The sequence below is a fragment of the Engystomops pustulosus genome, chromosome 6 (assembly GCF_040894005.1).
Source record: "Engystomops pustulosus chromosome 6, aEngPut4.maternal, whole genome shotgun sequence".
Lineage (NCBI taxonomy): Eukaryota > Metazoa > Chordata > Amphibia > Anura > Leptodactylidae > Engystomops > Engystomops pustulosus.
The window spans coordinates 49,997,703-50,069,791 of record NC_092416.1 but is presented as its reverse complement, the minus strand read 5'-3'; the positions used below and the strand labels follow the sequence as shown (position 1 = coordinate 50,069,791).

The following is a 72,089-nucleotide window of genomic DNA, read 5'->3' as shown; positions in this document are numbered from 1 at the left end:
TTGAAAAACATAAAAAATTTGAATAAAAAGTGATCAAAAGGTCGTACAGTCCTAAAAATAACATTGAAAAGTCGTACAAAATGACACCACCCACAGGTCCGTACACCAAAGTATGAAAACGTTATTAGCGGCCGGAAGTTGGCTAATCGTAAAATTTTGTACAGGAGGTTTTAATTTTTGTAAATTTATGAAAACATTATAAAACCTATACCAATTTGGTATCAGCGTAATCGCAACGACCCAAACAATAAAGTAGACATGTCATTTGGGGCACACAGCGATATCTGTAAAATCCAAGCCCACAAGAAAAACGAAGCACTGCATTTGGAATTTTTTTTTCCCGCTTCCAAGTACTCGGCATGGAATATTTAATACCATTACTATAAAGTGCAATTTGTTACGCAGAAAACAACCCATCACACAGCTCTTTATGTGTAAAAATAAAAAAAAGTTATAGATATTTGGAGATGGGGAGTGAAAAATGGAAATGAAAAAACAAAAAAGGGCCAGGTCGTTGTGGGAGCCAGAAATCTTGCTTCTACCTATGATGACAATTACAGGAATCTCTCATCTTTTTAAGTGGTGAGAACTTGCACAATTGATGACTTAATACTTTTTTTCCCCCCAGACTGTAGACATTTGTAGTCACAGAGGAAGGGTAGCTGGGTAGTACAGGGATATCACCAATCTCCTAAAAGTTAGGAGGGAGTAAGGTTTGTGTCGTATACCCTCTTCTTGTGTCCTCCTGTGTCCCTCACACATTATAATGTCCCTACTATTGGGGACCCTCTATCATTGAAAGGCAGATGCGCTGTGTATTAACATTGGCCGCCTTTGCACAACTCATTACTAGTCTGCACATCATCCCTAATGATCATCATGTAATAATCTGTCAAAACACGTTATATCTTCCTATAAAATCTCCAGCAGCCGCTCATCACTTCATCATGAATGGGGAAAAGCACTCAAGACGACCGGTGACTGTGAAATGCAGGATATTCCTGACTGCACAAGACGTATGAGATCCTAATCGATGAATCGCCTCAAATAGACAGAACAGCGTGGACATAGTCCTGCGACTTACATCAGAGCTCAGCAATATCAGATCTCGTGTCACTTCCAAGTAATTCACGTTTAGGCTCTGATACAAGGAATGTGCTTCCCTTGCAAAATGTGACTATATAACAATCTTATCCTCTCATCCTCTTATCCTACCTAAGGGCTTATTAGATCATATGTCAGACAATAACACTTTTTTTTAGTATGGGTTTTAGACTCAAAACAAGGGTTTCTTTAATTTTTTTTTTCTACTCAGACCTCACTAGACATCGATAAGGGAAAAATTTTTTTAAAAAACATTCTCTCCTGAGGTTCATACAACCCAATCACATCCATAATCTGTACTATAAAATGCAGTAGAGAAAAGGCAACACAGACACATTGGGGCTCATTTACTAGGGGTCCGAATACTGCACTTTCGTCGGGTTGCCCGAATATTTCCAATTTGCACCGAATTGCCCCGGGTATTCGGTGGATGTGATTGGATTGTGTCGCATCGGAGCTAGCTTTCACACGACAGAAATCAGGGGGCGTGGCTGTCGGAAAACCCTATGGATTTGGAAAAAAAGCGTTCTTTAAAAAAAAGAATTTGTGTCGGAAGATCAGCACTTGCATGCACTGGGACGAAGAAGGTGAACTCCGGCGGACCTCGGCGCAGCAACGACACCTGCTGAATATCGGCGAACGGACCTTAGTGAATCCCGGCAGACAGGAATAAACATTGGACAACACGACGCTGGATCGCGACTGGACAGTGTAAGTAAATGTGCCCCATTGTTTGTAGATTGTCTTAATGCAAAGCAGCAAAGATGTTTTAATAGATAGCAGGGCTAAATTGCAAGTAAGCAAAGAATGGTGCTGGTAGATGTGACAAAATATAACTACTATAATACTGCCCCCTATGTACAGGAATATAACTACTATAATACTGCCCCCTATGTACAGGAATATAACTACTATAATACTGCCCCCTATGTACAGGAATATAACTACTATAATACTGCCCCATATGTATAGAAATATAACTACTATAATACTGCCCCCTATGTACAGGAATATAACTACTATAATACTGCCCCCTATGTACAAGAATATAACTACTATAATACTGCCCCCTATGTACAGGAATATAACTACTATAATACTGCCTCCTCTGTACAAGAATATAACTACTATAATACTGCCCCCTATGTACAGGAATATAACTACTATAATACTGCTATTATAATACTATTATAATATTGCTATTATAATACATTATTATAATGCAGCAAGCCACCCTCTACTGATGAAAATCCCCATGCATCTAGCCCCCCCTGTTATGAAATGCCCCATACAGCCACTCTCCCCTGTTATGAAATGCCCCATACAGCCACTCTCCCCAGTTATGAAATGCCCCATGCAGCCAGCCCCCCCCCCCCAACTGATCACGAAATGTCCCATGCAGCCAGGGGGCTACTGATGAAATGTCTCATGCAGCCAGCCCCCCCACCCTACTGATGAAATGTTCCCTTGCAGCCAGGCCACCTGTTATGAAATGCCCCATGCAGCCAACCTGCCACCGATGATGAAATGCCCCATGCAGACAGCCCCCCAATGATGAAATGCACTTGGCGGATAAAAAAATAAGCTTGCATACTCCCCTTCCAGTGCTCCCCGATCCTCCCTGCAGGGACCGGAGTTTCGGGAGTATGTACGTTTATTTATATATAGACTTGTGTGCTGAAAAACTGGGCTTATACACAAGGATATACGGTATTTCTGGATTATACTGCTAGATTTTGATGGTAGATTTCCTTTAACAAATACAATGACTGCCGCAAAGCAAAACCCCTCCAGAATTGGCAAATCTCAGTCTATTATTAGTGACCAGAGTGAAAATTACAGGATCTAATCCTTTTTTATATAGATAAAGTTGGTGTTATAGATTAAGTTGGTGAACTCAAAAATGCCTTAAATTTGCTTTAGAGTATTTTAAATATAATTTTCTGGTGAATGTGAAACGTAGATATACTGAAATATCACATGGACAAAAGTATTCAGCCCCTTTGTTATAACAATCATATTTAACTCTGATCCTCCTTGAGATGGTTCTACTCCTTTATAGGAGTCCTGCTGTGTTTAATTAAACTGATTGGATTTTATTAGGAAAGGCTCAGACTTCATGTCAGAGCACATGATGGCACAGATCTGGCCAAGGTTTCTAAGAACAATCTTGGAAGAAGAGCCTTGGTGAGAGAACCCCAAGATCACTGTGGCTGAGCTCCAGAGATGCAATAGAGAGATGGGAGAAAGTTCCAAAAAGTCACTTATCACTTCCGCAAGACATATGAAAGCCGCATACAATGTGCAAAATACATGAAGGACTCCCAGACTATGAGAAATAAGATTCTTTGGTCTGATGAGACGAAGACTGAACTTTTTGGTGTTATTTCTAAGCGGTATATGTGGAGAAAACCACACATTAGCCTGAATATCATGTAACGCTGCTTAATGACTACACTGGCCTCTGAATCAGCTTTTTTATTGCTCAGTTACGTAATGCCTACCAGCAGATGGGGCTTTAATACAAGACAAAAGTTAGCGTTCAGCTCCATGCACAGTACTGTATCCAGCAGTGTTGCACCCTGGAACTCCTAAGGTGAACATTTCCATTTGTATCTGCTTTATATTTTTCTCTTGTCAGAACTATCCTTGGATTTCTATCATGGCACATTGTGAAAATTAAATGGATAGGTGTGGGCTATAAATTAATAAAAAAGAGTATTCCCTATTTTCCCTTAATTGCATTTTATGTTTTTGCTCTAGGTTCTTTCCAAATCTTAAAAGTCAATCAGCTGCACAATGGAGGTCTGGGGGCTGCTGTTATCACCAGCAGAAGATGCAGCTTGGGACTACTGCGAGAAATATGTGATGTTACGAACAGTCAAATGAATGGTTTACCCCGTAGTACAATTATGGGTCTTCCAGTTTGCAGGAGTTGCTTTCTGGATCATAGAGTGGAGTCTTGAGGGGAACATATTTCTTGTTGACATTCTAATGTCTAGATTCAGTCTAGAACTGGCCCACCAAAGTACAGGCGGTCCCGGTTTATGTACAAGATAGTTTCTGTAGGTTTGTTCTTAAGTTGAATTTGTATGTAAGTCGGGACTGTATACTTTATAATTGTAATCCCAGTCAAATTATTTTTTGGTCTCTTGTGACAATTTGATTTTAAAATAAAGCTTAAAGAGTAACCGTCATTTCAAAAAACTTTTGATATGTTGTAGGGCAGGTAATTTTAAGCCCTTTTGCAATTGGATTAGTTACCCACAATTTGCTCCTTCCTCTTGTATTCTGCAGCCTTCCCCCTGTTGTTAGTGACTCCTTAGATGGCTGCTGCTAGGCACTATCCACTGAGGAGCTGACTACAGAGGGAGACACACATCCCTCTCCTCTCTCTGCACACAGCTGATTACCTCATAGCTCAGTGCTCCAGCACTCAGTCATGTGCTGCCAGGAGCCCTAACCAATGTAGTAACAAAACACCTACACTCTTATCTCTCCCTCAGCTTTCCCTACACTTGTGTTATAAGCAAATAATCCACACAGACACAAGCTGCTGATCGATCACAATCCCCCATTCCCTCAGACTCCACAGCAGGAAATGGCAGGAGAGACTCTCCAAGTCTTCAAGCTGTCCCCTCATGTGCTGTGCTGAAGATTTACATAGATAGGTAGGTAGGCTTGAAAAAAGATCCTGAATAGGGTCTGAAAAGTTGCACTTGGGTAAATGATAATGATAATGAGCGTATCCCACAAAAATGACACCTTACATAGCTCCCTACATCATAGAACAAATAATTTATTTGGTGTATTTTTTTAACTTCTTAACAACCTTTTTTTGTGCCCCTGTTTTTGCTCCCCGCCTTCAAAAATCCATACTTTTTTAAGCTGTTTTCTGTGTAACAAATTGTACTTCCCAGTGAAATGGGTTGGAAATGGCAAAAAGTGGCGGTTCAGACTTATGGGCGGTATTTTGTGTTATGGGCTTCAACGCTAGGAATAACCTCATTGATCACGTCATTTTGGTGAAATATAATGAAAATGTTATGATTTTTGTTGTTTATTTTTTATATCAGTTCTAGGGGGTCATTTAAACTTTTAGGGTTTAATATAATTTTCTTTTTTACTTTTTAAGCCCCCAAAAGTACTTTGACCTCTCCATCCAAGCGTTCCTTAAGGAAATTGTTTATATAGATCTAATCTATATAACTTTTGTAATACTGACCATACTAACTTCAATAAAGGGTCATTTGGATTGCACAATAAAAACCGTAGAAGCATATGTGGCTTCAAAATTAGGGGGGAGAGGGGCATACCCATAACATACTCCCTACTCCCTATGGTTTTCTCCCTACTACAGACTTCTCCCGCAGTCCCTTAAAAATGTTTACACCATAAAAAAGGATACGTGAGATTTTTAAGTTTTTTCGTTAAAATAAACCAATGATTACGAGGAGAGATAGTATGCGGTTGTGTGGATCTGTCAGCATGTTTCTACCTTTCCTCCTCTCCACTTTCAGGAGCTGCTTTTCACCTGACAGCTTTGTCATGTCAGACAAAAACTTCTTACACTCTTCCTTGAGCCTCCATGTTTCAGTGTTATTCATAACACTGCTTACTGCTCCTGCTCCTTGTTGGGTCACCTCCTTCTTGACATGCTGTCACCCCATCCAGTGGGATCCTGTTCCCTTCCATTGCTTCTCACCTAATTCCTGGAAACACAAGCTTTTGGACATTGCCAAGTTTCATCAACATTTGAAAATGCCATCTTCCCATGACCCAGGCCTCAGCTCAGTGTAGAAGTATTGAGGGGGCAATACCATATGTTCCTATGTGTTCAATGTCCTGTCACAGGTCACCAGAGGTCACAGTGGGGAGAGAGGTCGGTAACTAGGAGTCATCTGTAAGTTGGATGTTCTATACTGCCTGCATATACACTCACCGGCCACTTTATTAGGTACACCATGCTAGTAACGGGTTGGACCCTCTTTTGCCTTCAGAACTGCCTCAATTCTTCGTGGCATAGATTCAACAAGGTGCTGGAAGCATTCCTCAGAGATTTTGGTCCATATTGACATGATGGCATCACACAGTTGCCGCAGATTTGTCGGCTGCACATCCATGATGCGAATCTCCCGTTCCACCACATCCCAAAGATGCTCTATTGGATTGAGATCTGGTGACTGTGGAGGCCATTTGAGTACAGTGACCTCATTGTCATGTTCACCAGTCTGAGATGTTCCAGCTTTATGACATGGCGCATTATCCTGCTGAAAGTAGCCATCAGATGTTGGGTACATTGTGGTCATAAAGGGATGGACATGGTCAGCAACAATACTCAGGTAGGCTGGGGCATTGCAACGATGCTCAATTGGTACCGAGGGGCCCAAAGAGTGCCAAGAAAATATTCCCCACACCATGACATCACCACCACCAGCCTGAATAATGTTGTTGACGCAAAATTCTGACCCTACCATCCAAATGTCGCAGCAGAAATCGAGACTCATCAGACCAGGCAACGTTTTTCCAATCTTCTACTGTCCAATTTCGATGAGCTTGTGAAAATTGTAGCCTCAGTTTCCTGTTCTTAGCTGAAAGGAGTGGCACCCGGTGTGGTCTTCTGCTGCTGTAGCCCATCTGCCTCAAAGTTCGACGTACTGTGTTTTCAGAGATGATCTTCTGCCTACCTTGGTTGTAACGGGTGGCGATTTGAGTCACTGTTGCCTTTCTATCAGCTCGAACCAGTCTGCCCATTATCCTCTGACCCCTGGCATCAACAAGGCATTTCCGCCCACAGAACTGCCGCTCACTGGATGTTTTTTTCTTTTTCGGACCATTCTCTGTAAACCCTAGAGATGGTTGTGCGTGAAAATCCCAGTAGATCAGCAGTTTCTGAAATACTCAGACCAGCCCTTCTGGCACCAACAACCATGCCACGTTCAAAGGCACTCAAATCACCTTTCTTCCCCATACTGATGCTCGGTTTGAACTGCAGGAGATTGTCTTGACCATGTCTACATGCCTAAATGCACCGAGTTGCCCCATGTGATTGGCTGATTAGAAATTACGTGTTAACGAGCAGTTGGACAGGTGTACCAGCAGGGCGAATCTAAAAATCCCCCCCCCCCCCCCGCACCATCAAGTTATGTGCACATCTACTATAGAACCTCATAATACACTTCTGCTGCTGCGGAGCATTGTAATACAGAAGACATCAGCTGCTGCACAACATTGTAATACAGAAGACATCAGCTGCGGCAGAGCATTGTAATACAGAAGACATCAGCTGCGGCAGAGCATTGTAATACTGACATCAGCTGCTGCAGAGCATTGTAGTACTGACATCAGCTGCTACAGAGCATTGTAATACAGACATCAGCTGCTGCAGAGCATTGTAATACAGACACCAGCTGCTGCAGAGCATTGTAATACAAAAGACATCAGCTGCGGCAGAGCATTGTAATACAGAAGACATCAGCTGCTGCAGAGCATTGTAGTACTGACATCAGCTGCTGCAGAGCATTGTAGTACAGAAGACATCAGCTGCTGCAGAGCATTGTAATACAGACACCAGCTGCTGCAGAGCATTGTAGTACTGACATCAGCTGCTGCAGAGCATTGTAATACAGAAGACATCAGCTGCTGCAGAGCATTGTAGTACTGACATCAGCTGCTGCAGAGCATTGTAACACAGAAGACATCAGCTGCTGCAGAGCATTATAATACAGAAGACATCAGCTGCAGAGCATTGTAATACAGAAGACGTCAACTGCTGCAGAGCATTGTAATACAGAAGACATCAGCCTAAGAAGCTCACTAAAAAGAGCTGGACTTCCCATCACTACAGAGATCATGTACTGTATGATTAGGAATGGGTGCACATATTGCTATGGTGCTCTACGTGTCCAAGAGAATTACTTATAACTTACAACCACTACTACAATATATCAAACCAGCAAAAAAACAAAGGTACAGAAAACTAGGATAAAAGGCTAAAATATCTCAATGTCTATAGCACCTCTGCAAGAAATAAAAAGTTAACACGTGAAACAAATAAGACAAAGAAAAAAAAAAATAAGAAAAAGAGACAAAAAACAAAACATGAAGCCAAAAATAATAAAAAATAGGTACAACAAATATTTTATTGCCAGTATAGTCACGTCTTTTAACTGTGATGTCATTTACGATACCAAGCACAATGACTCATAACCAGAATAATAGAGTAATAAAACACCAGGAATTGCTGTAGCTTGCATGATCCATCTCAAACAAAAAATACCTTGCATTGTAGCGCAAGAAAAACAATCCAAATTCACTTCAACCTGCTCCAGTTCAGCGAATGGTTTCCCAATCAACTTCCCATTTCGCATTGATTCCAGGAACAAAAACATATTCTCATGTTGTATGAAGATAGCATCATGTACTAACAAGTGACGGTACTCCTGGACTTACTCCACCTGGATCCAATAACTCCAAAGCCATGAGGTCATGTACTGGATGCCCTCACAAACTATAGTTATTTATGTAATAAATTATATATATATTGATATCCTGTCCAAATAATGAATAGAAGATGCAGCACCCACTGGTTTAAAATGAACTTCTTCATAACTCATAATTGCTTGTCTATGGGGGAAAGTATGCAAATAGGTGAAATATTTAGCATTGGATAGTACACTGTTTAGCCAATGACAGTGTACAAACTGCTGATTTAGAGGGATGCAAGGAGGTCACTTCATGTGACTTTTTATGTTCTGTTTTGCATTAAGGACCTTTTTTGACTCTTAATAGAGTTCAATAGGTTTTCATTGTTGACATCAAGGAATAATAATAATAATGATCATTGTCACGGGTGCCCCCGCGATCCATGTCACAGATCGCGGGTGCACCCGTGTGCCGCTGCCACGCAGCTCCCCTTGCCTGGTACTGTCGCGGATCGCGTGTACACCTGTGATCCGCAATGTGGTTTCCCTGCTCCCCCGGCCCAGACTTACCTCTCCTGGCTCCTGCTCGGCTCTTGGTCGCACCCGTGGAACGACCTGGTGGCACCCCCACCGCAGCAAGACCATCCCGCTTTGCAGCAGGCTCTGGCGAAGACCAGGGGCCACCTACATTCCGGTTCCGGGTTGCGGCTAGTACCATCATCTCCCGCTGTGGTCCAGGGAGTCCACAGACTCTTACCCCAAGAGACTCTCCACAAACCCCGTGTGTGACAATAATAATTCCTTTATTTATATAGCGCCCACAGATTACACAGAGCTTGCCTAATCAGTCCCTGTCCCCAATGGGGCTCACAATCTAATCAACCAGCATGTTTTGGAGTGTGGGAGGAAACCAGAGGACGCGGAGGAAACCCACACAAACATACAAATTCTTTGCAGATGTTGACCCCTGGACTTACACTTGCCATCAAATGACCCTTGCTGCCTGCAGACAGGACACTGTCTCCTTTTGCTCTGTAACATGCTTCTCATACATATGACAATATGTACAATTTTCTGATCTCCTCCTGCTCTATAATATGCTAGCTGGCGACATAAGTTTAGCTGGCCCACGTTTATCATAAGTAGCGCAGTCTGTACTATGTGCAGTTTGCTTCACTAATGTGCAGAGTGCAGCTGATTATTGGATACTGGCGCAGGGTCTTCATTAATCTGGTGCCCTCTGCACTGCACTGAAGTGCACACCAACATTTTAGTTTTTTGTTGCAACTTTAACATACAGGGGCAGATTTATCAAACTGTCTGAAAGTCAGAATATTTCTAGTTGCCCATGGCAACCAATCACAGCTCCCCTATAAACTATTCATGAACACTGCTAAAATGAAAACTGAGCTGTGATTGGTTGCCATGGGCAACTAGAAATATTCTGACATTTAGACAGCTTGATAAATCTGCCCCACAGTGTGCAACATAATTCTGTTGAGACGCATTAATGAATCTGCCGCTCCGTCTGAATCAGCATCAGCCCCTTTAGGTGCAGAATTTTGTGGCGCATCTGACAGAGTGCAGCGACACAATACTGGGCTGACACTTCATAAATATATGTAAGTAGTTTGTAGTTCTTTTCAGTGCAGAGACAGACAAAAAACTGGTGCAAACACTTTAACCTCTTAGCCCTAGTGCTGTATGAAGAGGGTTCACCGGGCGTGGGGTGGGGTTTGCTGCATATTGCAGTGTTAACTGTTTGATTGCTGCTAGTGGCATTTAAAAGATGGCAAAGCGTGTGTGACGCCATCTTGGTTCAGATCGATGCTCCTTTTGACGGTTGCTATTGAGGCTAGTCTGCAGATTCGATACAATGTGCCAGTAGCACATTGTAATGAATTCTGTGTAAAAACGCCATAGACTGCAATAAAGTCGAATTGGAGTATATTGTAGGAACAATCAGACCATCTAGGGTTAAAGTAAAAGAAAAATGAAATTAAAAAAACCTAAAAATTCAAATCACCCTCCTTTGCCTAGAACTGATATAAAACTAAATATACAGTAAAAATCACAATTGCGGCGTCCCAAAATGCCCGATCTATCAAAATATAAAAATGGTTATTCCCAGCGGTGACCCAGCGGTAGCGGCCAAATGTCCTAAATGACACTTTTACACCATTTTAAATCCCTTAAAAAATTTCATGAAAAGTGATCTACATGTTGCACAGTCCTCAAAACGGTAGCAATGAAAACATCAGCTCATCTTGCAAAAAGTAATGCCTTACACAGATCCATACACTGAAGTAAGTTATTAGCGTCAGAAGATGGAGGACCAATTTTTTTTCTGTACACATTGTTTTAATTTTTGAAAATGTAATTTTAAAACACAATAAAACCTGCTTAAATTTGGTTTCACTGTGATCGTACCAAATTAAAAAATAATATAGACTTCATCATTTGGAGCACACGGTGAAGATTGTAGAAACTGAGGCCACAAGAAAGTGCCGCAAATGTGTTAATTTTGGAATTTTTTGTTTGAGCTTCCCATTACACTGAATAATAAATAATGTGACTAAATTTGTAAATAAATTAGTTATGCAGAAAATAAGCCCTCACACAGCTCTGTACACAAATAAATTAAAAAGTTACAGATCTTTGAGGGTTGAGATTGAAAAATGAACTAAAAATTGCTGCAATGTGACAGGGTTAGTAAATGTACGCCATTGTGTACCAGCTGCTCAGATGCTCCTAGTCTATTACACACTGCCTTATGATCACCATATACAATCTGTTCAGCTCCTCCAGCTCTATAACCTGGTGGTTTCATGCAACAGAAATCGGGGGCTGGCAGTCGGACAATCCGACTGATTCGGACAGAGCACAGGATTTCACAAATTGTGTCGCAAGCCATGCACTTACATGCACCGGGAAGAAGATGGTGAAACCCGGCAGACCTAACTGGGGAGCGACACATGCAGGATATCGGGCGCACAATGTAAGTGAATTTGTGTGAGTTCATACTCGTCGGACACTCCGGATGAGTAAATGTGCCTCATTGAGTGCAATCTCCTCAGCTACTCCTGCCCTAAAATGTGCTTCCTTCAGATAGATCACTATGCAAAAACTCCAGTGGCCACAGAGTTGGCATGCAACAGAACACGGTATGTAAACCACCTGTAAGGTCACTTTAATAAATTACACAAATATCAGTAAACTTCAACCTTATAAATTAATTTCAAAATATGACAGATGCTTCTTGCTGGGTGGAAAATTAGGTCACAGCTTTATTTTTTAATATATTAACCCGTAATATCCTAAAATCACGCACTTGGGAAATTTTTGAGCCCTGGAAGCTGTATGCCCAGCTGGCAAGTCGGCCAACTGAGCAACCACGTCTCAAATCTTCCACCATTCCGCCTGCTGTGACATGAAATTAACTATAAAATACAAAGGTAAAACATTACAAAAAACCATAACATCTCAATAACATATGGGGGGGGGGGACACAGTGTGAGTGTTGCCTCAAAGAGGGAGATAACATTGAGTGATCGGCCATATAAACCCCCAAGTCCTTTAGGAGGGGAGGAGGTCATGAGGTAACAGGGGAGGGATGAGAACACATCTTAAAAGCACAAATCACCAACCCTATTAAAGTGCAATAGTATCCAAAATTTTTAACCCTTTTGCATCTAATAACATCAGACCCCAGTCTAGGGGTACCTTCCTGAAACAGTCAAGAGTACCCTACAGACTGACTGTAATTTAAAAAAAACTGAAAAACAGGAAAAAAAAACTATTTTGGAGGCTAACAGAAAGTAAACATTAATAGACACCAAACAAAGTTGTCTTCTGCTAGACCACTCGGGTCTACATATTGTATGTCATTGCTTGATGTATTTCCCGGAGCCGCGTATAAGTGATGTGACTTTCCATTATACCTGTGGTTTATAGTGCTCTATGGTGTCCTATCATTGTGAACAAACCACTGTATGGTCAGAGACCTGCAGGACTTTGTTGTCATTGGTTTGAGTATCAATACTTGGCTTACTGCTTACAGTAAGGACACAAAACAAAAGTCCATCTCAGGTTAGTTGAGTATTTCTCATAGCTCATTCAAAACATTGCACATATACTGTATATATCTATATAGGATATGATGTGCCCCAGTATGATGCAGTGTGTTATGTGACTGATAAGTATCCATGTGTATTACGCCAGGATGAGAGGAGGGACTGATTATGTTAAGACATTGAGAATGTCAGTTTTTACCCTGGACTGGGGATCTGGGGATCTGTCAGAGCTGTTTAGCTGCTCTCTGACAGATTGTCCTATTTATGTGTCATCAAGTGTACTTTTAACAAATTCGGGGCTTGTCTACAAGTAACGTAGAAGGGGGGCTGAAGTACAAGCAGGCGCCAAAGAAGGTTAAATATTATTAACAAATAAAGAAAGCCACATACTTTTAATGGAATGTGAGGAAGAGAAAGGGTGAGGAAGAGGGATGGCGCTGAATGGAGGCTGTTTAACTGTTCATAGTCCTGGTACCAGAGACCCCTCACAGGGTTTTAGATTTTTTTTGTAAAATTATTTTAGTTAGCCTGGTAGAACAACAAAATGTGGGGGCACATTATTCATTCCATTGTGAAACAAACTAGTGCTCCAGTGATATATCCTTATTGAATGGGGTTTCACCTTGGTTTCTTTTAGTTAGTAGAGTCTCCAATCATAATCTTATAGCCGGGACCCTCGACAATCAATGAATTCTGTGCAGGAAGCAAGATTTCTATTTCCCCACAGCACCTCTGGAGGTCAAAGTAAGTATTACACAGCATGATATTCACTATGTGGATGGGTCTGGATTGAGAGGAACACTTTATTTATGGATATGAAGAACCCCCAAAGCACATATTCTTACTCTACTTCCGTTATAGTTTCTAACCCTTTGGGGGAGTAGGGTCAGGAACCCTGCTTCATCTAATGACTGACCTCCTAAAACCAGGGGTGAAGTCAGGAAGTGAGGTCAGAAAATGTAAGCGAAGCCCTCGTTATTTCTTTATATTTTCTTATGGCAATTAGATACAAACCTCTTGGAAGGAATTTTAATGCTACAGAATTATTGTGTTTAATGGTAACTTTGGAAAAGTTCGGCAGTTTGTTTGGTACTTGGCCATTCACTAAAAGTGTCTGCGGCACATATACTATGAATATTTTTACAAGGTACTTTGTATAAAAAAAAAACTGTTTTCCCAACAACCAGCATTTTAGTCTTCTGCACCAACCATACCCTAGCAGCCCATGTTAAACCTGACATCAACCTTTGTTTGCCTCCATAAAAAGTACATCACAAATAAAAAACATATCACAGGATTGAGGGTTATTGAGTCCTTTCATGTGAATAAAGTGGTAGCACATATTTCTGTGAGACTGTACTCAACTATCGTCATCAGTTTCATAGTAGTGTATAGAGTGTGGAGGGGGGGGGGGGGTCACACATGATATAGGGCAGTGGTGGCGAACCTATGGCACGGGTGCCAGAGGTGGGACTCAGAGCCCTTTCTGTGGGCACTCAGGTTGTCACCAGACAGAACCAAATCATCCGAATCTTCCTGCAGTCCCAGGCAACTTAAGAGTTGCTGCTGTCAGCGCTATTTTAAAGTGACACTTAATTGTCTGCTTGGAACTGCGGGAAAATTTAGAAGGTGTTGACAGAACTGCATTATCTTTGTAGGTCCTCCTGCTGGACCCACCATTCTTCCTGCACAGAGAGACCCTGAAGAGAAGCCACAATGATAGTCTGAACGTGCCCTCCTTCTTTCAACTATATTGGTGGCCTCAGGGGGCCGATTGAAAGATGTTGAAGAGCAGGTAGCAATAAGTTACTACTTCAAATGCAATATAGTCACTTCACGGTAAATAAGTGGATTTTGGTTATAGTTTGGGCACTCTGTTTCTAAAAGGTTCGCCATCACTCACATAGGGGGTAATTTCCTTCTTTGGATCACTTTCCTTCTTTATTGATAATAAGAATCTTTATTTAAAGGGGTATTCTCGTCTCGGCATTCACATTCAGTTTGATTAATCTGCCATATATAAACATTTCTTCAATTGGATGTTATTAAAAAAAATGTTCCTGTGTGAAGATAATTTCTCATAAATGTAGCCATGTTGTCCCTTAGAAACGAGATAGCTTCCTCGTATACGACCAAGTCACACTCTGGCAGCGGTGGCCAGACATGCGCTATAGAGTCCTGCCGGACCACCAGGATTCAGGGATCATTACCATAGGGGAGCTGTGCGACATGTAGTAACTCCCGGACATTTTATATACAATAACCTTTTGTTTCTTTGTGCAATCTCTTCTGCAGAGGTGGCCGTATCCGAGGAAGCTATCTCGTTTCTAAGGGACCATATGACTACATTTATGAGAAATTATCTTCACACAGGAACATTATTTTTAATAACATCTAATTGAAGAAATGTTTATTAATGGCAGATTAATCAAACTGAATGTTAATGCCCAGACGAGAATACCCCTTTAAGTAGCGTCATCATATTCCTTTGTGCTTTCAAGACAAATTAGTTTCAACTGATAAAGGTATATCAAAGATATATGTAGCATCCTATATTACAAATAGTGGGTGGCTAATAAAAATATCCCCCGTTACAGAACACATCGTTCACGCTTATGGTCACTGCCAATGCCTATGGTACAAAAGTAAAAACTGGTGTTATTGTAGGTCACTATCACTTTACACTGAAGTTTCAGGAATACCAATGACATAATTACAAGGGCAGCTTGGTGGCTCAGTGGTTAGCACTACAGCCTTTCAGCACTGGGGAACTGGGTTCAAGTCCCAGGGTCAACATCTACAAAGAGCTTGTATGTTTTTTGAGTGTTTGCAAGGGTTTCCTCCAGTTTCCTCCCACACTCCATAACATACTGGTAGGTCGATTAGATTGTGAGCCCCATTGGGGACAGGGACCGATTTGGCAAGTTCTGTGCAGCGCTGCGTAATCTGTGTGCGCTATAGAAATAAAGAAATTATTACTAATTAGTAGAGAAGACAAAACAAAGCGTGACTGACACTACCAGAGGGAACCCCAGGCAGGAACAGAAGAAACAACCAGCTTTGATTTATAACTCGGATAGCACAAGGTATAGACCCAATGGAAGATTGTGGCACTAACTGTGCAGAACTGCATAACAGGGAGATGCAGACCATGGAATGTGCCACGTGCCACCTTCTGCATCACCCTGTAATGGTTCATAGTCCAAATTAAAATTTTCCAAACCCTTTGCGTGTGTAAAAAAATAGTATAGCAATATTTATTGGATAAATTAAACAGAGAAGATCCATGATTATACACATGTATTCACAAAAGTGTCCTTAATTGACTCCTATGGTAAGATCTCTACCAATCAGACTAGAACTACACAGTATCCCAGAGTTAGGCCACTACGAATCCACACCTGACGTTCAATGCTAAAGGGATCCAGTAGAACTGATCCCTCGACTAAGGTTATCAGCAACTCAGGTTCAGAGTTTCACCAGTAAACTTCCTAAGTCCCCAAGTATTTATAATGGCCAAAACCGCTTGTTAAAATGACATTCTCTCCCCTGTGGTCAGACTGCATAGAACTCCACTACATACACAACACAATACATAGAACACTATCAATGCATGGAACAACACTACCACCAAGTGGTGGAAATAGGTATCTAACTGTGCAATGTTTATGTATGTAATCATACTATGTAACTCAAGGGTTAATTTATGCTCTTTTATTCTAACTTATAAACATTTTGTTGGTAAGACCAGCTGTCATTGGTTGGTACCTCAGTGCATGTAACTAATGACCATGGTGATATAAAGACCTGGTCTGCAGCTCTACGTTTAGTTATGAAAAATTGTACAGAGTGAGAAATGTGAGGCCGTGGTCACACGTTCTGCTAGGCGTCCGTTCATAAGGCGTTCAGCTTATTAATCGCATGCGTTTCTCTGGAAACGCATGTGCGTTCAGGCCGAGGACCGCCCCCTGTGCGCTAGCGTCGCCTAATGAACGGACGCCTAGCAGAACTTGTGACCGTGGCCTAAGTCTGTGCAGACAGAGTATCTGCTGCTACAGACACCATTCAGAAGTTGCTGAGCTGCTGATGCCGCAGAGCCAAACAGGCTGCAAAGAAGACAAGCCAGACTAGCTTCCTGCAACCAAGAATTATTGCTTACATTTAAATCACCTAGCAGACATATATGTATGTTACAGGAGAAACCATTGCCAGCCTGTGCTTTGCTGCTGTTTGGACCTATAAGGAACTGTAATTTTTTACCAAGTTATTGCAGGGTCTCCACTGTACATCTCTAGCCTGCCAGCAACACTAAGGGCCATCTGCCAGGGATTGCCACCTGTATACACCATACCATGGCCTTCTCCTCTCCTTATGCTTCTACCCTTCTCGCCCAGACAGGGCTGGACGGGGTCTAGTTTAGGACAAAAACTACCATGATACCGGCCACAAAGCTACTACCAAGCCAGACCCTCTGGTCCTAACCAACTAATTGCCCCCATCCCTTGGCCGTCCTGGTAGGGTAACGTTGCACAGTCGGACAAAGACCGCAATACAAATTGCTGACATCAAGTTGCATCTCTTGTTTCTGCTGTTAAAATAAAATGGTTGCAAGTCTTCTTCGGTCCAGTGTTCACTTTATACATTGCTCCTTATTCATTGTATTTTGAAGTGTATTCCCTCTTTCACTGCGACCTAAGGCACACGTTTTCACGCTTGTCTGATTATCCACAGCTCTGCACATACATGTTTATGAAGTTAAATTAACATCAATGTGTTTTTGGTGAACTCCTACTACAGAACTGTGCTGACTGATAGCATCAAATGTTAGAAATCCTCAATGCCCTTGGCTACAATACCTGACATGAAGTTTTCATCATGTGAATGTGACATGTTAAATTACACTTAAGACACTTCTTTTTTTGTTATGCTTAAATTAAAACAAATATTATACATATTTGTACAGATTGTAACCATACAGTAATATATATATATATATATATATATATATATATATATATATATATATATATGTTAATATTACCCATGATTAATGTATTAAAATACCGTATATACTCGAGTATAAGCCGACCCGAGTATAAGCCGAGGCCCCTAATTTTAACACAAAATACAGGGAAAGCCTATTGACTCGAGTATAAGCCGAGGGTGGGAAATGCATTGGTCACAGCCTCCCCAGTATATAGCCAGCCAGCCCCTGCCCCAGTGTATATAGTCAGCCAGCCCCTGCCCCAGTGTATATAGCCTGCCAGCCCCTGCCCCAGTGTATATAGCCTGACAGACCCTGCCCCAGTGTATGTAGCCTGCCAGCCCCTGCCCCAGTGTATATAGCCTGACAGACCCTGCCCCAGTGTATATAGCCTGCCAGACCCTGCCCCAGTGTATGTAGCCTGCTAGACCCTGTCCCAGTGTATATAGCCTGCCAGCCCCTGCCCCAGTGTATATAGCCTGCCAGAGCCTGCCCCAGTGTATATAGCCTGCCAGACCCTGCCCCAGTGTATATAGCCTGCCAGCCCCTGCCCCAGTGTATATAGCCTGGCAGACCCTGCCCCAGTGTATGTAGCCTGCTAGACCCTGTCCCAGTGTATGTAGCCTGCTAGACCCTGCCCCAGTGTATATATCCTGCCAGCCCCTGCCCCAGTGTATATAGCCTGCCAGACCCTGCCCCAGTGTATATAGCCTGCCAGACCCTGCCCCAGTGTATATAGCCTGCTGCAGCTGGCGGACAGATCGCACAGAAAATATGCAGGGGTATTTATTTTTTGACTCGAGTATAAGCCGAGTTTGGGTTTTTCAGCACATTTTTTGTGCTGAAAAACTAGGCTTATACTCGAGTATATAAGGTAATTGAATAAATATATTTATGTAAATTTATTTAGAGTACCAAGATTAGGTCTGTTCTGAGAAGGGAGGTTCCTTATTCCCGTATCTTCTGGACTCCAGAGCATCAAAAAACTGGCATACAAGGCATTAATTGCCTTTCACTGCTTCTGTAATATTGTGGCCAATGAGCAACACACCACGATCAATGGAGATAGCAACATTAGTATATCAGATAATAACCCTACCTTGATACATGGGTACTCATAGCAGAGCCTTCTTAAAGGAAAACTACCAGTTAGTATACCAAAAAACAAACCAGACATACCCACCTGCGCTCCTCTTTATTCTTATCCCAACAGTGTTCTTCTTTATTGATGATCGCCTAGAAAAAAGACTTATGCTACATTCACACTGCCGTACGGAGGACGTATATACGGCCGACATATATATGGCCGATATACGTCCTCCATAGACGACAATGGGCGCACGGCGCCCAACGGGAGCGGCACACAGGAGCGGCACACGTGCGGACCTGTCCTATCTTTTACCGTAATACAGCGCCGTGCGCCATTACTTCCTATGGAGAGGGGCGGGGGTGAGCTGCGCTCACCTCCTCCTCCTCTCCCCGTACACTGCCGTTGCCCGCTACGGTACGGTACGGGCGGGCAACGGCAGTGTGAATATAGCCTTACAATTAGCAGCCCGGAGCGCGGGATCAAGATATCCGGCGCTCTGGGCTGCTAAATATGCTCCCCCCTGCTCCGGGATGCTAATTATAAGTCTTTTTTCTAGGTGGTCCCGGCGTCTCAATATTAAAGAAGAACACAGTTGAGAACGGAATGAAAAGGAGTGTAGGTGAGTATGTCTGCTTTGTTTTTTGGTATACTAACTGGTAGTTTTCCTATAAGACCTGCAGTTTACTATAATAATAATAATTCATTTATTTATATAGCACACACAGATTACGCAGTGTTACACAGAGCTTTCCAAATCAGTCCCTGTCCCCAATGGGGCTCACAATCTAATCAACCTACCAGTATGTTTTGGAGTGTGGGAGGAACCCAGAGAAAACCCATGGAGTATGCTATTATAGTTTTCTATGTGTAAGTATCTGTCCTGTTCTTTTTCTTATCACAATCAGTATTAATAATTAGTCAGATTGCTGTTATATAGTTATAAATACATATCTCACACGTATTGTATAGAGAATATATATGAAGTGGATAATAACAATGACCTCCCAAACATGATTCTGTCTCTTAATGTCTAGGTACTGCTCTGCTGAGGCATCATGGGATTGATAGCAAAGTAAAGCGGAAGAGAAAACAGAGGTATTCTAAGAAGATTGGGTATTTTTAAGTAAATAAGCAACATATAAAAGAAGTAAAATACAGTCAGGTGGGAGGCGGAGTTAGGTTTCTGGAACTCCTTAGTGGCTAGAAAGTTTATTGTTAATATATTCCAAAATGTGATTGGAAGAGTAGCCACAGATTTATTGGCTAACATCACCTATTCCTTGCCCTACATTCAGACCCAAATAGGTAGGTGTTTTTCATGGTTTTCCACTCAAACCTTAGAACAATATCCTAAAATTTAAATTAACTTTTAGCATCAGTTACTTAGAAAGAAATTCAATAGTGATAACCAATATGCCTGGACTTTAATACTAATAATAAATAATAATTTGATTATTTATTTATATAGTGCACACAGATTTCGCAGCGCTACACAGAGCACAAATCAGTCCCTGTCCCCAATGAGGCTCAGAATCTAATCTACCAGTATCTTTTGGAGTGTGGGAGGCAACTGGAAGACCTGGAGAAAACAAACGCAACTGTATGTTACTGCTCATAAATTGTCACCCTGAGCTCATAGGTAAAGCCCCAACTGAATCTCCATAAACTGGACTTTGCTGCTTATTCTGATCTACTCATTTATGGCTGTTTTGCAGTTTTGTGGGGTTATCCTTGATAGTGTATTCAGCCAAATAAACAGAACAGAATGTCATTTATCCTTTGCATGTTAAGGATATTTTCACAGCCTGATTGTCCTTTCTATGGAAACAACTCTAAATTGTTGTATAAATCATTCACAATATAATTACTTAGCGTAGAGGTGACATCTGTAATGTTTGTGGTTGTGAATAGTTATTAATAAATACCACAAAATTGTTTTTGGATTCCTTGTGAGACATCAGTCTATTGTTTTCCTTGAGTCATCTTCTAACATAGAGAACATTCAATACATCAGGAACTATGGGTTTACTGTATTTGATTTTGGTGGTTTGCTTATGCAACTTACTATAGAAGAATAACTTTGTTTCCCTTTGTGAGGGTGAATACTTTAGACGGGCAGGCGTCTAAAGAGGGGTTTACATATTACCTAGTCCAACCAACTAGTCAAATGCAACAGATATTGCTAAGGACAACATGTGATCATGTGCCCTACACTAGTGATGGGGAACCTTTTACAGACCAAGAGCCTAAGTATAAAAGTACCAACGCATCAATTTCAGCCGTAATATAACAACAGCCTAGGTGCCTACAGAGAGGGCTTTGTGACCCACCTCTCCCACCCATGTCATAGGGTCACCACTGCCTTAAGTTGTAGTAGGACATGAGACATGGAAATCCACACTCAAAAAAGGTAAAATTGAGAGTCACTCTGTAAAAAAACAATTTCTATTTTAAAATTTACCAATGACCATTCCATGAAAATAAGTAGAACTCTTACTCCCTAACCCTAGTTAAAAGCCTCTCATCCAAACGACGTTTCTGGACGGTACTGAAGAGACCCAACCAGGTCGGAACAGCGCTGTCTACCAATGGGAATCTATTCCTTGCTCCCTGAACTGCCCCCATAGAGTGCACCACTATTTTTTTTGTGCACCTTCAACATAGGGCGTGCGCCATATTTCTGTCAGACTTTGCATGGTAAATGGTCCGACTGAGTACCAGAACGCCCATTTCAGTGCAGAAATTTCTGTCGCTTGAAGAACAGTGCAGCCGCAACACAAAACGGTCACATGTTACACAACTATGAAGCGGACACTTCTTAAATATCTGTGCAAGCAGATTGCACATAAAAGAGTACGCAAAGTCTGACAGATAACTGGCACACGGCCCTTAGTAAATGTAGGCCACTATGTTTGTTCATTAAAATTTGCATTCTGGATACTGTAAAAACTACAGCTACAACTTACCTTGGCACACTCAGGTTACAGATTGAGGGCCTTTTCCATTTGGTATTGATGACCTATTTTTAGGTCATTGCCAGGTTTCACTGCAAAACACGGTTTTGCCTCTAGCTCCATTCCCTGGACCATGGAGACAACATTGTGGAGCTGATTGGTGGAAGTGCTGGGTATCCCAAGGATAGGTAATGGATGCCACTGGGTACATGATTGACAGACAAGAAAATTGGGTAGGATTACCCAGGAATTTGTGTAAACCTTATGGAGATAGGTGACCAAATAGAAATCAGCCATCAAATCCGGTTGTAATTTTTCCCCCAGTTATGCAGTATAAAACAAATCTGGAGCACAAACTTTCACCATATAATTTGCCAACCTGTGAGGAAAAAGTGTACATTTTCTGGGGGGAAAGACTGTTCATTCACTTCCTTGAAGCCTTGTATGGCACAATGGGGCACACTTACTTACCCGGTCCTTCAGAGTTCCCAAAAGTGCATTTTCCAACAACAATGCACGGTGCGGCGATTTACTAAGATCGTCCGCCCGATATCCTGCATGTGTCGCTTATCCGCTCAGGTCACTCTCCGGAGTTGACCTGTATGCGACACAATTTGAAAGTTAAATCCTGCGCTCAGCCCGAATCAGTCAGATCGTCTGACGCCCCCCCCCCCCCCATTTCTGTCGCAAGAGAGCCGCTGCACCGAAATCCAATCCCCTTCTAAATACCTGTCACAGCGGCGCCAATCCCGTAAATGTCGGGAAGTCCGACGAAAATGAGACCCTTAGTAAATAAGCCCCAATCTTTCCTTGGTGAACGAGTGATTGTTTCACAACACAATACTTTGTTTTCAGTTTTCAGCTGATAAAAGACAACGGGATATTTGCACATAGAGTTGATTCCGACTTCAGCACAAAGGCATTATTTATCCAAAATCTAATTAATAATACAGCCAATGACCCGCCTTGTGTTTTTTCTGTCAAATTGCCAAAAATCCATTGTCTCCTGTCTAAAGCCATCAGGAAAATTCTCACACAACCCCATTGTTACAAACCTTGACTAGGTTAATGAACTGTGTAGCTTCCAAGTTTCTATTTTTCCTCTCCTAGAGTACTGCCATACTTTTGTTGATGAGTTTCAGTAGCCAAAATATGGTATGATCATATAAAGGGAGAAAGTATTGAGTATTATGTAGCATGGTGGATTAGTGTTTAGCACTACAGACTTGCATTGCTGGGGTCCGGGGTTCAAGTCCCATCCAGGTCCACATCTGCAAAGAGTTTGTATGTTCTATCTGTGTTTACGTGGGTTTCCTCCAGTTTCCTCCCACACTTCAAAAAAAACCCCATACTGCCAGATTGATTAAATTGTGTGCCCCATGGGGACAGGGACTGATTTAGCAAGTGCTGAGTAATCTGTGTGTGCTATATAAATAAAGGATTTATTATTGGGAGTCGGACATGTACTTTGTCTTCTTTACTTTTTTTAGCACTCTTTTGACAATTGCTTCAAAAATGTAAGTAAGAAATCTACAAGTGTGACCGAACCAACTTTTACTGTTAGGACCAACAACAGGAAGATGTCTTATGATTATTGTAAGTTTGAAAGACACCTGTCCTTTGAGTCACTGCAGGTCAAGGAAGGTAGAAAAATGTACATGATCATTGTAGGCTAAATGCACACAGTCATACCTTTCAGCCATGTATGATGATTGTTCCATATCTGTATGCACGCACTACTGTTATGCAGATTTGACACGGCGACCGGCATTTATAGATTCACTGATTTAATTAAATGGGTCTGTAAAAGAGTAAGAGAGAACACATGAACTGATACTCTGTATGGATAAGAACCAGTCATATTGATGGATCAGTGCCCCCGACCTTGTAAGCGATCCATTGAGAGGTAGAGCATGTCCTAGTCAGTCATTTATTAAAGGAAAAACTACCAGGACGTTTAACAAAAAACAAACTACACATACTCACTTGCGCTCCTCTTCATCGGGGTTCTTTAATTTTGACATGCCCGGATCACCTGAAAAAAAGACTAATTAGCAGGCTGGAGCATGGGGACAAGATGTCCAACATTCCGGGCTGCTAATTCTCACCTACCGAATGACGTCACCTCCCTCTCCCAGCATGTGTGAGAGGCATGATCCTGGCGTGTACAGATTAAAGAAGAACGCTTCCAGGATCGGGATGAAGAGGAGTGCAGGCGAGTATGTGTAGTTTATTTTTTGTTAAAAGTACTGGTAGCGTTCCTTGAATCGCTACCAGTTTTTTGTCCGACTTTTTTTTCCCCCTGCTGTACCTTGTGTGTCATATTTGTGATGTGTCTGCAGGATAATATTGCTCCTTTTTCAACATTCACACATTTTTTGGTCTCTTAATTTGGGCACAGCTTCAGAATTCGGACAAATTTTTGCCACAATTTTTTCCGCATAAATAGACCATCTAAAAGCTGATTTACCAAGTTCTGTTTCAACTTCATGAATGTGGAGTTAGTTCAGATCCTGTCCGTGCTGTAATTCACTAAGACCTTGCGCAAAAATCTAACATCTCATTCTAAATTATGGCAACTTATGCACCAAAATAACAGATCGTGCGACAATATTAATAAATTCCCCCCTATAGACTATAAGATCTCTGAAAAGCCAGACTGAAGCAAATCAGAATCAACATTATTGCTAATTTTTCTACTAATGGGTTTCCCATAGCGATCAGCTGTGATCTTTACAGAAGGTATCTAGACTTTCACATTGGATATGAAGTTTGCATACCCCTTCGCTTGCAGATTTTCAAGTTTGCAACATGAGTATTTAAGGGTTAATATCATACATTTTTCCCCCGTATTGCATTTTTGTCATCTCCATAAACAGTCTCTTCCCCCAGGGGGTTAAAAAGAAAAGTTTTATGGGTCATTAAAATGTGATTAGCATCTCTGCAGAGAAGGGCTGAACTGCTTATCAGCTCTACTTTAATAGGGCTGTTAAAAAAACTAGGATTGACAGATGAGCAGGGTGAGTTCCCTCCCTCTCCTTCAAGTAGCAGCTACAGGAAAGAAGGATATATTTGGTGAAATGAGCAGCTCGGAGAACCACTGCCAATTTGCAGTTGGGGAGAGACAGAGTGAAAGAAATTGAAAGAAGACGAAAGCAGGAATAACCCATCAGTCTGAACAGTCAGTAAAAAGCAGCATCACCTAAGGAGTGAAACAGGAGACATTTCTGCAGGACTTTTTGACTATTTTATGAAGATTTTTGTAATTCTTTTTATACTTAATCCAGAAAGCAAGGCTATTAACAAAGAGCCAAGTCAAGAGATAGACTACTGTTTGCTGCAATGATTTATTCCTGAAGGAACTCAACTTTTATTCTCTTCAAGAATTAATGAAAAACATCGGCTTGGCTGCCAGTGAGGAGAAGTTAGCGTGGACAATTCATCAAATCTTGAATTGTATCTTAAAAGTGGCTTTAAGTCAAGCAGAAGACATCAGTTTGTGAATGTGTCCGGTTACGGTAACCGATGAGGATGACTAGTGATCAACAGGGTTTCCGTTTCCTATTGTCCATCTAATGGGTCCACTCATTGATCATCATTACCAAGGAAGGTCTCAACTGATGGGGCTCTATGCTGGCAGATGTGGGCTGAAATGTCATCCTGATCCCTTTAATGTTACAGGCTTCATTGTTGAGTGAGTTTTAATTATACTGTTTGGACTTTTGAAGAAATTGATGGGAGAACATTTCCTTTCACCCTCCCTCTCACTTGTCATGTGTAAAAAGACCTGTTGGAGTTAAGTAGATTGATGCTTTATCTTGACCTCTTTTGTCTTGGCAAGTGCTTATCTACGCAGAAGGATCACTTTCCACTTGTTTTAGTCCTCTCAGCATCTTCTTGAAGGTACTTGGAGCTTTCTACAGTTCAACATTGTAAACTTTTGAAGGATATATTCACCAAGCATAATGAGGTGTTGGGTATGGCTCCTGGTGGCCACAGTACTGTGCCAACAACTTGCAATTTTCCCGGTCCTGGCAGCTAAAAAAGAACGTAAGAAGGGAAAAGATCCACATCAGTTCACTGATCCTTTTAATGTTACACTATCCAACAGTGAGGAGGTACATGAACTTGACAAGGTATGTGAGCCATGCACAGACACCTCCACTGCCTCTTATCTTCTACTCAAGTCAACTCACATCATCTTTACAAACTCACTTGTGTCCATGTGATTAATTTAGCTGATAGAGTGCCGCCGGCATCTATGGTACCTACAGGACCTCAAGCAATGGGGAGGTTCAGAAATAGATTTAGATAAATCCAGGAATGTCATAAAAATTGGTAGGAGATTACTATAAACCCCAATAAAGTTCTGCTCTAGCTATCAAATTTTATGTAGGAAATGTACCAGCCTAATGATGTTGTATGATCCACTATTAGCTTTACCCCATTAAGTTGCACCCCGTAGGTTTGTGATCGCAAATGTTTTGTATTTTTATGCCAGACCTTACAATATTACTTCTGATATGGTGACTATATTTCAGCTATCCTTGATTACACTTTTTGTGTTATTATCCATAATAGATATTGGGTAACTTCCGGTAAATACATTATATATCTAAGGATTTATCGCTTGGGCTAGTGTCAGCTTTATAGGTTGTTATAATGGAATGAATGCATTGCAATCTTTCTCTTATCTTTAGAGTATATTGTACTACTATTAGAATATGGCCATGTCTGTGCTGAAGATACAACCATAAGCACAAAGTGTAAAAATTTGTAATATAATGTAAAGAGTTGTGAAATAAGAATAGGAATGTATACTTCTATTACCATTACTATTACTTATATTATATTAAATATAACTACTATTAGTACACTAACACTACATCACATTATAGCACTACTATTACTATAATACACTATCACACCATATCACTACCATTGTTATAATGTGCTACTTTCAGACTATATCACTACGGTTACTACCCTACTATTACGCTTTATCACTTCTGTTACTATAATACTCTACTTTACCACTATATCACTACTATTACTATAATACAATACTATCGTGCTATATCACTTCCATTACTATACTACACAAATTTCACACTATAACACTTGTATTACTATACTACGCTACCATTACACTATATCACTGCTACAATACACTACTATCACACAATATCACTACTATTACTAAAATACTATCACTATACTACACTAGTATCACAATATTTCACTACTATTACTATAATACTATTACACTATATCACTTCTATTACTACACTACACTACTATCAGATTACATCTCTACTGTTACTACACAAGTATGACACCGTAACACTTATATTACTATACTACACTACCATGACACTATATCACTACTAAACTGCACTAAACTCCTATCCCACTATATCACTACTATTACTACAATACTATCGCTATACCACACTAGTATTACAATATTTCACTACTTTTACTACACTACTATCACACTATATCACTTCTAATACTATAATACACTTCTATCACATTATATCACTTCTAATACTATAATACACTACTATCACACTATATTACTACTATTACTGCAGTACTATTACAGCTATATAAATTATTTATTTTTATGAATACTATATCATTACTTTTACTACACTATAGTACTATCAATCTATATCACTACTATTACTATACTTTTATAACTACCATCACACTATACCACTACTATTCCTACACAATCACTAACAGAACACTATATTACTACTATTTTTACACTACTATCACACTATATCACTACTATTACTACTCTGCTATAACTACAATCACACTATATCACTACTATTACTACACTGCTATAACTACTACCACACTATATGACTAAATATACTACACTACTATATTGTGTTACTAATATTACTACACTTGATTACTAGAATATACTGTACTAACTTTATACACCATGCATTCACAGATATTGATGATTTTGGTCAAACTCTGATCCTTGCATGTACAATAGTTGTGTAAATGGGGCTCATTTACTAAGGGTCTGAAAGCCGCACTTTCGTCGGGTTTCACGAATATTTCCGATTTGCCCCGAATTGGCCCGGGATTTTGGCGCACGCGAGCACATTGTGGCGCATTGGCGTCGGCTTTCACGCGACGCGGGGGGGTGGGGGGGGCGTGGCCGTCGGACAACCCGACTGATTTGGAAAAAACGCAGAATTTAAAAAGCGATATGTGCCGCAAGATCAAGCACTCGCATTCACTGGGAAGGAGGAGGTCAACTCCGGCGGACCGGGTAGGTAAATGTGTCCCAATGGGGTTTGGGGTTATGGGGGTTATGGTCATTTCAGAATGTTAGTGAAATGACTTGATATATTTGAACTATATCTTCTGAATGAATGGCAGACTCTGTCAGGCTGTGGAGGGTTTCTGGAGAAAGTCTTGGCTTGGCTGTGAAGAAGGAGAGATGAGCAATGTAGTGTAAAGTTGTTGAGATAATGAGAGTGAGCGTTTGGAATGAAAGAGATGTATTTCAGGAAGAGAGAGGTGTTTACGTTGTGGGAGGCACTGGAATGTAGTGGAAATATCGCACTCAGGCATGTCGGTTGCATTCGGACCAGAGAAATCGGTAACCAGCCTGAGGAGGTACATAGCATGTACAAAGGAGACGCATGCTGAGGCTGGGGAGAATGGAACCCAAAATACACATAGACAGAAATAATTGGAAGACTGTCAATTCTTTAGATTAATCCATAGGAAATATGATATCCAGAGGAGTGATTATATTCAATAGTGAAGAGAATAAACTGTTAATATAAGGTGGAGGAGAGGGGGAAACAAATATCGTAATGACAGAGTGTGCTTAAACGGAAGCTGTCACTATGAAAATGCTGTTCAATCTGCAAGCAGCTTGATATAGAGCAGGAGGAGATTAGCAAATTGTACATAGGGTCCTATCTGCAGGTAGCATGTTATAGAGCAAGAGGAGCTGAGCAGATTGTACATGGTGTCCTATCTGCAGGCAGCAGATTATAGAGCAGGAGGAACTGAGCAGATTGTACAAAGTGTCCTATCTGCAGCAGAATGTTATAGAGCAGGAGGAACTGAGCAGATTGTACAGTGATCTATCAACAGACAAATATGATATAGCGGAGGAGGAGCTGAGCAGATTGTAGCTTTCCTTTACACTCGCTGCATGCGACCAAATGTCAGATGTAGGACCCGTAAAAAAAAAAACCCCAAAAGGCTGTGCAGCCAGCCGCCCGATACACCAAGAGGCCGAATACTCTCCTAAGTATTTATTCATTGGTGATCTGACACCCGGAATCCTAATATTTCCATAATGGAAGGCTGCAAACCTGAGAAAGTGCAAACCGCCGTGGGCATAAAAGGTTGGTACATAAAATGAGACTGCTGGGACTAGGGGAAAATCTGTGTATTTGGGTAAGTAATTGGCTTAGTGATAGAAAACAGAGGGCACATTCTCAGATTGGGTTGATGTTACCAGTGGAGTGCCACAGGGGTCAGTATGGGGGCCACTTCTTTTTAATATTTTTATTAATGACCTTGTAGTAGGTTTACACAGTCACGTTTTAATATTTGCAGATGATACTAAGCTATGTAAAGTAAAAAAATACTGGGGTCGATAGTTTAGCATTACAGAGGGATCTGTGGAAGCTTGAGGAGTGGGCAGGAAAATGGTTGATGAGGTTTAATGGAGATAAATGTAAAGTTATGCACTTGGGCCATGGAAACAAAAAGTATAATTATGTTCTAAACAGTAAATTGCTTGGTAAAACTGAAGCTGAAAAGGACTTGGGGGTATTGGTGGATGGTAAACTTAATTTTAGTGACCAGAGCCAGGCAATAAAATAATGGGATCTATAAAGAGAGGAATAGATTCTCATAATAAAGACATAGTTTTGCCCTTATACAAATCACTGGTCAGGCCACACATGGAATATTGTGTACAGTTTTGGGCACCAGTGTATAAAAGGGACACAGTAGAGCTGGAACAGGTGCAGAGGAGAGCAACCAAGATTATTAGGGGAATGGGGGGACTAGAATACAATGACAGATTACTAAATTTGGGATTATTCGGTTTAGAAAAAAGACGACTGAGGGGAGACCTCATTACAATGTACAAATACCTGAACGGACAGTACAAGGATCTCTCCAAAGATCTTTTTATACCTAGGCCTGTGACCAGGACAAGGGGGCATCCTCTACGCCTAGAGGAGAGGCGATTTTACCATCAACATAGACAAAGGTTCTTTACTGTACGAGCAGTGAGACTATGGAACTCTCTGCCGCAGGAGGTTGTTATGGCGGACTCTATGTACATGTTCAAGAGAGGCCTGAATGACTTTCTGGAGAGCAAAAAATATCACGGATTATGGGGAAAAAACATTAATTTAATTCTTAAAGGTTGGACTTGCGTCTTTTTCCGGCCTTATATACTATGATACTATGAGATCCTATTTCCTCCAGGATTTTCATTTCGTATGCCACATAAAAGTGTATGGGAATGTTTCAAATATATGTTGCATACATGCTACATATGGTTCTGCACCATATGCAGCCGTATATACTTGCAGTATCCAAGGAGACCATAACCAATGGGAAATGCATTCTGTCAGCCAGCTAATAGTCAGCCAGCCATCATCTGCCAGTCGACCGTATTTTATATGGCAAGTATACCATGACATACATGCACATACGAATGAAAAATGTTGCGTATGAAATACAAGACTGGAGAAATCAAAAGTTCATGTGAAAGGGGCCTTAAACTATTATTCACTAGCCACAGAGCAGTGGATACAATTGATCAATGAAAACAACGTGGAACCGGCACGACAACGAATCACTTCACAGGGGTAATATGATCAATGGGTCATGATCAATGGGTCACTGCCACTGGAACCTCCACATTGGCCATTAGAAGGAGGGTTCTTTCCCCTGTGTTGATGGAACAGAATGTTGTGCGATCACATTTCCATTCTATTCACTGTCTATGGAACTGTCAGAAATATACTTTACTATAAACTGAGAGCCACAAAGGGTAATGTGAATGCATGACCTACAGCTGCATTGACACAGGGGATCGGTTGATGTGGAAAGGGGGTAATACTTGCCTCTACCCCTCTAACTCCAACCCCTTTAATGATTTACAATCATTGAAGTATCTACAAGTTCCAATAACAATCAATAGGACACCACAACCCATAGCAAGACCTGTCAATCAAAATGACAACACTGTAAACATGGTGAGGTGGATATCGCCTTCGTCAGCTGATAAAATCTGGAGCTGAGCTTCACATTCTTCCCAGCTGCCAGTTCTGTCTTTCCGCCCTAAAAATACCTAATCAAATAAAAGATCAAAACAATGAAAATGATCTTTTCTCATAGAAAATAGACAAACCAGAATTTATTCTGTTTCCTGTGGGCGCTTGAGCATAAAACTCCTTCCTACTATGATACCTGAAAATGAAACCAGAATATGCTTCTCTGCAGACAAGAACAGTTATATCTTATTTGATTGTTTGGGAGAGTCATATTTTGAAACCAGCAAATGGCATAAAAGTAAATAGAAAAAATATAAAACACTATTTATTTCATCTGGTTTAAATCATGTAGGCACCAAAATATGCAAAAACCGACACATTTCGGATACAACAATCTATGACTTAAGCTACATTCACACTGCCGAATAGGGGACGTATATACGGCTGGCATATATACAGGCAGTCCCCGGGTTACATACAAGATAGGGTCTGTAGGTTTGTTCTTAAGTTGAGTTTGTATGTAAGTCGGAACTGTATATTTTATCATTGTAATCCCAGCCAGAACTTTTTTGGTGTCTGTGACAATTGCATTTTAAAAATGTTGGGTTGTCATAAGAATCAATATTAACACTAAAGCTTCATCACAGACACCTGTGATAACTGTTACAGCTGATCATTGTAGCCTAGGACTAAAGTACAATAAATTACCAATATCCAGAGGTCCGTTTGTAACTAGGGGTCGTATGTAAGTCGAGTGTTCTTAAGTAGGGGACCGCCTGTATATAGGCTGTATTCCCCCATTGATAATGGGCGCATGGCAACGTGGAGTGGTACGGTGCATCACACGTGCGGCACCGTTCCATAGCCGGGGAAAAGATAGGACATGTCCTATCTTTCCCTGTAATACGGTGCCATGCAACATGCACGCTAAAGAGAGGGACGGGGGTGAGCAGCACTATCCCCTCCTCCTCTCCCGTGCGCCGACGTGTGCCCGCCGTGCTATGGTACGATGGGCACATTGTCATGTGAATGTAGCCTAAGGACGGATGCATCTGAAACACGTCAATTTTTGCATAGTTTTGCTCCCTACATGTTTTTAACAAGATGAAATAAATAGTGCTTTTGTAATTTAAAATTTACTTTTTTGCCGTGTGCTGGAAAATCAGGATATGATTTTTCAGGATTATGGACTGATCCCGACCCCATGCATTGGCTTGTAATGCTTGGGATGGAGGTGAGCTGAGGAAAACTTTTTCTATTGGTTGTGAAGGTGTGATTGGTAATATAATGAAATATATGGGTCCAAGGCAGTGAATGCGTCAAAGGGGATATCACTAGTGGGCTGTGGCTTGAGCAGAGTTAATATTAACATTACCTACATTTATAATGTAATCTATAACCGTTAGAGACTGTGATGCAGGATGCACATTCTAAAACCACCAATTTCGGTCCCTGTGCTATAGTTTTGCATCCACTTTCCAATATGTAGGCCTGGCAGATAGCTTCCCAGTGAAATGTGAGACATTGTTAATGCTACTTACCCGAATCAACATATTGAAGGGAATATATTCAACCATTTTTTAATCACATGTATGGTGTCATTTGCACCAAAAAATGCTTTCCGCCATATTTATCAAAGTTTTAGACCTCTTTTCTACACTTTTCCAACTTGTCAGACTAAGTGGACACGGCCTAATGTTGTTAAAGGACTTGAGGATACGCACTCATTCTAAAATACTATCAATCCCATGACGGCTCAGCACAGTATTACATGATCAGCCAGAAAGAGACCCATAATGTTACCAAAATGTAATTATCCCCTCCATCAATATTCTCCTAAATAAGCTGATACACCATTAGTATACAGCCATCGGAGCTAAATTCCTGGACTGTGTGACAGAAACCTATCTAATAAATATATGAGTATACTATGAGAAGTGTATTTGAAATGAGTCGTCAGGCATGCCAAAGGTTAGACATTTATGCCATAAAATTTCTGTTGTCACTGTTTTGGATACTGCCCCTTGCAACTTTTTGAAAAAGACCAACTAAAGACAAAACATCAGATTACATATACAGCACTTGAATTGTCATCTGTACTAAGCAGGGCCAGTGCCAGCACTGGGCATACCTGGGAAAGTGCTCAGAGCTGCTGGGGGGGCCATAGATGGCTATACGTAAGAAATCCTTTGGTGTGAGGGGGGCTTTATCTAATGAATCCATAGTGTTGGGGGGTTTATATAAAATGACTATAAGGTGGCTGTTTGGTATGATAAACTAGGGTATATTTTGGGGAACAGGAGTTTTAGTTTCTGAATTTTTAATGCTGCCATGTGAGTTCACTTCAAAGGAGCCCACTCAGGCTCTGTTGCCCAGGGGCCTACTGAAACCTTGAGCTGACCCTGGTACTAAGCATAAGAAAGAAAAATTAAAAATAATCATTTAAAGAAAACGATTTGGAGAGGCGTGATAGACCTGTCTACTGTTTCAACTTCATGCAAATTACATTGTTGATCAAGTGAGAAGTTAAACTATAATGGAGGACCCCTCTAATATTTTATTAGGTTTAAAACATCTAATTGTGAAACCCAGACCTACAAGTCTTCTTGTGGAAGAACAAGGAAAATGGAGAGTAAGTAGAAGACCAATCTAGGCTAGATCCTTCATTGACATGTATCAAGGTTGCAATTTTTGGCCATAAAAAATTTAGGTCTACCTGTTAGAAAAGATTTGTCATCAATAAGCTGATTTTAAAGCATCCTACTGCATGAACCACAAGCAATCAGTTGCGATCTTTTGGGAAAACAAGGCAGAAAGTGTTAAATTTAACTGAAATGCTATATCGGGAGACATTAAGCATTACTCATTCAAATCAGTGGGTTATTTGTGTAGTATAGGAGATGTCCTCCAGGGACTATTAGAAGTATTATATTTATTATTATTTGGAGAGCACTATTAATTTCCATGGTGCTGTATATTCAGAAAGGGGTTCATATACATAATATGGAGAAATAATAAGTAAAAAGACCCAAGACTTATCTGGCACAAGTAGAAGGAGGACTCTGCCCCAGACGGCTGCCATTCTATAATAAAACACCTTGTCCATGCAAAGAGATAAGGATCTCAGAAGAAGGACTCTCTTTTAACACAATATTCCCTGATTGGGTGTGTGAATATTGTCTTCTAAATTATTTAAACCCTTAAGCAGGCACCAAGATCAACGATCCCCATTATGATGTGAGTACAAGTTGTGCTTTCCATGATTTGGAACACTCTAGAACTCTGCGATCCACTGGCACACATAAAGTGTCTGTATACACCAAGCCTCGGAGACAAGGCATGTCAGACAAAATATTTAAATTAACTTGATAGTATTTACTCCTATTGGTAAATTATATGCGTAGTGATCCTGAGCTCGAGATTGAGAATAAAAACCATAACAAGCATGAGTGTTGGGCTAATGCATTGTATAAATATTATTCCTTAAAAGAATTTTTGGAGAAGAAAAGCAAATTGGAGCCATTGTTTACCCAGAAAGATTGTTGGGGGGTGGGGGGTGGGGTAGGTGAATTTTGCACGAATAATGTATATTTTTATTTTCTGGACAGGTGTCATAGGAGATTATTCTGGTTCATAAATTATAAAAAAGCTGATCTGCTGACAGTAAGCCAGTGGGTATTGTCCACTAAAAGGATTCCCAGGAAGGAGTGTGGACAAAACAATAAGTGGGATTAAGAAGTTGTAGGATGAAAGAGTAGCAAGTGAGAGAAGTGATTGTGAAGCGTGTTAAGAAAATAAGATCTTCATCAACTCGTAATACTCTTGTGAGTGATGTGTGAATTTCAGCAATTACAACAATGAAGACAGAACCTTGTGTGTTTGACGTGTTAAGTGACCACAGGGTAGGAAGGGCTTTGATCTGAACCCCAGGGATGTGGCGTGGCAGCGGATGATAGACAGGGGGCTACAATGGATTGGAAACCATTGAGGTAACCAAGCGAGAGTCTTACATCACTCCAAGACAAGAGCTCAATAATTGGTTACGGATGAGGAAGCCCTTTCAGTTTCTTAGGAAAGTGACTTGGAGGTATCTTCATGTTTGTGAATATATTGAAGATACCGCTAATATTAGTCAAAAGATTAATGTAACATATGGATATTCTTGGACTTTAGTTAAAATGTGTTACTTAGGAGCTATGTCTGAAGTAGTAAATACTAGCAATCACCATTAAATAATTCCTTGAACATTTGTGTCATGGTGGAGTTTGAGAATACTTCATTTTGCCTTAGCCTCTTAAAAGATATATTAGTAGTAGGGAGATCCCAATTTCTTTTTTTGTTTCTACCCTTATCTTTTTCTCTCCATTTTTCCTTTTGGTCTTTCTCAGGATGGTCTTAAAATTCTTTTCTTGTGTTGGAAACAGTCCTGATCCAAAGGCAATTTCACACGGTTTTGCCTTTACATACTGACTTCCCATTTACAATTGTACACCACAGTGATTTTGTCCATAAGGTATTCCATGCAATTGTCATAGGCCTTAAAAACCAGAGGTCCCCCATACAGTGCTGGGATTTGGGTCGCTTTGGACTGGTTGTTAAAAAAGAAGCCAGTGCAGAGAATCTGAGAGGTGTGGTACGGTGACCTGCATCCATCCCTCATGCTTAAAACTATATAGGCATCCATGCTTTGATGTCTCAGAGCAGTTTTGGTGGCTCCAGTGGAGATTACAGAATATTAGGTTTTGGCTGATTGGTGTATAAAAATATGTCAATGTCAATTTCATTGAATACGAATGGAAACCTAAGAGATTTTCGTCCATTATAAACATGTGTGATGGCACTTTACCCAAGAGCAGAGAATATGAGACACTCATTCTTGACAACTGAGGCGGTCCCATGCGTCATGTAACCCACCATCACTTTCTTGACAGGTCTGAATGACTTGTGTGAAAACATGTATAAACCTCCTTTATGCTTGTTAACTTGAGTGCAATATTACCAAACTAAGGCAATTTTACTTTAACAGCACGTGCCGTATCTGCAGTGATGTAAGGAATCAAAGGAATATTTCAGCACAGGGCTGGAATTACCTGAGTGCATTTCCTTTCATGCATGAAAGGGCCACAAGAAGCTCAGATTGGACTTCAAGTGTCAATTTCAAAGTACAGTGAGACTTTCGATACTCTTGTATTACACAATCAAACAACTAATTTCAGAGGTTGATCTGCTGATAGGAGATTTGTAGAAGTCACAGAGCTCTGCTACAAATCCTCAATTCCCTGGTGTGAGATGATATTTGTAGCTTGGCTGCAGTACAAACAGAAATTTGGTTAGTATAACAGACGGCACTAGTAAAACGAGACTTATTATTCCCTGGTTGTTAGGATAAAAATAGCTTTACTGGCTTTTACATTAGGAGACTAGGTTGAAAACAGGATGAGATGCTTGACTATGTTCTACATCTGTAATATATACCTATGTTCAATGATGTGTCTAGCTGTTCAATGTCTTAAATATCATAAATCCATTCCTTTTGTAAAGGAGTGTTGGGGCTGGTCATATGATTGCTTGTGGCCAAACTTATCGAGTTGGGTTACCTATGGAATATACTCTTTGATGACTGCCTGCAATATACTATTTATATGCAGTATTGTATGAGTGTTAAAGTTCAGGAAGTAAGAGTTCTACTTATGGAGAGTTTGTCAATTAAGGTCACCTTATGGGCGTCTGGAGACTATTGAAACTCCACAAGGGGATTCTGGGAAATATGCAAATATGACTTCCAGGGTGGGAAACGGAAAACAATGCTTACAGCAACGCCCCGGAAGAAGCCTTGCCGGCGAAACCCTGGGTCAGGCGGATAGAAAGCTAGCGTCCCGTTATGTGAATTTGTGATATGCGCATTTTTAATGGATTTTTGTGAGTATGATGAATTGGAATAAATTTTAACCTTGTTGGAACGTACCACACCATCTGCCTGCATATTGTCTTCCAGTTACAATACAATTAAAATAGGAGAATGAGAGTGCGATGGTGCTAGTCTGAATGGTGACATACTTTCAGCAGGAGAAATTGAAGATTGGTGCTGTTCATCGAAGTTTTAAGACAAAATAAGAGGGAGAAGAAGAATCCTTGGAGCTCCGGTCATAGTGAAAATACTTTTCTCTATTTTGTGAATGCTTACAAGAAGCCTAATAATGTGATGTGGGATCATGACCCTGTTAAATACAGCCAATGTCTCCATAATGTCCTCCACATGCTATTCCAGTGAATTTCCTTTACAGAATGTCTACCAAAAGTGTGCCATCATAAGCAGTGTCAGCTGACTTATAGCTTGTATGTCATTGAGAGAATGCTACCCAGAAAATTAATACCCATACTTACCTCCAAACAGAAAATTAAATTTTGCCCCATGGTGGATGGTGGATATGCTTCAAAAAAGTGCTCATAATATCTTATTGTCACACAGTTCAGTAATAAAGCTGACCAAGGCCTCACATATCAATAAAGTTGACTGTACTTTTAGTACAAATATTTTTGACATGTATTAGTCATATTATATAAGTATAGATTCTACAAAAGATAGGTTGGAGAGGGTTCCATTGGCTTTATAGCAGGTGAAGTAAGATAACCAAAGTATATAGGGATCTGGATTAGTTGGGAACACATTTCCATCCTAATAGATACTTCAAGCAAGGGTCAAAATCCAACAGGAAGGGAAAAAAATTAGATTTGAAGGAGATTTTTCCAACATGTTGGAAAGAGTTTTTGCTCAATATCAAGATTGGCAGGAGAGCCCGTTATGACCTTTTACTAGAAGTAATTTTTGGCCCAATACAACATCAGTCTATGGAACAAATTCAGTATTTGAGATATGTTTTAAATCAGAAGGTTTAACATGATTATTGTCAACAAGTCCTCTGAGTCTTGTGTTGAAGTGTAGAATCTTGTGTTGAAGTTCAAATTTAATTTGCTAAAAGAAATAGATCCAGTTAGATATTTTATATAAAGTTTATCTCATTATTAGGTGGCCTACGCATGGTTGTGTGTGTTGTATTGACTACTTGTGTATTGACTACTTAGTAGTCTATTTTTCGATCTCAAAGTTGTCAGATGTAAAATGAGTTCCTTGGGTGTTTTGCACAACTTTTCACACAAATACATAGGATTGTGTCTGTTGACTTGTTGCTGGTTTATGCATGTTACATTGCTTTTATATAAACTAAACAGACCAGATAGTTTAAGGCTAGATTTACATTACTGTTAAGTTATTCTCTTGTTCTACTCCATTACAGGTGCATTGGATTCTTTGAATTAGAGGTCCCCAACCACCGGGTCATGGCCCAAGACCAAACTATGTGAAAACAAAATATTCAAGTCATATTCTCACTTTTCTCGTTCCCCCGCAGTAGTCCTCTTCTGCAGGGACTAGAAAAAGCTTATACTTCACATTAGTGTTACAGCATGACACCTGCTGTTTTTTGTTGCCATTCTGATGTATATTGACAAGAATAATGCAGTCTGCAGAGATAGAAATACAATGGCCTGGTAGATAATACAGGCGGTCACCTACTTAAGGACACCCGACTTATAGACAACCCATAGTTACAGACGGACCCCTCTGCCCACTGTGACCTCTGATGAAGCTCTCTGGATGCTTTACTATTGTCCCAGACTGCAATGATCACCTGCAAGGTGGCTGTAATGATTGATAATTCTTGGTCCAATTACAGCAAAAATTTTGAAACTCCAATTGTCACTGGGACAAAAGAAAAAAAATTGTCTAGAACTTCAATTATAAAATATACAGTTTCAACTTACATACAAATTCAACTTAAGAACAAACCTCCGGACCCTATCTTTTATGGAACCCGGGGACTGCCTGTAAAAATATTAGATATAAAAAGGATTATTTAGATATTAGAGATGAGCAAATCATCAAAGACTCGTTTTTTAGAAGCTGCAAAGAATTTAAAAAAAAATCTGATTCAGGTCTGAATTTATTTGATCTGATCCGGTGTTGCTTCAGTTCTCCAGGAAATTGGTATATAACACAGATTTTTCATTAAAAAGACTTCCATAATTTCATTATTTTATTACAATTTTTTCTTTTTCCCTCTCCCATCCTTGTTCCCTAATCTCTCAGCTGAATGATACCAATATTTTAGAAGATTCTTCCAAAGCGAATCAGACAAGATCTAATGCAGCTACATTTTTGTTCTTCTTCTGTATATAATCATATTGTCCAGAGCCAGTAGATGTCACTGTCACCAGCCAGGCTCTGGAAGATTTATGAATCAGCTGCAGTGGCCGGGGTGCACTCACTATGCCACCTCTCCTGAGCCGCTGTGTATTTAGCTACATGTCCAGTAGGACAGAGCCTGGCAGCACCTGAATTGGCAGCCGTGCCTCAGTGCCTCAACTTTAAGCTGCCAAAACAAAGAAGATCCCGGCCAGCAAGAGCTGGGCCGGCTTCTGCATGCCATAGTAATTAAATAATCACTGTGCAATGGGGCTCCTTCCAGAAGCCATTCAGACTTCACAACAGTACTTGGGTGGAAAGTGAATTACTGTTTGTCTACCATAAAAACCAGCTAAGAGGATTTTTTTTTTGTCAGGCTGACATGCTATATATCTAAAGATGAAATCAATACTTCAGGCCTGGAGCTGAACCAATGAGGTAAATTATAGGCAGTTAAACTTTGTGGCTTTTCTATGTCTTTTTCACATTTTATCTTAGTTACTTTTCATATTTAATTTAAGACCACATCTAAAAGTATTACAGATACAAGAAATAAAGCAATACCCATGTGCTAGGTATTGCATTAATAATATGCACATGTGGGGTCGCACAAGGCGGACATGCAGCAAGTAGATGCAGTGGATTGGCTGATGACTAACCCAAACCAAAACTAATCTGTAAGATGCAAAAGTAAAAATAAAAAAAAAGTAAAAAATAAATTTCAGGATTTTTGGCCACAATGTGAGGGTGAGGAGGAGAGAAGATATGTTGTTAGATGGAAAGAGGCTACAATGTAAGGAGAGGGGGGACACAATATGAGGAGTAGGAGGGGGCCCCAATGTGAAGGGGGGTAGGAGCACAGGAAGCTAAGCATTATTAGTGGGAGGGGGATTATAAATAAAAGGGGCCATTAAGATTGATATATATACTATGCTAGGGAGAGGGATAAGGGGCATATAGTACAAAGAATGGTATGTATGCATTTTCCATCATACAGCTGTTCAGCAGGGGTACCAAGTCCATTGTATTGACTTTTGAAGATTTGGTCCTGTGTGTACATGACTTGTTCTTAGATGCGTCAGAGCTGGTGGGTGAAGACTTGTCATCTATACACTGCACAGAGGGAGAAGGAGGTCCTGTTTCCTTCATTTAACTGTGGTTCCTTTGGTAATAGGTGTGTCTGGGGCCAGGGTTTTTTAAATTTAGGGCTATAAATTTAGAGATATTGAATTAATAAACACCCAATAATCACCATCCTCCAGTGCTTTATTTCAGCAGCACGGCCTGCCATGTATGTTGTTTTTATACCCATCCCCAGACCCCATACTCTACTCTTCATGAACTGTAATCTTATATTTTGGGAGACCAAGAGAAATTCCACCTAAACAACAGGAAGAAAATAGCCAGATAAGTGGAATAATTACATCAGATACATCCAACTGTATTGAATACAGTTTTGAATACTGCATTTTTGGTGTGAACAGAGCCTTATTTTAGGGGAACTACCATATACAACACATTGGAGCACATTTACTAAGGGTCCACACACCGCATTTCCATGGGGTTTCCCGTCTATTTCCGAGTTTTTGGCGCACGCGATCGGATTTTGGCGCAATCACGCCAACTTTCATGCGACACAAATCGGGGGTCGTGGCCGTTGGACAACCCATCTGATTCGGACTAAGCGCGGGATTTAAAATTGAAATTGTGTTCCAAGACATGCACTCACATACACCGGGAAGAAGGTGAACTCCGGCGGACCTCAGTGGGGAAGCGTCACATACAGGATATCGGGCGCAAGATCTTAGTGAATTGCGCCGGACGCCATCCTCGTCGGACAACACACCTCAGGGATCGCAACAGGACCGGGTAAGTAAATGTGCCCCATTGTCCCTGGATTTGACCAATATTAATAGAATATCTTCCATTGGTAATTTAATTTCTATGAACATTTTAAATTATTGACCGTGTCTCAACATTAATGAAATTAATTAATATTCTACTGAAACTTTTCTTCCAAAGGATTTAAAGGAAATTAAATTGCATGAACCAAACAAACATACCTTGAGAAGGCTGTAGCTACACTGATGCAGGAACATATCTTGTTTAATCCCTGAGCTGAGTGGTTTTGCTGAAAAAAACAATTATAAAATTATGATAATGAAGCTCTGTTGCTTCTGTGTCTGGGCTCAGAGCTTTTCCTTTCACATTAGTTATGCCCTGCTCAGAAGATGATATAATCATGGTGTATCGCTGAGAGGCAGAAGTAATCAATCACTGCATCAACCACCAGCTGCTGTGTATGAGTGATCCAGCTCAGGTTGATTAGTCCTGTCTTGGCTGTTCAGAAATCTCAGTGTGCAATGTGTGTAATGTGGATCCAGCTCTCCCATGGTCCTGAATTTTATAATAGTTTTTTCAGCAAAACCACTCAACTCAAGACAAGATATGTCTCTGCATCAGTGTAGCTACAGAATTCTCAAGTTATGTTTGTCTCATAATGCATCAAATCAAATGGTAGATTTTCTTTAACATGTAGTAGATACATGTTGAGAGCCTGCAAGGTGCTCCTATTATTTATTACCAAATTGCACAAGACATAACTTGGCCTCCCCATCTTGTCTTGCCTCACCAGAAGAAATCATTGCTCCTTTTTTATTATTAGAAATAAAATTGACATTTTTACAAGCACCGTGGTCGTGCCCAATGGCTATTATTCTCATTGCAGTGTTTTATTACATCCTGTTTGAAGTGTGGCTGGCACATACCACACCCTCATTTCACTAATGGGGAAAGCACACTTCTGCATAAAGCAGCTGACACTGATGTATTTAACCTGTTGTTAGCCAGGCAATAACATTCTTCCAGCCGATGCCTTTCTGATGCATGAAATTCGGCTCACGTTACTGAAGGCTGATGTCTTTAGATTACTTTATATGATTTTTTTCGTAAGAAAGTGTATCGACCTTATGAGATGTCTTCTATGTTATACTGCACCTAGGGATGTACCCTCATATGATGTCATTGTCTCTATTGACTGTTTATTTTCGATTCCAATGCCAAATTGTTAGGGTGTGAATAGTATTTTAGGCACCCATGGGCAAAACATCTGTCATGCTAGAAACTGTGCCCTTAATGGGTGGAATTTTCAGGAAATGTAGATGTTCAATAACAAAAGAGTTGGCTGCCTGGTTTCTAGGGGCATTAGAGATGCTTGTCTAATTAGGGTGGTATGTGCGGCATGGTTTCCCGGCAGCTTGATGTGTCTCCAGCTTCGGTTTATATGAAAACAGGTGACAAATGGTTGAAAATAGCTCTTATGACCAGTCGTGCTTTATGAGTGTGTTCACTGCGAAAGAGAAGATATGAGTGAATGGAAATGGATACACTTCCATACAGAGTTTGGATGGCAAATTGCAGGCACTGTTGCCTTAAAACACTGCTTTCCAGGGTCCCAGTTTGGTCAAGATAAAGTTGCCATTAGGGAAGCTTCTCAGACCTAAACTACTTCTGGAACTCTGTGCATCATATATCAATATGGTGCTTAATGTCCCATCCCCAAAAGTAGGTCCAGTGTGAAGCCACCATAAGTTTTAATGACTGTTGTAGATACATACTGGATTTTCCATGGTACTGTCCTTTAAACTTTGCACTTTACCATAATAAACAGACTTTAAAAACTAAAGACCGTATGTCAAGCATAAGAATTCGACTTTATCCTAGGGAATCCTAAAGAGTATTTTGAAGGATTTCAATATTCATTGTTTGGCCTATGGATTGGCTATTCGTATCAGTGACAGCACAGTACATGTTGTCATGGCTTATCAAGGGCCAACAGCTCACTAAACCATTCAGTTGAAAGGGGCAGGTTAAGGGTACATTCAGACAGCCGGAATTGCGGATGTGATTTGGCTGCACCCCCCCCCCCCCGATGTGTAACTGCACTGTGCCGTTTGTCTGCCTATTGTTGGAGGAAGGGTGAGGAGTGGCCCTGTGTTGACCCAGGACCATCTGCATGTACCCTTATGTGTAGTGCCAGGACATGTTGTTATAGGATCTACACCCCTATTCCTGTTATTGATCACCTGATATTGTTGCCTATCCTCAGCATAGCTTTCTATAAACACAGTATAGAGATATTTTATAAAGTCTTTCGGAATTGGAAAAAAATACTTTTATATTTCCCCTTACTATAAAAAAAATGATTTTTTTTCTAGCTCAATAGGCCTGAAATTCTATGTTGAATATACTAATGGGTTATTGGACACTGTGATTGGCCTCACTGAGCCATTTTCAAGTAACTGAGGGATTTCCTCCTTAGTGGTGGAATCATATGGAATTTATTAAGAGGTCAGAACTTGTGCGATGCAGCAGCCACCCAACTGACCAATCATGGTTATGGCTAGTAGCAAGGGTGTCAATTTGCCATAGTGGTTGTTTAGCCTCCAATCCTGCAATATGTCCTGGTTGTGCGTCCGAACCCGAAATGAAACCACGGGGTCCGCTGATCCCTTAGTGAGATTCTGTGACAGCTGAGGTGTATATTATGAGGTTCTGTGATAGCTAAGGTACTATGGCAGCTAAGTTGTGTATTGGGATGTTCTGCAGCAGATGAGGTGTGTGTAAAAAGGTTCTATTGCGGCTGAGGTGTGTATTATTGGAATATGTAGCAGCTGAGGTGTGTATTATTTGGTTCTGTTGCAGTTTTCAAAATAACTGTAAGGAGGCGCAGATATTTTTGAGGATTTTGCCCTGTTGGCTAAATGACCTTTAATCTGCCCTGTCCCATCCCCTTTACAGTGTTCAGTCTGTGAAATCCAGCCACTACACGGTCTCAGTATTGTCCAAGTGATCTCCTGGTTTTTACCCTTCTACCCCATTATGGGACCACCAAGCCACTTCCATTTGGAGTAGTCCCAGTGCTGGTGATCACTGACACATGGTGAATGTGGCAAGAGAGCAAAGAATAGGGCAGGTATTACAGGTATACAGCAACATTCAGGGTAAAATCAGGACAAACCAAACAGGTCACAGATATCAAAAGAAAGTAAAAGAGATCCAGCAAGAATTCTATGAGCATGATAGACAAATAGACTTCACAAGTATTGTTCTTGGTGTGTTTTGGCTACTGTAGAAAAATATGTCAAATGTTTGATTTTAACAATAATTGTTCCCCTACCAGATTTACAAATAGATTTTTTTCTATATCATGGAGAGAATTTGGAACAGACAAGTACTTGGGCTGATATTTTACTTTTCAAGGCTTTTTTTTTATGAATGTATTTAATACATCCCTGACATACCTTTCCTTTTAGATTTTCCCTATGTGGATGTTTTCATTAACACATTTACGGAGTCCAGTAGTTCTCAGTAGGTGCCATGGACACTTCATTTGTTCTCAGTCGTAAGCCTTCCTTTTACCACTTTGGCGGGTTGAAAGTGTTACAGGATGCACAAAAGGCACGGCAGGCAGGCTCGTGTTGTTTGCTGTGCTGAAGTCAACTGGAATCGGAGTCAATTGATTTCAACCATGAAGCAGAAAATTGGAACTAAAATGAATAATATTTCTGTTGCCCTTCCATGCGCATTGCTTTATACGGGAGCCATCCGTCTGGGGTACACATAGGGAGTATTGCCTCTTTTATACCCCTAATAGAAGGATCTGGTGTATGCCTTTGTGTAGTAACAAAGTTATCTAAAAATACTTATACATCGTTCAGGATGTCCATGTATTGAATAGCATAGTCTACAAAATCAAAGAGATGAATACCACACGACATGTGCCAAAAGGAGCCAGTTGGGTCCTAGAGATACATATAGCCTTAGCCCCTGGAATTTTTAACCAAGTCTTCAAATGAACTAGTGAAACACTGGTAATATTTTTGTAAGAATTAAAATCACCCATTAAATGTGTTAGTAGGTGTCTGCTTGTAATGTATCTCAGGAGCACTTTCTGACATATACTTCTAAATGGTTATAAACTTTACTAGTCCAACGTTTGTCCTTTTCACGTATTTTAGCCAGGGATACTTTGGAATTTAACTGGCTGATACAAAAATGTCATACGTTTTGGGAACAAAATATATTGTTGATGTTGATAAAATGAATCATATATGGGGTGTGGAACGAATTTTTCCCAACTATGGGCTAATTAACATCGGCCCTGTAGGGTATTTTGCCTTCTTGAATAAATTTCCAGGTCCAGCTGGTGGGTCAATTAAAACTCTTCTTTATTGGCGCATGTAAAAGACATCCAGGTTCCAGTAAAATCCAAAAACTTCAACGCGTTTCAAGGTGGTAAACTGCTCTTAATCATGATTAAGAGCAGTTTACCTGCCTGAAACGCGTTGACGTTTTTGGATTTTACTGCAACCTGAATGTGTTTTATATGCACCAATAAAGAAGAGTTTTAATTGACCCACCAGCTGGACCTGGAAATTTATTTATTGTGCTACTTTGCCCTAACATCGATGGGGACTGTACTGGAGGTGGATCAACCTGGGAGGCTGGTGAGATGGAAAACACACTCTTTGCATTACTATGGATTAGCACAGTTGGATTAAATGGCAGACTTGATGGGTCAATGTCTTTTTTCAACCTTATATAACATGATTCTATGAATACAAGAGAATTCTGCAAAAGAAAAAAGTGTATTCACATTTAGGGTAAATTCACATTAACGTGTACTTGCCAGGCCTTAGCCTGGGCAAGCACACGTCGGCGCTGGAGAGGCGGAGGGATAATCGCTGCTCACCCCTCCCCTCTCCATAGGTAATTGCACCTTACAGCCATAGACACCAGGAAAGATAGAGCATGCTCCATTTTTTCTCTGTATACACAGTGGTATGGTGCTGTCTCCGAGTCACCATTGCTGTCTATGTGGAGGTGTAAATTTTTGTCCGGAGTTACACTTACAAAATATACTTATTTCGACTTACATTCAACTTAAGGACAAACCTACAGGTTGTAACTAACCCAGGAACTGCCTGTATTGCTCTGTCTCACAATGTCATTGAAAAGGCTTATGGCCATCTGGATCTTCTTGATAAATAATACTAGATGTACTGTTTGTGCACTTGTTTAAGCTCTATATTATACGATTATTCAACATATATATTGAAAGTATATTTTTTACAGACACATATTTAAGTTTCCTTTCTTTTTTTCTTTATTGTTTAGCTTCCTGAATCTCCTAGTCCTGAAAAACCAGATCCCGCAAGGACTTGGATGACATTCAGAGACCGAGATGTAGGGACATCCTTAAAAAAGAAATGTAAATCTAACAAGAATTCTGTGAGTATCTGAATTTTTCAGCTTTTCACCATTCACCAGCTTTTCAAGTCCAGATTCACTACCCAAAAAGAACAGAAAATTAATTTATGGAGAAAAAAATGTGGGATTTGTTACAAAGCTAAAGTAATAAAAGTAATGTTTTTGACAGCATTGTTTTTGGAAGAGTAAAACATTACATATTGGCTGTAATCAGTATCTGTCTCAAAGCCAATTGGATTCAGGTGCTGGTACTGTAATTCCTGCCCTCTACATAGAACTTGTATGTAATCTGACATTGAATTGAACTTCCATTCACTTCCTAGCAAGATGGAATTTAGGATAGATTACATAGGGAAAAGATTACGATGGATGGAGGCAGAGTCAAATGAGCCAAAGTGAGTGAAAAAAGAAAAGTCTCTCGAGTTCATTATTCATTTTGTAACACTATTTGAAAAGTTAGTGTTCATTCAAACTTAAGGTTGCCTAAAAAGACTCTCTGCTAAGTGTATGACTAATTCTACATATATGCATATAAGGTTGATCATTAGTAAGGGGCATAATTACAGATTTTTGCAATGGTCTCAGGTGCTTTAAGAAATAACATATACAGAAAACACATGTTTAAGAACCCATCACTATGGTTTCCCTTTTTCTTTCTTCTTTAGAGACTATCTGGCCCACCAGGCCCACCAGGGCCACAAGGGCCACCTGGACCTCCAGGAATGCCAGGAGCAGAAGTCACACATGAAGTATTATTGCAGGAGTTCAAACAGATTCTCAAAGGTAGGTGATCTGATTAACAAAACCTCACACTTTGAGACAGATCTATAATCTTGATGCTTCTGTATCTCAATTTTTCTCCTTTCTTGCCCTGTCATAAGCAGTGTTTCTAAAAGTCCTCTTAATCCAAAGGACAGCAGGTGGATAAGGAAAAGAGGCTAATGATTAATGCTTTTCATACCTATAATTTTTTTTCACTTGGTTATTCACATCTGTGAGGAGCTAAGTCTAGCCAGTGACTGTTTGTAAGGAGTAAACATTATCAGCTTCTCCTTATCTATTAGCTGTCTGTGTGAGTGCAGGAAAGGAAGCTGATTTATACACATTGCTAAAAACAGAATGGAAAAAGAAACAGACCAAAGAAACAATTTTCTTTTTTTTTCTAAAAGTTTCTTGACAAAGTTTGCTATTATTTCCTGCACTATTGATTGTTGCAATTTGTCTTAAAGGAAACCTACCACCACAGCTCTACCTATTAAGGTAGACCTGGTGGCAGGTTCCTCTCATGTATAGTTGTATAGCCCTTTTTAGGGCCCATAACTTTTGTGAATTTTAATTCACACAATATTCAAATTTTCTACAGAGGCTACTGGGGCCTGGAGTAGCCGGAGCTGAGGTTACACGGCGCAGCTATTCCACACCCCAGTAGCCTTTTGTGTTCTGCCTACCCTGACATGTTCAGCGCGCAGCTCCTGGTAGCTGTGCGCACGTGTCTGAGAAGCTGGGTTCTGCACATGCGCAGAACGCAGGTCGCCGTCTGCGCTGTCTCGGCTTTGAAGCTGGAGCTACTGCGCATGTACAGAACCCATCTCCTCAGATGAGTGCGCGCAGCTACAAGGAAGCAGGAAGATGTCAGGGTAGGCGGAACACAAAAGACTACTGGGGCCTCAGCTACGGCTACTCCACGCCCCAGTAGCCTCTTTTTGAATATTGTGTGAAAATTTTAATATTGTGTGAATGAAAATTTACAAAAGTTATGGTCCACCAAAGAATTAGCCCTAAAAAGGGCTAGACAGCTCTACATGAGAGAAACCTGCCACCAATTCTAGATCCGTGGTGGTAGATTTAGTTCAATTAAAATTAGACATTTACCAACAGTTTGGAAACCCTGTAGGCCAAATATTAAAACCATAGTCAGGTAGGACTGGAATAACACAGAAACCTCTGACTATCTTTTTAATGTTAGGGAAGAGCATGAATGAAGAAATGAGTGGACCCAAACTTTAAGGTGATGCCCCTACCTGGTAGGCATTGCTGTGATTAGCCAGAGGGTACAGTCTTGGCCAATCACAGCCATGGCTAGTAGGAGTGGGCATTAATTTACCAATTCAGTAATATGTCCGGTTCATGCAGGACGCACCCGAACTCCGGACTCAAGCTTAAAAAGTAAATTAAAAAGCAATTCCACTAATCTCTAGTCTCTACCTGACACCACACGACCCATTATTTCTAACATTGGGTGCCATTCAAATTCATATTTTTTAGAGGCTATGGAGCGTCGCTCAACATCTGGAGATAGTGCTGATCACACCAGTGAACCTCCGCCACTAGTCCTTCCAATTAAAGACCTCTATCCATACAGACGAATAGATGAAGCTTTTCATTGTCGGCTTAAGGGCCCTGTACTTGTGGACAAAAGAACATTGGCCGAACTACAAAATTTTCAGTCGGTAAGAAAAAGAGAAGAAATAAATTTTCAGATATGGCTGACCAAAGAGAATGACAGTTCCAGGGGTGGACTAAGAGTAAATTGAGACCTTAATCTTTACTTGTACATTTTACTTGTTACATTGTTACACACCTCATAGACATTGTATTAGGATTGGATTCTATCGATACCTAAGTCTACAGTATTATGTTTTATTTCACCTGCAGCCAACAGCTAAAGGCTCCTTTCTTCGTGGTTCTGGAATGAACCTGCCTACAGGTCGGTTTACAGCAACCATTCCTGGGATTTACCAGTTTTCTGCTCATATTCATATAGGTGAGTTAGTTGTTTCCTTTTCAAATGTGATGATGTAATATATACTTAAAAAAGGTAAAAATGTAATAAAAAAACATAAACTGTGAATCATACTATATATACAAATTTATTAATTATAATGCATCTGTAATACCCATATAATAATGAACATATAAAAAATATTTGGAAAACAAAGGAAGCAATTTATAAAGCTCTTGCATTACCACCAAAAATATGGATTATTTTTACTTTTTACAAGCTGCTTTAATCTTTAAAACGTAATCTCCAACATTTCCGACTTAAAGACATGGCAAATTGAATACACATTGGCAGACACAGTTTTGTAGCTGACAGGATATGTCCCATTTCGTGGAGAGGAAAATAGGTGGAGAGCATGGCGGGCACTGGGGTAAATGCCCTGGATTGCCGCCTTTACTTTGGTCTCCGCCAGCAAACCTTCTGCTTAAAGGGAACACGTCAACAGGAAATGACCTGTTAAACCACTACCTTCTAACAACTAACCACTACTAAATCTGTCCAGATCATGTTTCTTTCATAGTCCATTGTGGTGGCATCATCCAGAAAATCTACTTTTAAAGTCAGGTGTCAGGTTGTATAAAGTCATGATCTTGGTAGTAAGTGCATCCAATACAGCAGATGGCATTTCTGAGGCAGGGAGAGCTTGACTTCACTAAACTCTTTCCCTCTGTGACTTTAAACAACTAGATGATTTTCTGTTTGATGCCATCACAAGGCCATGAATAAAACTTGACAACATACTAGTAATGGGTTTTTATGATTTCTGCTGACAGGTTCCCTTTAGAACAAGTCCTCATACAACTTTGTTGACATAAAGCATAACATCTACTTAATTGAAGTCTTATTGCATAAAATCCTAATACTGTATTTGGATGTTCATATATTTTTTGATTTGTTAAAACAGTATTGATATATATCTGTTGTCATTTAGAACTATACATTGCATATTTTCCAAATGACATTTAGGTTCTACCATGCGGAAGTGCTATTTTACTTGACTATATCCTTCAATATTGTTTGTAGATCACAGTGAGATGAAGAGCAAGGGACAGTTGCGTCCACGGGACAGTATCCGCGTTCAGATATGCATTGAGTCCCTTTGTCATGGATCTACGTAAGTTTTGTGTATCTAAGTCATTGTTATATACAGTAGTTGCTTGTGATAAAGACAATGGGTGGTTAGCGCTTGTGATTATTTCCCCCTCTCCGCCACCTCCACCCCAGGGGGGCATGAAGGGGGGTGTCCAGCAGGCAGTGGGCCGGCATGGGGCGTTTCTGCCCCTGCGCACTCATTGCAGCCAGCGAATTTTCATAGTAGCCGCCGTATACGCCAAGAAGCCGGATAAATGACCCCCATTGTTTGTTTTCCTTGAGCTGTGTATAGCATTGCAGTTTAGCCCTTCTTACTTAAACGCTTAGGTTGTGAAGTTGCAATAATTTCACCAGTATTGAGGGCTATATATTTGCTGAATAGGATTTTCTGTGTTGTGGATATATGTGCATTATCTCATTCATGATGCTATAAATATCTTCATAATTAGCAGAACTTGCATTGTTTATGTCAATAAGTCATTGGACGCCCACTCTATAAAGACCACATCTTTCACAAGTTCTCTGAGCTGGCTCACAGCATTTTCTATGGAGAATGCATAAAATGTTTGATTTACTTGGTTATTATTTATAAAGTGCTGGCCAGTCTATTGTGTGCAAGAAATGTCATTCTCCAATGATCCAAGGAGTGTGAGTTGCAAATTTTGGAAGTTTTGCTGATGTTGGAACATCACATTCATAGCTTTTTGTTGAAGTGTTTTACAGAAATTTTGGCATTTGTTCAGACTTTTTTATGAGAATGCGCTCAATTAAAGGATCCCATCTTATTGTACCTGACATCTGCTTAAGCCTTCTGCCTTTCCCTTTGGCACGGAAAGTGTTAACACACATTAATTCATATAACTGTGGCTTATAATAAAAGTTCAGAGTAATTGTTGCAAAGTGAATTTACAGGAAGGTCTGAAAAAATGAAAAATATGATATGTGCCAAATGTCTTTTCAACATATCACCATATTTACCTTCCCCAAATCACCCCCTCAGGTCCTGCCCCTCCTCCTGTTCCTTGGCAGGTATGCCAAAAGAGAATCAGGTTTTGCACTTGTAATGCTAGAGACCTTCTGTCGTCAGTGTGATCTCATGCCCCAGCAATGTTCCACTTGCGTCCTCTTCTGCCCACCAGCCTGGCACTTTCTATTTCCCAGCAGAGTTTGTTCCTCAGCATCATTTTCCAGTAAACTGTCTTTTTATTGTTATGAAAGGTCTAGCTGATATTGTGTCTCAGGAGGGAAGAAATTGTCAAGGAGCTGGAAGAAAGCCTTACACCTTTATAAAGAATCTTCTATGAGCTCCAGAACTTACTAAAGAGGACAAATGGAATGGAGAACAAGTCCTACTAAATGTAGAATGATCTCTCGTGAATATCTACCCTTCACTGAAGTTTTATGATTGTAGCATACAACTGATTTGTAGAAGACAAGTAGGTCCAGACTGGCCATCAAAGTTGTGAAGGACCAGCTCATTGATTCAGGTCTTTACATAGTAGTTTTTTGAGAGAAAATAATCAATTTCCCTTCTAGCCGGAGCTTCTAATTCTTCTCCTATAGTGTTAGATATCAATTCAATGAAATCCAGCATTAGCAATGACAGATCCTTCTGATGCAACTATGCCTCAGTTCAGACCAGCACCACTGCGTTTGTTCCCCTTTTGTCTCTTAATTGATTCTTGTCAGACGATATTGCTGCGAGGAATGGTGTAGTGTGTTTCAACAGGTTAAGAATTTATTAAATTATTGTGCACCACATCAACAATTGTTTTTCTGAACTAACGGTCTTGACATAGTAATGAGGCTCAATGGACCAGCACAAGAATCCTGATAATGAGATGTTGCTAGGATCTATTTCTTGTTTGATGATCGAAAACAAAGCTATAAGACCTTACTGATGACTTACAATGTGTACAAGATAACAACAAAGTGTAAGATAGTCAAAGGACTTTCCTTACTGGTAGAGCACATATAATTGTAGGTTGTATCTTTCATATCCTCCATAAATAGATATATCTTCACTCACAGGTCTACTGGTAGCAATGCACAATATTCACCCAGAGAACTGTCTGGTTGCTAGTAGGGGTCAAGCGGGATACGTTTTCCACTTTATAGTTCATTAGGTATCAGCCAGTAACAAAGTTGTTTTTGTCTTGCTCTGGATCACCTTGGTTTTGTGGGTATAAAATGGTTGAACTTCATGGTTCCATTACCTAAAAAAGATATATGATTAGCAAAAACAACTTAATGGAAAGTCTGAATAAGACTTTGACTTCATCCAAAAAGAACTACCCCTAATGCCCCAACATTTAGTAAAATTTATTTGGTATCACATTATAGGTCATTCTGGAAATGCAGTGAATTCTTGTATCAGTCAAATCAAAGGGAATGTATCTATATCTAGTAAATCTATGAATTAATTCTGCCACATGGGAGTCATATACATCTTTCCTGTGTTGCAGGCAGTTGAAGAGAGTGTGAATCGAATAATACAATATTTAAAGGAAATGTACCAGCAGGATCCTGTAATATAAACCAAAGACACTTAAATTCTGTGTATCCCCTGATTCTGAATATGTTCTATTATTTCTTTCTTATTACTTGGTTTTGCTATAAAATAACATTTAAAATGATCTCTGTAATTATTTACACCCCGTTTGCAGGCCGTACTATCCTCCTCCTCTGCTCCGCCTAGAGAGCAGGTGATGTCACCTGACTTTCTGCACATGCGTGGTCATCTCTACACTGAGGAGCAGCCGGCTGCACATGACCGTGAATCACTGTTGGAATTGCCAGAAAATGGTGATGTCCTGGGCTATCTGGCTGGGGTGGTGGAGGAGAAGGCATGCAGCAAGCCCTGCAGAGCGATGCAAATAATTGAAAAATGATGGAGCTCCGAGGGGCTCTGCTGACGTCCCCCAAAGCCCCTCTGAAACATTAACATAATTTTAAAGTCATTATTTAGCAAAACCAAGCCATAAGAAAGAAATAAAAGAGCATATTCAGAATGATGGAGCATTTGATTTTCATTAAATTAAGGATTTTCCATTCACCTTGGTAATCGGGTCGGACATTTTTTAATCTTATCTAACACTTATATCTTTTGCTAATTGTGGAGTCCAACAAGGTGTTGTCTAGCAAGGGATTTCTAGAGGGGTACGGCTTCTCTCTACACTTTGCATTTTGTTGGCAGCTAATCCCTTGTCTATGACAATGATTATTATACCTGTTTAAACACGTGATCAATTGACATATGGGGTTTGGTAATTTGCTGATGGCGGGCATGTTAATGGGGGCAATGATCGGGAATATTCATGTAAACATTTGTTCAGTCTATCCTCTGCCAACGTCAAAGGCCCTTGAGGCTTTAAGTAGTATGCTTATGTTATCACCACTTAGACATTGAAGAGATGATGAGAATCTGTATCATCAGATGCTTTAATAACATTTGTCAAGTGGGTCTAATAGACCCCAATCAACTGTCCCTAAAACCATTTAGGGATGAAAGGAGGGCCTCAATAAGGGAAAGGGTCGGGGGCTTTATAAAATATAGACTGTTTATTAAACTCACCTGACAAGGTCCTCAACGTTGGTCACATACCTCAGCGATGCTCTATTGTAAATAGATCTGACGTGACAGATTATCCCTAAATAACTTTACTAGCTGACACCATCCTAAGAACTGGTATGTAATAGTAATGGATCTGGAATGTGAAAATACTATTGTAAATGTACAAGATTTACCAGATATGTAACAATTGAGACTCGGTTTCACTGGATATAATCTTACCGCTATGCGATCAGATTCCAGTACCTTGGTAAAATCCTCATACCACATGACGGGAATAGCAAACCTCAACTAGACAAAATAGAAAGGTCTGTCCAAAAGGGGCGTAAATGCATAATAGCACCTGTACCCTGCTCCGTATCACAGGCAGCTTTTATGGTAATGAATATTGTGTTATGCTCAATTTTTAATGTGGTGCCGCTGCAGGGAAAAGGAAGAATTACTACTAGGTTTCTCCATAGAAATAACTCATTTCCTGCAGTTCCAACATCAGAAAAATTGTAGCACAATAAAAATTTATGCCTAAAGGACATAATGCGTAAAAAAAATGAAATAATTGCTAATAACCCTCACCACTTCCCTGTCTCTGCCATTTCGATGCTTACTGGGTCTGCATTGGGCTCTTATTCCTGGCCCCATGATACCACAGGAATTGGCTCAGGCTGGTCACTTATGTGAACACTTCCAGCTATTTCCTGTTCGTCAAGATGGAAACAGGAAGTGGAGATCACTGGGTATGTGATTAGCATAAAAAACAGCAGCAGCGGTTGATTGGCTAGCTAAGGTTGGGTTCACACCAATTTTTTACCCTCCACATATTTTTACAATGGTGGGATAAGATGTATCCCACTGTATGCACATTGTCCTGTTCCTCCCCTCCCCCTGAAAGTGGGAGGAGGAGTAAACATTGGCAGCGTCCAGTGATGTTCCGGTTGTTTCCCCTACCAAAGTGACTGTCCTAATATAGACATTGACACCACCAGGGACGTAACTTGAGGGGGTGCAGAGGGTGTGGTCACAGCCGACTTACAGACAACCCCTAGTTACAGACGTACCCCTCTGCCCACTGTGACCTCTGGTGAAGCTCTCTGGATGTTACTATAGTCCCAGACTGCAATGATCAGCAGTAAGGTGTCTGTAATGAAGCTTTATTGATAATCCTTGGTCCAATTACAGTTAAATATTTTGAAACTCCAATTGTCCCTGGGGCCAAATTTTTTTTTTGTCTGGATCTACCATTATAAAATATACAGTTTCGGCTTACATACAAATTCAACTTAAGAACAAACCTATGGAACCTATCTTTTTATGAAACCTGGTTTTGTATAGGTATATAGCAAAATTAAATTTGTTCTGTAGTATCAAAGTTTTTGCATGTATTCTAATAGTTTCCTAGAAGTTGTTGCCAAGGAGCAGTTTCTCCAAAGCCCCTGCACATTTCACAGTTGATATAGGCTGGGGGAGTGGACATTGTGTCATCATCCTGGAAGAATCTCAGGCTCCTGGAAGAATCTCAGGCAGAAAGATGCAAGTCAGGGCTAGCTTTCGCCTGGCACCAAGTACTGCACACTGCTAGCATGCTGGCGATGTCAGTCTTGAGTGTGCAGTCATTCACATCTTACATAGCCTCAAGGAACTTTAGAGGCAAAGGAATGGAAATGACTGAACTTAACTCCTTCCATCCTGGCAAGCAAATTCACAAAACTATTACAATACCCATATTTATTATTCCTGACTTCTATATTAGAAGACACACAAGTAGGATTTCCCAAAGCTGGCATAGCGACAGGGTATTCAGCCTCCACCAGATTTCCCCTACTAGAGTCAACTGTAGTGCGGCCTACAAAAACCAAGGCCAGTGTCTTGTCATAATTAGGCACACACTGCTCAAGTGTATAAGTAGCAATAAATATTTTTGAAAACAGGTCATTTTGGGTTTTCGTGAATTTTTTTATTTTTATTTTGAAGGTCACTAGAAGTCATCGCTGGATTGGAAAGTAACAGCAGAATATTTACTGTACATGTTCAAGGGCTGCTACAATTACAGGTAGGAATCTATCTCCGGCCCCTATAATTACTTCATTGCATTGGTTGCCTGTTAAACAGGCAAAAATGTAATATTTAACCTGTTCAGTTTTGCATTAATATTTGTTTGCTATATGGTTCAATAATTGCTTAAAATTTTTACTTTTGTGGGCTTTTTTGTTCAGGCACTATATGGTGATATGGGGTGGGAACCATTTTGTACCATGGGAGGCGACGCTATTTTGAAGATTTTCCAACACTCACGAATAGTTATTTTTTTGGGCCAAAATTGTGGATTTGTTACTATTTTGGTGCTTATAGTTTACCGACTCCTTTTGTGTCTAGGGAGTTCTATTTCACCTTCATGAATGGGGAGACATTTGTAATCTTTTTTGTTTGAGTGCCAAATCATTAATCCCTTGCTCCACAAACTTACATCCCACTGAAAATTATAGCATGTTTCCAGTGCCACCCGGCGCCCAAATTAATAAATGCCCCCTTATGTTACTGCTATATTACATTTTGTGTAAATAAAACACAAAGGGGCGCATCGGTGCTGGCATGCACGCGACGGAAATCGGGGTGGGGGCGTGGCTGAATGAAAACCCGACGGATTCGGAAAAACTGCCGCATTAAAAAAAAAAATCTGTTGCGGAGCTTGCACTTACCTTCACTCAGCCCGGCTCGGTGAACTCCAGCACATTCCGATGCTTCCGATGCTTTTCCGATGAATCCCGGCCGGACCCGAATCCAGCACAGAGAACGCGCCGCTGGATCGCGAATGGACCGGGTAAGTAAATCTGCCCCAAAGTCACAGAGTGACGTATCGGCCAGTTTTGGCAAAAAATATGAAAATATTTTTTGATGTTGATCGAGAGGACAGCGCCAACTTGTTCCATAAAATATGTTGTGAAATTGCTGCCTAGAGCAGAGGTGAGGGCTGCATTTAGAGGAACATATGTCCACACGGCTATGGCTGGGGTGACCCCTCCCCTCTCCATAGAAATGCATGGCAAAATGCTTTACACCACATATATCAAAGGTTTAAGACACTTTTATGACCAGTTCGACAAAAAGGGATGTGGTCTAAATTAAAAAAAATGAAATGAACATTTTCTTGCTAAATGGAGCACTTACTTAAGAACATAAAGGTATGGCCTCATTCACACGACCGTATGCAGAGGCCGTCACATAAGCTGCTACTTGGTCATGGCTCAATAGCCTTCTGGCCAGTCTCTTTGAATTGATATGACCACTGTGAGCAGTGCTACCCCACCCATGTCAGCCAGGCCCCAAATAGCAGCACGCGGCCATCGTTGGCGGCCTGAATGCAGTGCTGTGCATGGCGCCGGAAGATTGTGTATACGATACCATCTAATACAAGATTCATTGTGTCTCTTTTTACTGTTCCCCTACTACTGGCTATAAAATGTGCCCATAATATTCACAATCTATAGTTTCTTTTGATGATTAGACATCTGTACATTAAAATGAATTATAGCTTAATCAGCCGTAGCTCCCGTTGACTTTAGGACCGGAGCATAGCCATAACAGACAGTAAAGCAGATCATAAAAGTTGATGAATAACCCCTTTATTGTTGTTAACCGTCCATTCAATTATAACTGCTGGAGGGTAGAAATATATCGCTTTCTCGGCTTTCACTTTAAGTCTAAGGCACTTTGTGGAGTTACACTACTTTTCCCAAGGTGCCATTCACTTTGGTATTTTGTTATTACGAGTGCCCCACAAGGCTGATCTATAAAGAGGATTCCTTCTGCCTGTGTTTATTTGAATCTTTTCGTTTCATTGAAAACCTTGGAATCATAAAACTCCGCAGAGCCATCCTTTCTTCAGTTACTTTTCTGGAACATTAATAGTTGTCTCCATGAGACTGCTAAAACTTACAGTTATTGTTTTTGGACGGCCTCGCCATCATCCGGTGAGCCATTAGATACTCATCGTGGCATTTGTTATTCTTATGGATGAGCATCTTTAAAAATTTGATTTGCTACTTTGCCTTAGTTCCAAGAAATCGGACTGGGAACTGTTTTCTTAGTGACAGTTTATAAAAGCAATGAACCGTGTATCTGCGCCGTATGCAAATACCAGCACAAGCGCCTTCATTCAATAGTCTGGGGGGAGATGCCGAGGCAATGAGTGATTTTACCAAACACATTTAGATGTATATACTGTAAAATGAACATTAAATGCGCTCACAAGGAAAATGTTTACTTCACGATATGACATCTTGATTCTCGTATACACACGCCAGGGAACATTAAATAAACTCTATGAGGAAGTGCGCTCCTTATCTGTGGGAGTGTCAGTTATAGAATAACTCATTTTGCCACCCAGGTTTATAAAAGGAGTAAAAAATGTATATTAGAAAATGCGAATAAAGGGAATTTGAAAACACCCTGCGTCCCCATCAATCAGATTGCAACGGCAGCTGGGAGCACACAGTGTACAGAGTTAGAGACAGGCAGCTGAGTACACGGTGTAGTGGCTGTGCCCGCTTACTGCTTCTCAGCTGCCAGTAACCTGCCACGGACACAGTGTACAGTGCTGTGTATATTTGGGACTGAACTTCGTGTTTTTACCAAAACTGCGACTGATGATTACTAATCAACTGTTCTTAAAGGGCATCTACCACCAGGATGAAGAACTGAATGCAAATGAGCCTGAGGGGTCATAGGTGTTAATGGAGCCTGGAGCCCCTCAGACTCATTTGCATGCAGTCTTTCATCCTGGTAGTACATGTCATTTAAGATAATCTATGGTAAGGGTTCGCTAAAGAGGAGAGATTGATGATTGAGCGCTTGTAGCACTCAGTATTACTGTTTAGACTACACATAGGTAAGAATGGTGGTAAAAGGTATGTCCACTTTCAGCAAATATTTGATATGGATATTTCTATAGAGTGACAGCAGAGTTAGAGACAGGCAGCTGAGTACACGGTGTAGTGGCTGTGCCCGCTTACTGCTTCTCAGCTGCCAGTAACCTGCCACGGACACAGTGTACAGTGCTGTGTATATTTGGGACTGAACTTCGTGTTTTTACCAAAACTGCGACTGATGATTACTAATCAACTGTTCTTAAAGGGCATCTACCACCAGGATGAAGAACTGAATGCAAATGAGCCTGAGGGGTCATAGGTGTTAATGGAGCCTGGAGCCCCTCAGACTCATTTGCATGCAGTCTTTCATCCTGGTAGTACATGTCATTTAAGATAATCTATGGTAAGGGTTCGCTAAAGAGGAGAGATTGATGATTGAGCGCTTGTAGCACTCAGTATTACTGTTTAGACTACACATAGGTAAGAATGGTGGTAAAAGGTATGTCCACTTTCAGCAAATATTTGATATGGATATTTCTATAGAGTGACAGCAAGCAGAGTTCTGGAAAACTGTGAGGAAGTGACACAGAAAGTGTACAGGTAAACCGTATAACTTTTCATTAAGCAAACAATATCAATTGGGGCAGGGTCAGCTCCAGGTTTCAGTAGGCCCCTGGGCGACAGAGCCTCAGTGGGCCCCTTTGCAGAAGTGGCAGCATTAAAAATTCAGAAACTCCTGTTCCCTAAAATATTCCCTAGTTTATCATACCAAACAGCCCCCTCATGGATATTATATGTAAAAAAAAACCCTCACCCCCTATGAATTCCTAATGTACAGGCTTATGTGGGCCCCCCAGCAGCTCTGGGCCCCATCACTTGCCAAGTGCTGACACCAGCCCTTGTATAAAAGAAGTGTAGAGTGTGATACACAATTGGGTGCAGGAATGGATAATTTCCATTAGAAGTCCTTATTGAAAAGGACATGTCAGGTTAATTTGGAACCCTAAACCAACTACAGGTCCTTATAGACCTTTGGTTTAGGGTCCCAAATCGAACTGTTGGAAGTCTGTACATGGAAAATGAGAAAAAAATTCTTTTATACCTGTCTAGATGTGAGTCCGATGGGGCATATTGGACTCACATTGGCACCTCCTCCCATGATGAGGAAGTGGATCTGGTATAATACCCTGACTTCATTGCACATGTGCCGTACCTATGGCGCTTGCGCAGTGAAGTTGTGTGCTACTCCAGCTTCACTTGCCACAACACGTTCAAAGACACTAAACCACAGTTTTTTAAGGACCTGTTGGTGTTTTTTTGTCCCAAATCGCCATTACAATCCCTTAAGTGGACCCTTTGCCACTAGTCAGATGTAGATCTGTCCCACATGGACATGCTGTACGTTTGTGGCACATTGTAACCCATATACTTTATTTAAATATAAATCTGCATAATATAAGAGGAGAACATTTATCTACTCCTATCCTAATATTTTCTATTTCTTTTGCTTTTACAGAGCGGTCAATATACGTCTATATTTATCGACAATGGCGCAGGGACACCAATCACCATCCAAAATGGCTCTGATTTTATGGGCATTTTTATGGGACTGTAGATAAAACCTAAGAAGAGGCAACAACTCCAGATTATCGATAATCTTCTGAAGTACACATTCACACATCTGCCATGGAAGAAGCTTTTACAATATCTGTTACTTGGGACCATCTCTTATGTTACTGCAATGCAAGAAAGAAACCTATTAACCCCCTCACTGCTTTTTACATCTCCCTCTGAGACTTACATCGTCATAAGGGCCAGCGATTGCTTTAAATAACTCAGTTATGCAACATATTCTAAGCCAGGGGAAAGGTTAATATTTAGATCTTGGACTCTGTACAAAAGTTTATATTTAGAAGAATTCCGTCTGTCGTCATTGTTTGTTGTTTGGTATGTTATAAGAAGACGGGGGGGGGGGGGTTGTGATGAAAATAATAGAAGGGATGTCTATAATGGACAATATCCATCTATGAGATAAACTCAGAACTATGCAAAGGTATTCATGACTGATATAAAAGGGATTTACAGCAGTAAGCTGCTGCTGCGCGACGTCGCGGGACTGACGGCTTTGTGTCATGTGACATGAACAGATAAGGACTTTGTCTCCAGTTATAAGAAGTGACACTTGTATTGATTTCTATATTATAAAGTATTGCTTAAATGTCTGTAATTTAATAAACAAATCCATCACATTATTCTATAACAAGAACGGACTATGACGTTTTTTTTTGTTGTTTATCATATATATATATATATATATATATATATATATATATATATATATATATATTCAAATTTTTGGCATTGTTCATTGTTGGTGGTCTGTACCAGTCCCCTGGTGGCCTTGTAATTTTTGAGCTTTTAGGTTACAATAAAAACCCTTATGTTTTTGTGATACCCACTTGTTGACTTGTCTATAGATATAACAACATTCTTGATGGAAGAGGTTTTACATTCTGCATAAAATGTATAATGTAAGTGTACTCTGATGTATTTCAACATTTCAATTCTAACAGTGCTTGGTCATGATCATAACAATGCATGCACCTTGTGTGCGTGAAAATTCTCCCCCAGCCTCCCTCCCAAAAGCCGGTGACGCCACCGAGCTCTCCGAAAGCACACGCGCCAGTGCTTTCCGAAAGCTCACTGGCTCCCGGGAGCGAGGGTGAGGGGAAAAGTTTCACACATGCAAGGCGCGTGCATTGTTATGATTGTGACCAATCACTGTCAGGTGCACAGGAATGCCGAATGGGGTCACTTGCTTAGTGTAAAAATCTATTTTTTTGGCAAAACTGCGGATTTATGTGCCTTGACAAGACCACCTCCAGCATCAGTTTACATACCCCAAGGTTTAGGTCAAAATGACCATTTTGAAATGGTAGGTTTCCTTTAAAGAAAAATATGAGTTACCACTAACACTCATCTTGGGCTATAGATGACTCTTCTCTGCTCATTTTCACATGACTTTGGAAGGGATTTTTTGTTGTAGGTAAACAGGTGAGAGTTAAAGGAAACCTATCAGTTCCTATGGTGCTTCTAATCTGCAAATGCCGTGCACCAGCTCAGGGTGAGCTAGTGCCGGCGCTTATTTTTGTTATGTTTTTAAACAGATGTAAAGCGTTTAAATGCTTTAGTAATCTTTATATACCAAGTAGATTCACCGCACCGTGGTACACGCTCGGCGCACTGTGCGCGTGACCACTTCATGTGCCTGAATAGGAAGTGGTTACGTGCATGGTGCTCCGAGCGCGGACCACGGTGCGGTGAATCTACTTGGTATATAAAGATTACTAAAGCATTTAAACGCTTTACATCTGTTTAAAAACATAACAAAAATAAGCTCCGGCACAAGCTCATCCTGAGCTGGTGCACGGCATTTGCAGCTTAGAAGAACGATTGGAACTGATAGGTTTCCTTTAACATAAAAGAGGGAATTCTAGTGAAGATATTTTAAACCCTACTTGACAGGGCTGGTAGTTTAGTGGGGAAAAAGCTAGAGACAGTGGGGCACATTTACTTACCCCGTCCCCTGAATTCACTGAAAGTGCATTGTCCGACTCCAATGCACTATGCCACGATTCACTAAGATCGCGCACCCGATATCCTGCATCTGTCGCTTCCCCGCTCAGGTCCAACGGAGTTCACCATCTTTTTTAGTGGTGCATGTAAGTGCTTGGGCTTGGGACACACAATTTGAAAATTAATTTGAGCGCTCAGTCCGAATCAGTCGGATAGTCTGGCGGCATACCCCCTAATTAGTGTCGGATGAAAGCCAGCGCAGCTGCGCCAAAAATTAATAGCGTATGAAACAATCCCAGCACAGACACTTGTTAAATACCTTTGCAAGCCGCGTAATCCCCGAAAAAGGCGCACAGTCCCACAAAAGTGAGCAGCGCGATCCTTAGTAAATGAGTCCCAATGTCCCTTTAAAGGATTACATGGGACTTGTGAGTATTCAATACAATGCAACATATATTCTGCTATTCTTGTACAGTATAGTATAATTTTAGCTTGATGTGCCTGAGGCTTCAAAGAGACCGATTACTGGATTTCATGTCCTCCATTTATGAATATTATGTAGATGCAACTCATCCTACCAACCAAACTGGCCTAATTTTCTGCACTGTGACTGATGACGGTCATTTTATACCATTATGAGAAGTACATTATAACAATATGACAACATAAATATTAAGCATTTATTACTGCTTCTATGCCAGTTTTCTGGCGTAGAAGCAGTGAAATAAGCACAAATTCTTGTGCAGTGCAAGAATTTGCACTTACAATAGCAACTAAGCCACCTCCACGCCATGTGGGCATGGAGGGAGCGTAGAGGGGCGCGGCGGTCAGTGGAGTGTCCAAAAGACTTCTTTCCAATCTTCCTCCTTCCAATGTCTGTGTTCTTTTGCCCATATTAATATTTTCCTTTTATTAGCCGGTCTCAAATATGGTTTTTTCTTTGTCACTCATCCTGGACTCGCCTCTTCACTGTAGAGGTTGACGTACTATTTAACCCCTTAAGGACGCAGGGTTTTTCGGCTCATTTCTCGCTCTCCAACTTCAAAAATCCATAACTTTTTCATTTTTACGTGTACAGACCTGTGTGGGGGCTTATTTTGTGCGTAACAAATTTTACTTTCCTGTAATGTTATTTATTTTAACATGCCATGTACTGCGAAGCTGAAAAAAAATTGCAAATGTGGAAAAAATTTTTAAAAACCGCACGTGCGTCACGTTCTTGTGGGCTCAGTTTTTACGAATTTCACTCTTCACGATCGCGGTGATACCAAATTTATATAGGTTTTATTGTGTTTTAATACATTTTCAAAAATTAAACGAATGTGTACAAAAAAGAAAAAAATTTTTTTGCCATCTTCTGATGCTAATAACTTTCTCATACTTTGGCACACAGAGATGTGTGAGGGGTAATTTTTTCCGAAATGAGGCGACGTTTTTATTGCTACCATTTTGAGGTCTGTGCGACATTTTGATCATTTTTTATTTCATTTTTTATGTTATCTAAAAAGGTGTAAAAGTCGCATTTCGGACATTTGGGTGCCATTTCCCGCCTTGGAGGTCACCGCCACCCGCAACCGTTTTTATATTTTGATAGATCGGGCATTTTGGGACGTGGCGATACCTAATATGTTTGTGATTTTTACTGTTTATTATGTTTTATATCCGTTCTAGGGAAAGGGGGGTGATTTGAACTTTTAATATTTTATAATTTTTTTTTATTTTTTAAACTTTTTTTTTTATTTTTTTTTCACTATTTTTTAGACCATCTAGGGTACATTAACCCTAGATAGTCTGATCGCTCCTACCATATACTGCAATACTTCTGTATTGCAATATATGGCATTTTTGCAGCACATTCATTACAATGTGCCACTGGCTCATTGTAATGAATCTGCAGATGCCAGATATTCTCGTGTCAAACGAAGACCCGAGGCTACCATGGCAACCGATCGCTGCCCCCCGATGACGTTCGGGGGCACGGCGATCGTAATAAAGACGGCGGCGCCCGCGCGCCGCCGTCTTTTAAACGCCGCCGGTGACTTTGCCGGCGGCGTTGAAAGGGTTAATAGCCGCGATCGGTGTAAGCACCGACCGCGATTATTAGCGGTGGGGGTTTGCTGCAATATGCAACAACCCCCACCTCTGTATGAAGAGGACTCAGCCCGTGAGCCCTCTTCATACATCCCTTATACCTCTGCGCCGTAGAGCTAAGGCGCAGAGCGTTAAGGGGTTAATGAAACTGCCAGTTGAGGACCTGTGAGGCGTTGGTTTCTCTAGAGACTCTAATATACTTGCCTTGTTGCTTAGTTGTGCAGCGGGGCCTCCCATTTTTTTTTCTACTCTGGTTAGAAAACCGGCGGAGACTATAGCAAAAGACTCTGCCTGGTCTACAGGTCGGAACAGGCCGAGCTTTCACCCAATCTGCTAAGAGACTGGAGCCTCTTACTGGATAAGAGTGCGGCAGCACCAGCAGAGGGAATTCTAAGATTGGCGTTTAAAATCCAAGTCTTAATGAATTCCCCCGCAGTGTTTAAGCAGAATCAGCCTCCTTTATAACGAGACTATGCAAAAGTATTTTTGGATTTTCTGTAGCCCACATGTCCAAAAAAATAAATGACAATAAAAAAGTATATAATCTTTCAAGTTCCTCATGTGCATAACACAGTCCTTCACAGTTCCAGACAAAACTGTGTCTGAAGTCTAAGTCATAAAAGTAGTAAAATAAGGTTTCCTGTTAAAAATGTGCTTTTAATGGAGAACACTGTGATCCATTCAAATAGAGATTAAACTCATATTAATTGTACTGTATTCTTTACAGCCGTGTGATCAGCTACAGTAATCAATTCTAAGTTAGGGTGTAAATTCTGCCCTGCTAAAAACTAATGACCGCTTTCCTTTGATCATTTTTGCTGGTTCTTGCAGGGAAAATGTCTTGTTCTGATCCAAAAATGCTTTGCAGTTCTAGAAAAGCTCCTAGTCTGCAAAGTTCCTTGCTACAATGCATTCTGTGATACTTGGTCTTTTATACATTAAATAAAATGTCTTAGTGTATAAATACTATGGGGCACATTTACTTGCCCATTCGCTGTAGTTCACCAAAAGTGCATTGTCCGTGTATAATGCACTGTGCCGCGATTCACAAAGATCGCGCGCCCAATATCCTGCATTTGTCACTTCCCCGCTCACGTCCCACAGAGTACACCATCTTCTTCCTGGTGCATGTAAGTGCATTGTCTTGTGACACAATTTGAATCTTAAATCCTGCGCTCAGTCCGAATCAGTTGGATCGTCCGACACCCCCCCCTCGATTTCTGTCACATGAAAGCCAGCGCTGCAGTGCCACAATCCGATCGCATGTGACACAATGCCAGTGCAGACAATGTCTGTTAAATACCTGTCAAAGCTGCACAAATCCCGCAAACGTGAACAGTCCGATGAAAGTGCGATCTGTGACCCTTAGTAAATAAGCCCCTATAGGGAAGATTTATCAATTTGTCTTAATTTGCACCAAATAAGCATTATTCAATAGGCTTAGACAGTTATAGATACTTTCACAACAAAAGGGACATTTCCTAATAAAAGGGGCTTTACATAGCAGGAAAAGTTGCGGGTGCCAAAAATTATGCAGGTACTCAAAAATTTTGGCACATTTTTCTGGTTTAAACTGATAATGTGCTAAACTAATAGAAGGTGCAAAGTTACACTACACAGTCTAAAACTAAACCAGATTCATCATCTATGTTGAACTGGCACATTTTAAGACTGCCCATATAACTTTGCATTGTCTTCCTATTAGACACTTTTGATAAATCTTCCAGAATAAAAAATGACAAAATACAGATAAGGAATGAGCAGAGAGTGCTAACAAATGTGAGCTTAGAAATCAACAGAATTCAAAATTCTCCATCACAGATCTTGTTCAGGGATAAGTAATGTTATGTATCCTGACTCAAATTTATATGGATATTGAAGGAAATCTACCATCAAAATCCATCATGATAACCCAGGGACCCTGCTCCGTGACTGTAGCAATGTTATGTCCTTCCTCATTTTAAAATCAACTTTAAAATTCTGCTAATGAGACAGAAAGTCTCTGGTGGCGTAATCTCACTGCAGCAAAGTAAGTTTCAGCACACAGTAGGAGGGGGGATGTGCTCCTTGCACAGTGTTACAGCCTGGGAAGCTAAAGCACAAATGAACACTGGCAACACCACCCAGGAACCCTCCTGGCTCAATTCCACAATTTAAAAAATTGTCTGGTTTATCATGCTGGATTGGGATGGTAGATTTCCTTTAAAGGGGTTCTCCCAACTTAGGAAGTTATTTATCCCCAATCCACAGCATAGGTGGGAACACCACTGATCATGAGAACAGGACCCCCAGAAATTAAGAGTAGGGGGATCACCTTGTCACTAATGGTGAGCGCTTTAATTTTTGTTTGTTTTAAAATTGTGCAATGATTAAAAAGCCATTGAAAAGTCCAATCTGTTTGGATATGCATCAAAAACACAGAAATATGAAGAAATGTTCATTTTAAATTAGTGTATATTTCAGTTTTTACCTTTTCTGAAGATAGGATTGTACTGTACATACTTGGTTTGCATGACCTTAGCTGGATTTATGTCAATCACAATGGGCTCCAGGTGGGAGAGGGATTACTGCTGAACCATGTCATGGTCTTAGGCTCCATACTCACATTTATATTGGGGGCCCTGATCTGGCTGCATAAATCACGGCCCCAATAGAGGTGTACTATACCCAGTCACAGTGTGCTGAGACATTTTGTGCTCACCATGACCGAGCCTGTAACCAGCACAGCATAAGACAAAGCAGGTCCATTTTTCGGTGCCGCCTCCCTGCTTTCTACAACACCGCGCCACAGCCTGTTTGAAGCGCTACTCAGCATTACTCAGTTCAACCCCCTCATGGTTACTTTTTATACAGCCTCCCTCACCCCTTATGGATTCATTGGATACAGCCCCCCCATCCCCCTGTATGGATTCATTATGTACAGCCTTATGTGGCCCCACCCCAGCAGCTCTGGGTCCTGGCACTTGCCCTGGTATTCCCAGTGCTGGCGCCGGCCCAGCCCACATATGTACTACTACTTCTCTGCCAGGAACCCCCTGCACTTATTCTGGGATTGGTGGGGATCTTAGAAACTGGATTCCCACCAATCATACTTGTATGACACATCAAAGAAACTAATTACAGCAAAACCCAATTATGTGAAAATCATCCAGAACAAACTGAGGAATGTAGACCCTTATCTTTTTATAAATGGCATCATGCCGAAAAGGTCACATTGCCCATTTTCCACAGTCTTATCCAGATAATTTTTGATGCTTCTTTGCTGGGTAAGAACTTGTGCGGGCGTCGGAGAAGAGTCTCCATCTCATGTTACAAATTACTTTCTGGGCAAAGAGCTTCTAATGTTTCATGTGGGTAAGTAAACATATTCAATTATGCAAATGATTATTGGAACATGGCAGTGAAAAGCATTATATAATCATTTTGTGTTTTAATAAAATATCACACTATAATTCCTCAAATCCTGGAATGTCTTGGAAAACTATTTTTGAGAAATGGATAGTTTTTCTTGGTTTGCTTTAGATTTACAGAGTGTGACCTTTTTAAGTTATAATGTGGCAGGGCATCCTTCTGCCACATAAGGCCCCAATTCAGATGACAGTATTCTGGTCAGCAGGGCCCCATAACAGACTTCTGAATGGGGCCCTCTACCCCTCTATACATATTGTATACTCACAAATGTATACAATCTTACACACATTTATCCACTGATACACACATTTATAAACGTATGTGCACACATTTATGTACTGATAAATACATTTATACACTTACACAGATTTGTTCCAGTAGCTGTAGACCACATGGGGGAAGTAGACAGCAGGGATTAGAGGTGAGACATCTCTATCCTGTTGTTCTGCTTATCTCTCCCTGTTGCTATGTACTGTGGAAGATGTGCTCTGTTATATACATATTATGCTGTACAATGAGCATCACAAAATTCTTTAGTTTGTCAGGTCAGATGCTGGGGCCCCCCTAACAATGCGGGCCCATAGCAGCTGCTATGACTGCTACCGTTGAAGTTACTCCCCTGCTTAGTATTTTCCTTCAGTATTTGTAAGCCAAAATCAGGTGTAGATAATTCAAAGAAAATGTATCATGGAAAGATTTGCAGCTCTTCCATGATTACGTTCTAGTGCAACACCCCTGCCAATACAGTGGCAAGGGGGAAGTTGCAAACAGTGCCCTTTCCAGGTTAGGAGCTGAGAGAGGGAGTCGGGAACCCTGCAGGAAGGTTCTAGACCTGGACATCAGGTGTTAGCAGCGGTGGACCCTGCCTGTACAGCAAGGGTCAAAGTTATGTGAACTATTATCCAATTGTATTCCTTTATGTAGACTGGAGTCTCTTAGGTCTCTTAGGCCTGAGCCTTTTGCTTCTGAGTACATGCTCTCACCATATGAGCAGCTCTTAGGCCCCAGCTCTCTAAGTGAGCAGATCTTCTCTTCACACACTGAGAGAGAGAATGTCTGTGCACCTCTAGTACAGACACACAGCTAAACCCAGGACAAGGGCTGCAGCCTCCACATCTGGACACAGCTTCATCTGGACACATATTCATCCCAGCCTACTACCAGGCTGCTGAATCTATTCCTGAGGATCACTCTCCATGACCACTCCAGAAATCTGGAATATCCAACAATCCAGCATCTGTAACAAGACCGTTTGGCCCGTTGACTACAGTTGTTCTAATAAAGAACCGTGAGTTATTTTGTACCACGTTGCCTCTGTCTGTTCCCCGGATACGGCTGTCACCACCAAGGGCTCCCCATCCATTACCCAGGAACATATACTACGGACACTAAGGGTTGCCCAGGGAGAACCAGTACATCAGCCTCTCCCTCTATATTTCTTGCACACACCAGCTGCTGGAGACCTGCCAGGCTGTGGGACAGCCCTCCGGTCCCCATACCAAGCATCAGGGCACCCTAGGCTGCAACCACCAGCCACTCCGGTATTCTGCCTCCAGGCCCCAAGAAAAGCCTAAGGATGTTTCACTAGCAAATATTGGTGTGATTGAAACTTTAGCTTCTGTAACTGTAACGGGGGAAAATTGTTATACAGACAGTCCCTGGGTTATGTACAAGATAGGTTCCAATGTTCCATAGGTTAGTTCTTAAGTTGAATTTGTATGTAAGTTATAATTGTAATTTTTTTTGCCCCGGTGACAATTGGAGTTTCATTATTTTTTTGCTGAAATGGGACCAAGGATGATCAATAAAGCTTCATTACACACACCTTACAGCTGATCATTGCAGTCTGGGACAATAGTAAAGCATCCGGAGAGCTTCACCAGAGGTCACAGTGGGCAGAGGGATCCGTCTTTAACTGGTGGTCGTCTGTAAGGCAAGTGTCCTTAAGTAGGGGACCACCTGTACTTTTCAAAAATATCATGAAGATGGGCTTGTTGGCTACTCCTCTGCAACCTGGACACAACTTGGTTCTGGACCAGTACCTGATACAGTGGGTCAAAACTTCAAAAAGTTTTCAAGGAATTTTCAAAATTGATAAAGGAATCAATATCCCAGCAGAAATGTAGCTTAAACTTAACTTACTAACATGCCATCCTCCCTCAGGATGCAGGTTTCAGTCTCTGTTAGACAAGAAGTGATGACAACTTGTCCAATGTTAATGTGACCACTGGTCCTATTACTGGCCTATATGAACAGCATGTGACCTCTAAGACTGGTGATTGGCTTTGCAATCATCAATTGGCATCGGACAAGAAGCTATCACTCTAGGACACTCAATATCAACCAAATGTTCGGAAAATCAACTTGCTAACCCCTAATAGTCAAGGGGTAGAATTGATGGGGGTCCCAAGGTTTGGGCCCCCACTGATTAACAATTTGTCTTCAATGCAATACAATTAACAATTAAAATTAAAATGAGTTTCCAAGACTCAACATCCAATATTACAGTCATTTTCAAGGTGGATCAGTGAGATCCCTTGACAGACATGCTGAAGTAGCTTGGCTTCTGATTTTATTTTCAGTTTGAAAAGCTCCCAAATTTGTTTGACTTTGAGAGTAGTAGGTTATAAATCAACATGATCTTTTTTTTCCAACATCTACAGACTGCGGTTTAGGCTTTCCAGTATTTCATTATTGTTACTTTATAAGTGTAGAGGAATTTTTGAGTTTATGGGTTGATGCCAAGTTTCTTTTGCCAAAATATAGATAAGCCTCTACATTGCCTTTCCTATGACAGAACCACAGAATATATACTGATACCATTACACATTGTGATCATAAATAAACATTATCCAATGGCCTAATATTACATATCTGTAATAGTAACCTAGTAAGGCACTTACAAAATACCCTGTAAGTGTATGTCCTCATATGCAGTTATGTTCTGAATATGCGTGAAGTCACCAAAATTGGGTCAAATTTTCAAATGTATAAAGTAGAAGCAGTAGCTATCACCTATTCTGTGGATATGAGAAAAAAAATTTAAGTTGGTAGAACCCATTTAACTCAGTATTCAATTTTAAAGGGAAACTGTCATCAGATTTCACCCCATTTAAAGGGAACCTGTCACCAGGGACCTCATTTTTCACTAAACACAGATTCTAAAAGCCCATGACACCTGCCCATGAATCATGCCTCTCTGCCTTTTCTAAGCATTTGCATTACAATATAATTGTGGGTTATAACTTACTCTTGGACTTTGGTTTGGATGCATTTCAAAAAACAACATGTGACCTGTTTGAGCTGCAGGCTGTTTCCATGTTTGTGCTCCTGTACAGCTTGTCCCTCCCCCACTGATGTCAGACTGTCCAGGCTGTGACCTCTGAGAAGAAGCAGGAGGAGGAGCTAGACAGGAGCACAAAGGTGGGGGCCAAGCTCTGAGGAGTGAGTAACACAAGCCACATGTTGTATTTTGAAATGCATCTAAACCAAAGCCCAGCCCCTGTGGCTACCCCAGGATTTTGTCATGGAGCAAGAGTAAGTTATAACTCACAATTATATTGTAATGCAAATGCATAGAAAAGGCAGAAATGCAGATTTGCACTGCTGGTGTCATGGGCTTTTACAATCTGTCTTTAGTGAAAAATGAGGTCCCTGGTGACAGGTTCCCTTTAACTACTACCTCTTCAGGCAAAGTATGAAATGCCCATTGTAGAATACCCTCTTTACCTCCTCCAAAGACTTGTGAAAATGTGCAGAGAAGTCTTATTTGAGATGTGTCAAGTCTCAGGGGGATTGTCAATTTAGATTCCCCTATCTTCAGTTCTATAGCACCTACAAACAGCTGCTGGTGTCATATTAAAGAAAATAATCTCATTTTTCGCATTTCACTTCTGGTTCTGTGATCAACAGAACCAGAGATATACGGGGTTAAAGACGTTGGCCCACATTTATTAAACCCCTGGCACCATTTTTTTGCACGTTCTTTTGAGTGCAAACTGCTTGCACATGTATATATAAAGCACTATACCCCACCCAACACAAAATTCTGCACTGAAAGGGACATTCCGGTGCACAGTTGGACCGTGCACCACATTTATCATGCTGTGTTCAAAAGAATTGTGTCACACGCTCTATGTTAAAGGTGCACCGAAAAAAAGTGGTGCACTGTGTCGGGGCAGAGCACCAAATTCATGAAAAATAGGCACCACAATTCCTTAATCTGGCGCCCCCTGCACACTCCAAAGGCAAACTGCACATAGTACACTCTG

At 40.7% G+C, this 72,089-nt stretch overlaps 1 protein-coding gene across 1 annotated transcript; it reads left to right on the top strand.

The window, feature by feature from the left end:
- Positions 1 to 24,713: 24,713 nt before the first annotated feature.
- Positions 24,714 to 61,005, top strand: C1QTNF12 (C1q and TNF related 12). Its single transcript, XM_072156007.1, has 8 exons — positions 24,714 to 25,765; positions 46,341 to 46,454; positions 47,099 to 47,216; positions 48,699 to 48,883; positions 49,089 to 49,197; positions 50,239 to 50,329; positions 55,847 to 55,925; positions 60,257 to 61,005. Exons 1-8 carry the CDS (start codon positions 25,595 to 25,597, stop codon positions 60,353 to 60,355), a joined length of 966 nt encoding a protein of 321 aa, XP_072012108.1. The 5' UTR covers positions 24,714 to 25,594; the 3' UTR covers positions 60,356 to 61,005.
- Positions 61,006 to 72,089: the final 11,084 nt, after the last annotated feature.

Bases quoted from the DNA above. Each gene is read 5' to 3' on its own strand.
- C1QTNF12 (XM_072156007.1), top strand. From the start codon at position 25,595: ATGAGGTGTTGGGTATGGCTCCTGGTGGCCACAGTACTGTGCCAACAA. The intron at 47,217-48,698 runs GTAGGTGATCTG...CATATTTTTTAG, and splicing joins GTTCAAACAGATTCTCAAAG to AGGCTATGGAGCGTCGCTCA. The intron at 48,884-49,088 runs GTAAGAAAAAGA...TTTCACCTGCAG, and splicing joins AACTACAAAATTTTCAGTCG to CCAACAGCTAAAGGCTCCTT.